The sequence below is a fragment of the Chlorocebus sabaeus genome, chromosome 19 (genome assembly GCF_047675955.1).
Source record: "Chlorocebus sabaeus isolate Y175 chromosome 19, mChlSab1.0.hap1, whole genome shotgun sequence".
Lineage (NCBI taxonomy): Eukaryota > Metazoa > Chordata > Mammalia > Primates > Cercopithecidae > Chlorocebus > Chlorocebus sabaeus.
The window spans coordinates 14056597-14126490 of record NC_132922.1 but is presented as its reverse complement, the minus strand read 5'-3'; the positions used below and the strand labels follow the sequence as shown (position 1 = coordinate 14126490).

General features: G+C 51.1%; 2 protein-coding genes across 7 annotated transcripts; both read right to left on the bottom strand.

Moving 5' to 3' along the window:
• Nucleotides 1–6194: 6194 nt before the first annotated feature.
• IFT27 (intraflagellar transport 27) lies at nt 6195–24345 on the bottom strand. 6 transcript variants are annotated; one of them, XR_012089464.1, is made up of 9 exons: nt 23899–24153; nt 22744–22860; nt 15939–16018; nt 15464–15523; nt 14295–14354; nt 12048–12165; nt 11034–11143; nt 8846–8921; nt 6195–6396 (listed from the first exon to the last, which is right to left on the bottom strand). XR_012089464.1 is itself a non-coding variant. In XM_073006739.1 (8 exons), exons 1-8 carry the CDS (start codon nt 23930–23932, stop codon nt 6298–6300), a joined length of 678 nt encoding a protein of 225 aa, XP_072862840.1. In that variant the 5' UTR covers nt 23933–24153; the 3' UTR covers nt 6195–6297. The 6 variants fall into 6 exon arrangements, 5 of the variants coding, with proteins under 5 accessions (XP_072862840.1, XP_007973849.1, XP_072862842.1 ...); XM_073006739.1 differs by lacking the exon at nt 8846–8921; XM_073006740.1 differs by lacking the exons at nt 6195–6396; nt 8846–8921 and adding an exon at nt 8928–9761.
• Nucleotides 24346–45409: 21064 nt separating this feature from the next.
• On the bottom strand, nt 45410–62196 carry PVALB (parvalbumin). The gene is made up of 4 exons (XM_007975662.3): nt 61594–62196; nt 59645–59777; nt 58181–58290; nt 45410–45628 (listed from the first exon to the last, which is right to left on the bottom strand). Exons 1-4 carry the CDS (start codon nt 61652–61654, stop codon nt 45600–45602), a joined length of 333 nt encoding a protein of 110 aa, XP_007973853.3. The 5' UTR covers nt 61655–62196; the 3' UTR covers nt 45410–45599.
• Nucleotides 62197–69894: the final 7698 nt, after the last annotated feature.

Genomic DNA, 69894 nt, shown 5'->3' with positions numbered 1-69894 from the left:
CTGCACCTGGCCTAAAATCATATTTTCTGACCTGAAATAATATCCTCCAGATATTATTAAATGAAAAGAGATAAGTTCCAAATAGTATATATGGCATTATGACATTTTGTTTTTGGTTTCAAAATATGTACATATTTTTACATGCAGAGGAGAAACGGAGGAGGTGCACACGCTTGGATGTGACGGATGGCTATCTCTGAATGGTAGGATTTGAATATTTTCTACTTTCTTCTTTATGCTTTTTAGTAATAGTTTCTTCTTCTTTTTTTTTTTTTGCAATAAGCACACACTATTTTTATGCTCATAAAAAAGCCGTAGTTACTACAGATGATTTGGAAATCACCTATGAGGCACTGAACGTGTACTATATATCATACCTTCTAAAAGGAGGTTTTATATATTTCCGTCCACCCACAAAAACTGGTGAGGTTAGTGGTATTATTCCAATTTCATAAATAAGAAAATTGAGGATCACAGAGGGTCAGTGCTTTGTCGAAGGACACACCGCTGCAATCCTAATTCTACTCTTCTGGTATGAGCCAGTGCTCTAAACCTTGTCTGCGTCCAGAGGGTCTACAGGGGTATCAGATGTAGTCCCTGCCCTCTAGATGGTGACCCTGTCTTTGCTCTCCTGGTCTCTTGCCCCCATTCTCTTCTCTGGTCACTCCTCTCTGCCCCCCGGAACCAGTTACACAATGGCTTTGGTGAAAATGCGCTTTCCCTCTCAGATCACAGGTGAAACTCGAAAGCTGCCCGTTCAATATTTTCTCCTAATGAGCCTTCCTAGCCTTCTTGCCTTTTTAGAATGGAAACAAGTTCTTAGCTACTGTGCTCCTCATATTCATCAGCTCTGTTTGCTGGCAGGGCAGAAGAATGAACGGGCATCATATACCTAAACATCATATGATCTACAGAGGTTTGGCCAGTCCGAGTTCTTAATCCTGGCTCCATCGCTGACAATTTGCAACCCGGAGAAGTCACTCTCTCTGTGTTTTTCTCTGTCTCTAAAGTAAATAAAGGATAACACACTTTAAAAATCAATTGGTGTTCTGAACAAAAAGGATGGGTGTGTGAAATGAGGACAACTCTAAGGGGCTGAAAATACATTTCCCCAATTTTTGCAAATGCTGGAGATGGTGCGAGCCTTGTCTTCCTTACCCCTTGTCCCCATCAGCTCTCGGTTTCCTTACCTCCAGGCACCTTCTCTCCCACTCTACCCTCCAATTCCTCCAGGCTGATCTTTCCAAAGCAAAAATCCAGGTGAGCCACTTCTAATAATGGCTCTCCACTCCCTTCTGGAAAAAGTCCAACTCCTCTGCTCTGGGTACAAAGAGCTCCGTGTTCTTGCTTCATCCTTGTCTCTGACCTCACCTGCTGGGCACCCCTCTCTCCCCAAACCCTACAATGCACACAGTTCCCCAAGAAGGCCTCCAGTTTCATGCGTCGGGGACTTTGCATATGCTTCCCTTTGTCTGGAATTCTCTTCCCTGGCTAACATCAGGTATTTCCCTGCAAGGTCCCTGGAAACCCTTCCTAGGCAGCAGACCTGGAGCTCCTCCAGGCCACTTCCTCAGTCCTCTCTGATCTCCAATGCAGGGCAGGACCCTGGACAGAGACAAATGCTGGAATAGGAAGCACAGGTGCAAAACCAAAGGTTTCCCTCCGCATCTCCAGGATGGGCACCAATCGTCCAGTAGATGTGGCGTAGTGTAAATTTCAGTTCCCATCCTGGGATCAATTGAATCTGTGCTTCTTGCCACTCCAGTTTGGGCCAGGAAGCTTTTAGTATTCCATTTTTAAAAACACAACATTTCAGCACCAAAATGAATGCATTTTATTTATAGACACTGAAGCAGGTTGCCTCCTGCCCCCAACTCTCCTTCCAGAAGACAGTCTATCCCATGCATGTTTCCCAGATATGGAAAGCTACAGGGCTCCTTTCACAGCAGAAATAGTGTCCAGGGAAACCCCCCTGGCGGGTTGCTCCTACCCCATCCACATCTGAATGGACGCGGCAGGGAAGGGCCTGGGTGTCACGGAGGCAGTGCTTTGGAACTGAGCAACTGTCTCTGAACACCCATCCCACATGCGACTGGCCCCACAGTGTGTCCACCCTCCCAGTCACCTGGGTTTCCCCGCCCTCTGTGGCTGAATCAGGTGATGTCAAGAGGCAGCTAAAAAGTTGCTGTGGAATGGCCAGCCCAGAGCCATGAAAGGAGACAAGAGGCCGGATCCTGGGCCAAACCGCTCTTACAGAAAGCAAGAATTGTAGAGGACAACGAACAGAACCTTCTTCTGAGATCCTAAAGGAGACTGAGGAGGTGGTTCCTCTAACCTCCCTCAGGATTTGAAAGATCCACTTTTTGGGTTCCACTGGAGTTTAGAAATCCAGAGTCGGCTCCTCTTTCTTCTCCATGGACTGCAGGTGACTCTAGGGGCAGGTCTGCATCTCTGGTGTCCCTCCACACCTCCCACGCTCATTGGACTTTACTGAGGTTCAGTGCTGGGCACCAGGAAAAGAAAGTGCTCCACCTCTGAGGGGGCACTGGTGAGCCAACCATGCCTAGAGGGTGCCAGGTGCTCTGACCCTCAAATCCTGCTTAAATGTCACCTTCCAAGTAAGGTCTTCCCGACTTCCCCATTTTAATATTGCAGCCCCCATCCTGGCATGTCCTCTGCACCACTCTGCTCTATTGCCACCTAATAGACTGCAAATTTTACCCGTTCAATTGAACACCTCTCTCACCCCCCTAGAACGTAAGCACCCTGAGGGGAGGCATTTTTGTATTACTCACTGACAAATCCCCAGGATCTAGAACAGGGATTGGCACATAGTAGGTGCTCAGCAAATGCCTGATCCAAGCATTCATTCAGCAAATGCCTTCATTCAGGAATAAAATCTGCAAATGCAGCATGCATTTTGTCAATGTTTGCTATTGAAAGTGGGGTCTTTAGGCAAGTGAAGTAATTAATAGCCACTTGTTAGGTTCCCAAATAGTGCTGGGCGCTGTGAGGATATAAAAGCTCTGATGTCCAGCCAGGCACGGTGGCTCATGCCTGTAATCCCAGCACTTTGGGAGGCGGAGGCGGGTGGATCACCTGAGGTCAGTTGTTCGAGACCAGCCTGGCCAACATGGCGAAACTCCATTCCTACTAAAAAATACAAAAACTAGCCAGGCGCGGTGGTGCGTGTCTGTAATCCCAGCTACTCGGGAGGCTGAGGCCGGAGAATCGCTTGAACCTGGGAGGCTGAGGTTGTGGTGAGCCAAGATCGCACCATTGCATTCCAGCCTGGGCGACAGAACGAGACTCTCAAAAAAAAAAACTCTGATGTCCATCCACCACTGGCTTCCTGTTGCCTTTGGAATAAAATAGAAATTCCTCCCACTGTGGCCCCTGCCTACCTCACCTCCCTCTGCTTCTCCAGCACACACCAGGATATATCTTCACCGGCCTTAAGCTCCTCTATGTTCCAAGCTTGTTCGTGCCTCAGTGCCTTTGCACTTGCTGACCTTGTTGCTGGATCTCAGTGAGAATGTCTCTTCTTCTCATAGTCCTCCCTGTCCCCCCCAAACCAGTTACCCCGCAAATCAATACCCACCTCAGCTCCGTTTTGTCATCTGCACTGCCTGAAATGATCTTGATCATTTATTTACTCGTAGAACCAGTTTCTTGGAGAATCTCAAATCCATGGGCTCTGAAACAAAACCATTTTACTTTTTCCTGATTACTTTTTTCCATCAAGCTCTGCAGAGGTCCCCTTCCCGCTGGGTCTTCCTAGCAGACTGATCCTGACACGTTTCAGACCATCCTAGTCACTGAAAGGCAGGCCAGGTCAGCTCAAACCCCCGGAAGTGTTTGTTCAAATCTCTTTTCCAGAAGGGTGGGGAGGGGAGCAAGGTCTTTTCTTCCTCTGTTTGGAGTAACTTGGAACAGAGGGGCCAGGAAGGAGCTGCGCGTCTTCTGCACAGGCCTCCTCTGGGTCCAGTTCCATCTGTTGTTATCTCCGTGGTGGTGGGGGGCGGGGGAAGTGCCTGGTCGTTTTGGGGCCGAGCCTCCTCTGTTGCTGCGGTCTCCTCAGGAAGGGGCAACCATATTCCCCTCCAGCCCTGCCAGTGAAGAGGCCCCCTACCCTTTTCCAGGTGGGAAACAGCTTCCTTTGTCAGTACCTGTCTGGCCGGCCACACGACTCCACTCCACGTGGGTCCTTCTAGAAGCCCTCCGTGGAACACCTGTGCCGCCCTTCCAGATGTGGTCCTTGCTTTTCCTGCTCCTGGTGCAGGCTTCTCCCCAAGCCTCTCCCCCACGGAACGCCTCCGAGAGGGGACCAAACAGCTCTGGGGATGTGTGCTGAGCTTCCCAAGGGCGCCCTTGCCACCCTGTGCTGCAGCTGGCACCAGGTTCCTGCAGCTCAGAGAGCATCCGACTGGGGTGCCGTCCCAGCCTCCTCTTCCTGGCAGCATCCTGTCTCAGGAGGATCCTCTTGGGCCTCCTTCCCTTGGCGGGGCAAGGGGGTGACGGGGGGGCACCCACTCACCAACACAGTGGTCACCCTCACTCCCGTCTCTCTTGACCATTCGAATCTTATACAGACAGGGAGGAGCGGGGAGCAGGGGGAGGAGGAGCTCACAGCAGCAAGACTAATTCTTCCGTCTTTACTAGGGCCATGGGGAAGGGGGCTGGCCCTAAGCTTCCGTATCTCTTTAGGAGGTGGTTTACTTAGCATCTTTGTTCACAGCTGTGGTCCTGGTAACCAATTCTGGAGCAACTGAAAATGAGCCCGCTGCATCCCTTTGGTTATGGTGAGCCTTCCCTTTCAGGAGATGTGGCACAAAACGAGCAGCCTGGCTGCTAGTGCCTAGGAAAATACCCAGCAAATGGTAGGCCCTTGGTAACGACTTGCTGAAGGCGTGACACGGCCGCTACAGTGGCTTCATGTTGAGTAACAGGAAGAGAAGGGGGATGCGAGAGCCTGACCTTGGCTGACACCGTGTGCCCAGATGCCCTGCACACCCGTTACTTCACTTCTCACAGTGACCTTGAGAGGCAGCCTAACCCCCACCTGCTCCCAGCCAAGCTCGGAAGGAGGCAGAAGAGGATGGCGGCTGGGAGCCGGGCTCTGGCGTCCATGATCCTGGCTCGGCCACCCCTTGGCTAAAGTGTCTTAGTTCTCTGACTCCAGCTCCTCATTTGTAAAAGGGGGATGGTGAGACTCTGCCCTGTAAGGACTAAATTAGCGAATATATGACATGTGCTTAGCTCGTGTAGAGACATGGCAGGTCGTAAACAGGAACCAGGGCAATTTCCATCATTATCATTGGGACAGGCCCAGGTCGGTCCACCCCAATGCCGGCACTCTCTGCATGACGCCCCTCGCTCCTCTGGAGGGAGAGTGATGAAGTCCTCTGGGGCATGGGGGCTGAAAGAAGCCGAGACCCCTGGGGGAAGGTGACAGTCAGGGAGGCCTTGGATGCCAGACCTTGGCCGGCAGCCTGATGTAAAAGGCGATGAGGCACCTCTGTGGGTCTTTAATCAGGGCAGTGAGATGATGAAAGTGGTGTTTTAGAAGATTAATCTGGCAGCAGAGACAGGATGGAGAACAGTCAAGCTCAGTGGAAACGATGATGCCGGTTGCCCAGCTTCCAGAGGAAGGCGGGAGCCCTGGCCTTCCTGCACTCGGCCTTCCTGCACTCAGCCTTCCCTACAGCCGTAGAGGCCGGGCCCTCCACCAAGAGACAGGCACCAAGGGAGGCCGGCAGAGGGCACTGTTCTGCCGGTGACGGAGCCACCTCCAGGGAGGTCTGGCATCTGGCTGCCAGGAGCAGGCAGCAGAATGGACTCTGTCAGCATAAGGAGGGGGCCATCAGCCCCGTCTCAGCCTCAGGACAGGTTCTGAGCTGGGCATTTCAGCTGTGGGAAACTGTAAGCAAACGCTGGGCCAGGCCCTTTCAAAACCCACCGTGGGCTTCACTTTTGCCGTGGGAGGCCCTTTAGGGAGCTGGTGCGCCCTGCCGCGCAGAGTGGGCAGGTCCACCCCCTCAAGCAAGGAGACGTCCCGAAGCACCAGCCTCACAGAAGGGAGGGCCAGGGTTCCAAGTGGGGCTCCCGGCTGCCCTGGAACCGGCAGTGACGCAGTGGCCAAAGTGTACAGTGGAACTAGGGCCACCCAGGCCAAGAGTGAAAGGAGCTGCTGCTTCGACATTTTCTCCTCATTTTATTTAAAGCCGTCATTATACATTAAAAGTGCAAAGGTAATTCTGTCTTCTCCAGTTGTGCAGCACGATCTGCTCCAGCTGTTCACGCCAGCGCCTGGAAAACCTCCACCTTCTCCCGGTAGAGCTGGTGGAACTGCTTAGCCAGGCAGTGGAAAGGGGCTTCGAAGTTTTCCATCTCCTTCTGGAAAGACAGTTTAAAGAGTTGGCTGTGTTACTTTTAGAAGGGTCAGAGGCCCAGCACTCACTCCATGCTTCCCTCATTCAGGGGCTACCTACTTTCCACCTCATTTCATCCTCATACCCTTTGGGGTAGCCACTTTGATGGATGCCAATTTTACAAAAAGGAAACTCAGATGGATTCAGGAAACTCAGAGATGAAGGTACCTTGCAGGAAGCCACACACCTTGTGAATGGTGGAGCTGGGGCCTGAACCCACGTCTGTTTCTACAAAGCCTGTGCTTTTAGTTGTAGTCACTGTATGTGTGATGAGATGTGAAAATGAGACCCTTCCTGTCTTAGTTTTGACTGAGGCTCCAAACGCCAAAGCAAAATACCAGGCAACCAGGAGCCCCCCATCCCGAAGAAGAGCCAGACAGCACGGGGCACCCTCTTCCTAGGCTGGTGCTGGACCCAGGCCTGGGAGGAATCGAGGTGAGGTGGCAGCTGGGCAAGCCAGGAGAGGGCTGCCAACGAGACGGCCTCACTGCCTCCTTTGTCAAACTAAACGGCTGCAGTGGCACTTCCCTGGACCAGCGGGGGCCAAGTGGCGCCAGCCTGGTGCTGTCTTAAGGGGCCTCGGCTGGAACCGCCTCAGGGAGGGTGATGGATCCCAATAAGAATGAACAGCCAGGAACCGGGGCTGCAGGACGGGTGAGGGGGCGCCTGTGAGAAGCAGCCTGCAGGTGAGACAGCGCCACTGATGGGGTGGGGAGGGGCATCTCAGAGGCGTCCACGGGGCACCAGCCGGATCCACCCAGCAGGTATGGAGCGGGCCATGACAGACCCCAACAAACACGCTGCACTACTGGCTCCGGTCTCTCCCTCCCGAAGACTGTGAGAGGAGGTGCGACTTCAAATGAAGTTCAGAATTTTGACAATCACCCAGGGCTGGGCACTTTATACCTGAAATCATGACTATTTTTGTGACTAAAGGGGCCGAAAAGAATTTTTGTTACCTGAGAGAGAAAAGAGAAGTTAAGGAACTTGCCCTAGATTTTATCTAAGGGGTGGAAAAAATGGGCCCCTCCAGGTGCGCAGGGACAGGCTGGAGGCGAACGGAAACGGCAACCTCTCACTTCACAGCCACTCTCGCTCTGTGGGGACACGTGTGCATTCAAAAACTTTTTCAGAAACAAGCTGGCAGAAAAAGGAATGTACTACTTTCAAGACAGTAGCTCAAGCTATGAATGCACTAAGGACCTGTTTTGAGACGATCCCTGGCAGCTGGCAAAAGTGCAACCTTGAGAAGAGGCCGTGAAATATCCCCAGCGAAACAGAAGGATTTCCAAACTGAAGAACGCTGCACAGAAGGCATCAAGCGCGGTGCTTTCGCTGCACAGGTGAGTCGTCTGGGGCCCAGCAGGTGAAGTGGCCCAGCTGGCTGGTTCGGAGCCCAGCCCAGCATCCAGATTCTCTGATTTGGGAAGAGCTGCGTTTCCTCGAGGCCAGCTGGGATGAGAGAAATGTGCGAAGGAAACCAGGTCCCTTGGAGAAAGTTACCTGGACTTTCTAGCCAGGGAAAGCCTAAGCAAATAAAACAGTTGGCCAAGAGGAAAGACAGCGGTGGCAATGCTGAGAGAGTGTAGAGGAAAGAGTGGAGCGTTTGTAGCCCGGACGAACATTTACAGTAAGCGCCCAACAGCCAAAGACTTGAAGGCCATCAACCTCCAGCTGGACATGAGAGCAAGAATTCAGTACATCCTGCCGGGCGCTGCTGTTTGTGCAGAGCACAAGGTCCCAGGCAATGCCAGTGTCGGGGTAAAACACTGCTTCCGTCAAAAGCAGAGTTAAGAGTGGAATGGAAAAAGACTGAGGCCTGCATAGCGCACGCACAGGGATTTCTAAATGGATTCGAAAACACTCAAAAACGCAATCTTGGGAGATCTCAACATAAAAAGGAAGGAATTCAATGCAGGTGAGCCTCAATAGACACCACGGTGTGCTTCTGAAATAGATGGAAATTGAACTATTTTCCAAATACGTGAAGAGGGTTGCCAATGACAGGAATCCTTTTGTCTGATCACTAATCATCATCTCGCTTACCCAGGCAGGACAGCTGTGGAGTACGTCTGTTTAGAGTGAGGGATTCTCAGGGCAGGTTCAGGCTAGTGTTCAGTCTGGCCTAGAATTGTGTTCTGCAGAGTCCCAAAGCAGGCTCTGCGGGAGGCCAGGGTACCCCTTCTAGAAAACCCAAGTTTTCCAGCTGGACAGGCCTGACCCCTAGTCCTGTTTCTAGCCCTTGTTTAACCGTGCGACCAGGGCAAGCTACACAACTTTTCTGAGTCTGTCATCTGTACAACACAGGAGTGTTACGTTGTAGGGCTGTTATGAAGCCTAAACAAATAATGTGTGCAAAACACCTAGCACACAGTAGGCCCTCAATGAACATTACTTCCCCACTCCTCGCTTGCCTGGGAGGGCAGTGATCACCGTGGACTGTTCTTCCACTTGTCTGTAGGGACCTTCTTTGGGTCAGCAGGATGGTCACTGCGGCATTTAGGCAGAGGAGAGAAGGAGATGGGCTTGGCATCAGGCCTTGGCTGCGTCTCAAGCTGCGTTTGGTTATATTTCCTTTTTAATTACAGCTTTCTTAACTGAGCTGCCAGTGGTGCTTCTGTGAGCCTCAACTCAGGGGGGACTAGTTAACTTGCACAGATAATAGCAGTGCTTACTGCAGCCTCTTCAAGCATAGTTTATACCCACCCACTTCAACACCTGAATAGAGTTTAACCGGTAGCCCACTGGCCTTTGGTGACTCATGTTTTGGAGGTTGGGGTGGGTTTTAATTTCCGAGTTCTATCAAGTGTTCCAGGGAATATGGAATATTGGGGTGCGGGGACAATTTCACAAATGAATGGAGGAAGGGGGAATACTGAAATCCTGTTTGCTAGGGCACTACTGCCTACTGCTTTGCACAAAGGTGTGCTGCAGAAAAGATGAGGAACCTACTGTACAGGAAAAGCTGATTTGGACTTCATTAATTTAGCATTTGTGATAACTGGACCAGGGGCAAGGGTGATATTTACCTCTGCACAAGCCATGAATACAAGGATTTAGTAAGTAATAACAGTATAAACAAGATTCCAGGGGCAACATTTATACTTTAAGAAAGCTAACATCTACTGAGTGTTTACCAGGCGCCAGACTTTGTGATCCGTGTTTTATATGCACCATATTACTTGATTCTCATATTTATTACTCAATGGGGATGTATTTTATTATCCTCATTTTACAGGCCTGAGGCACCAACAGTTGAAATAACATGTCCAGGTTCCCACGGCGAGTTCTCCTGCTCTCCATGGGAGGTCAGAGTGCCTGCCTTTACCACTGAAAGGAAGCATGCTGCTTTGAGGGGATTTTATAAGCTTGGACAGCAGCACTGGTCAAGGTTCCTAGATGCAACAGCGGAAGTGCCTAGAGCCAAAGTCAAGCTGGGGCAGCAGATGACCTCTAGAACATTAACCAGCCCATGCGAAGACGATCTCCAGAACATTAACCAGCCCATGTGAAGACAATCTCCAGAACATTAACCAGCCCATGCGAAGACGATCTCCAGAACATTAACCAGCCCATGCGAAGACGATCTCCAGCACATTAACCAGCCCATGACTCTTTTGAGGGCCACAGAATCAGGTCTAAAGGCCACAAGATGAGGTCCAAGTTATGACCATGACTGTGCCAGGCCTGGTGGTCTCCCCAGCTAGCAACCCTGGCAAGGGGCAGGGCAACCAACACCCCGACCCCTGCTGGTTCTGAGATGGATGTCTGGGGCCACTCCTGCTCCTAGAGGGCAGGTCATCACTTCATGCCCTTCCTAGTGGAGTCTCACGTGAGGGATCTGATTAGTGCAGCTTGGGTCACATGCCTGCATCTTGGCCTCAGGGAGGAAGGGACTTTAAAACTCCCAAACACAGGAAGCGGGTTCCTCAGTGCTGGACAGCTAAAATCATGATACATGAGGTTGGTGCAAAAGTAATTGCAGCTTTTGCCATGAAAAGTGTTCTGAAGATGCTGATAACAAATCACTTGCTTTTTCTACTTAATGAGGTCTTTTGATCTTTTAACTGGCAGGAACTTTGTGGCCTGGAGTCACCCTGGGGCTGCAGCAAGGTGAGGATGGGCGGCACTGATGGGAATTAGAGGCCACAAGTCCTAGTCCTGGCTCCACCCTTTACTAATCATGGGACTTTGGACAAGTCACTTCAGCAGCTCAACACTGGAATGGGAACTGTGAGGCCAACTTCTGGTTCACAGGCCTGATTGTGAGGGCCACAGGAAACAATGTTCTAGCAACATCTGAACCCAGAATACTGCATGCAAACGTCAAGGGTCATGATCACCGCACACCATGCACTTCTGTTTCTTACTAGTTGAGATATACCTTTTCCCGGGGTTGGCTGGCTAATCTGCCTTCCTGTTATGTCTAAGCGGCTACTGCTGTACTGAGAAGAGATCTTGGGCTAAGAATGTAAACATCAGTTCCAAATGAGACTCTGCATATGGTGGAATAACAGCTCCCTGCACGTGAGGTCATGTGCAAGACCGCTGCCAGCAGAGGCCCACTCCAGACTTGGCGACGAGGCAAGCGGAGATACTCACCACGGATGTTTCAAAACATTCCAGGCCTTGGCCCAGCGCCCATGCCCGGGCCTCAGCTGAGTCCACTGCTCGCCTGCCGACCAGGTCTGTCTTGTTCCCAACTAAAACACCTACTCAGAAGAAACAACCAAAATATGACACTTCACTGTCACAGTCTGGAAGGACAGCGGGCGAGATGAGAGCACTATTTTTGAGGGGTGTAAAGCATCCTCTAAGAGCTGCCCGACTCAAGGTGGTGAGACCCCACAGGGAAAGCTGGGGGTCTCTCGTGCTGGCCCCGACGGCCACAGAGAGACAGGTGGGCTTTGCTTTTCATGCACAGCTTCTGCTAGATCTTTTTTCTAGACCTCATGTATATCTGTTTCCCTTGCCTCCTTCAAGGGCTGCAAACGCGTGAAGGCGAGGGCCAAATTTATGTGAGCCTTTTAATAATTCCTAGCGCATGGAGCAAACTGTAAACTGGTCATTAATACTAATCTAAGGACTCGGCTCGGAGTCAGGGATTCAGAGGTAATTTAGTTCAGCTCCCAGCTGCATCAGCTGCAGCTAATTTTTGAGCCTGTCTCTGGAGATCACTTTCCCCGGTCTATAATGAGGAGAATTTGTTGATCTCACATAGGGACGAAAAATAAACTGATTTAAAGCATTCAGAAGTGACAACAGGACTTGAATGTTTACTTGTACCCCATAGACAAGAGAAAATTAGGAACTCTTCCCTGGGGTTAGCTTTCTGGAATTAACAACTGATATGACAGCACCCTCCCCTTATTGAGTCGCCCCACAGCTCTGCCAGGTGTGTGTCCTCATTCCCATTTTCTAGACTGGGAGAGGTGTGTGTGGGGACTCACCGAGGCTGGCATGGCTGCTAAGTGGCAGGGCCAGTGTATGCCTCAGGCCATCAAAGTCAAAGCCCGGGGCCCCTTCTCCACCCACAGCTGCCTCTGCAATGCCCTTGTGCTCTTGAACCGAAGGACAGCGATGCCTCTGGGAAACATGGGTGTTTGCGGCTCGTACCTGGGAGAGAGGTGCCTGGAGCCTGGGCCCGAGCCTTCTCCAGCCACTTGCTGCAGTTGTTGAAGGACTGTTCACTGGTCACATCATAGACGAGACATAAGACATTGGGACTCTCCCACTGTGCAAGAGGGACAGGACGAGCATGGGTCAGTAACAGGAAAAGTGACTTCAAGGCTGGGAGACAATTTGGCCTTCCAAGGGAAAGGCTATGGGGAGCAGAGGGAAACAGAAAACTATAAAGGGGATGGGAGTCAGAAAACAGCCACACCCACAGAAGTCAAACAATTTCCCCAAAGGAATGAACGGAGGGCCCCGTTGAGTGGCAGGAGGCAGGGCTGGGGCGGTGCCGCCAAGGACGAGAGCTCATGTCTGGGCCAGGCTCTGCTGGGCACTTCTGCGCCTCACTGTGAAGCCTCCCAACGCGGTGGAGTGTCTGAATATTTCCACTTTGTAGCTGAAGAAACCGAATTCAGGGAGGCTAAGTGACTTGTCCAGGCCTGACAGGCTTTAAAAACAATGACAACGATGACAGAGATGGGGGACGACTGAGGTCTTCTCTACCCAGAAATCTGCTTTCACCTGTGGCTGGCCTCGTTCAGTCATTCTCCACTCATTCTCATCGAGAGCCCACCACCATGCAAGTTATGTTTCTGTGCTTTCCAGCCCTGAAAGAAGATTCTTTCTTCATTAGCCAGCCCTGGGAGCTTATTTGCTTGTATCTTCTTAATAAGGGCTGGCTTTTTAAAATGCAGAGGACACTTTCTGCTTCTCTTGCCATCCCTGCATCAGCCTAATCCAAACCACACCGACAACTGGACAGGGCTCCATGACCCAATTAAGAGCCAAGGCTACACTCTTGGGGGCTGTTGCCTTCAGGGGCTGCTCAGAGTCCTGCGATGTCCTGCTGCCTACCCCGATGTCGGATGGCCCTGTACAGGCTGTGGGTACGCACCCTGGTGCCTGTGACTCTTGGTCATGCCCTGGTTTCTGGATCCCCCAACCTTGCACAATTAGGACCTGGTTTATTTCTGGGGTGTCAGTAACCTTCCAGGATACAGAGGAGAATTCTTTTCCCTCCAGATTGGATTCCCTTTTGGATCCTTGGAAGGCCAGCCCAGAGTCCATTCTAGAGGGCTCCTCCTCACCCTATAAGGCTGTGCTGGCTCCTGGCAGTGTCCGGGATGGGAGGACCGTGAACTAAACTGATGAACCCTTCACTCCACAGATTAACTCTTGAACTCTTGCTAGAACACACTGAACTCTGTTACATGCATGCAGGAGATATCTCAGCATGGTTTTAACTCAAGAAACCCTCCTTCTTCCAGGCTTCAGTGAGGGGATCCTGAAGAGGCCAGGCATCAAGTTAAAGCCAGAGCGGGTGAACCGGGAGTCAGGGCCGGCTGGAGGGAAGGGTGTGAGCTGACGGCTGGCACATGGCCTGGATTTGCCCAAATACATCTTCCCTTCTGCTGGGCATGGCAGCCCCAGTGCCAGGCCATGCACACAGTAGGCAATTGGGGTGAACATCGTGAACCGATGCGTGAAGCCAACCCTGTATGAAATCACTATCATTAGATATACTTCTCTTAGGCGACAAAAAAAAAAGGGGCAGAAAACAGTTTCCATTAAAATGTGGCTGTTCTTGGAAAGGCAGGGGAGGGCTCTGGAGAACTCAAACCTTCTAATTAGCTCACTGGCCCAGATTAGTGAGACTGTTACCATGGAAGGTACAGCAAGCGGATCCTGCGAGGCTGGTGGGACGGGGGTGGATGGGGCGTGGTGAGCCCTGGGCAGCAGCAGGGGCATTTCCCGGAGAAAACCCCAGTGGAACAGCAGAAAGTGAGCCCCATTATAGGCTGAGGCCTCTATAGCACTTCCCAGAGGGGAGGAGGCAGTCTGTACTGTCCTGGGAGGTAGGGGACACCATCTGAAAGGACACCATCAGGAGGGTGTTGCTCTAAAGGAGGGAGGCCTCACAGGGGAGGGCTGCAAGGACTGAGCCGCAAGGCTCTTGGCCCATTGGATCCTGGGCACCCCGAAGCTGGGGCCCGGGCAGGCACGCGCGTCAGCCGCTCCTTCTTGCCAAGTAGCCACGAGTCCTGGGCTGGGAGGAACGCCCCTTAAAGAGGAATGCCATGGGAGCTTCCCAACAGCACAGTGCAGGGAAACTGCTGTGTGAGCACTGTCAGGGACCAGCGTTTCGGCAGGAGGTGGTGATGGTCAGGAAGAAGACCACGTGCTACTTGCCAATTTATCCAGCATTTCCGAAAACAGCTCCTTGCCAGCAGAGTCGAAAATGAAGAGTTCCTACAATCAGAAAAGCAAGAAAGTCTCCACATGGAAAAACCACAAGCTACGAGTCATTGGTATCACTCTCAGCTCACACTAGACTTGTCTTAGGGGTGAAATACAGGCACCCACATCTTCACACATGCTCTGTTCTTTCTCCCAGGCACGAGAGAAGATGACGGGGAAAGGAGCGAACTCCAGAGTCTTAGAGAGGCGGTACGACGGGTTCTCGCACCGACCAGCACTTTCTGTGTGGAATCTCACCTCTTGTAACCCTGAGTGCAAAAATACCAGGAACAAGCTGACTTCCCACCTGGCAGAACAGAATGTTAAACAGGCCGGCGAGCGCTCTGGTTTCCAAAAGGTCATTCTGCACTTTGTTAACCAAATTGATTTTCAGATCTTAGAACAATTCTTTCTAAAGGAGGTCACCGAGTAGGCCTGGGGAAGGTGTTTAAAGTAGGACATTCTGTCACCCTTCTGGGATGGCTAAGGAGTGATGCAGACAGAGGGTGCGGGATGACCCTTCCTGCCCTGTCCAAACCTTCCCCAGCTCACGTGAGAGCCCCCAGGGCTGCTCCCCTAGGAAATCACCCCTCGGCTCCCCGCCAAGCTCCCTCCTGGCACTGGGTATTTCCTGGCTGGCCTCTGATCCCCAGCATATGCCGTCTGAACATCAGTGCCACGGTCTGTTTTGCATATTGGTTACCTGGGCACTCACCTTTCTCTTCATCAGAAGTACTTATACTTTTATACTTTTTTTTTTTTTCTCAGACCTCTTTAGGAATCTGGTGAAAGCTACAAACCCTCTCTCTAGAAAAGTACACACAAACATAAAACCTTGCAATCCACTTTCAAGAGCCCCAGGTTCCCATACAGAGACTCAAGAACCTTGATAGTAGAGAACAAGTTCTTTGAGGGCCAGGCCCATATCCTAGTCCTCCTTCCTGCCTCCTCCACCTCCTCAGTCCCTCCCCTGAATGCTTCCTGATTCTATTCCGAAATGCTCAGACAAGTCCAGGCCACAGCCTTGCCCTACATCTCTCCTAGGGAGGGTGGTGTGACCACAGAGACCCTGGGCCCAGCTGGGGGAGCCCTGAGTTCCCTTGGGTAAAGGCATCACTCACCACACTGTCTCCCGTGTCAGGAACTGGCACTGTCTTCACCACCAAATCCATTCCTGTTGTCTACCGAGGAACACCAAGAATGTTAGCATTGAGGGCCCCCAAAGCGGGAGCCTGTTACAGGAGGACACACAAGCACCCCGATCCCAGGGGGGCTATCTCCAGTGGAAGGGTTTGTTCTGGACTCATTCTGGTGAGAAGCAGCTCAGTGTGCCGAAGTCAGAGAGGACCCACTAGTCCTCTCCACCTCCCTGCCCCGACATGAGCTGCTACACATGGTGGCCAAGTTGCTTGTGGCCAGTCTGCTCTGTAGCCGACCTCTCACCCTGGGCTAGTGGAAAAAATGATCTCTACGTGGCCCTCCGAGCAGCTTCTCATCAGCTGTCTTAAGGCTTCTTCAAGGAACCGCAGTCACTCACTCACGGTGACTGAGCACTTCTCTTTAAGCCATGGCCAGGTCTCGACCCCCCCAGCTCACCAGGGTGTAGCTCTTCTGGAAATGGGCCCCGTCACTGCGGAAGATCTGCGCCAGGGCGGTCTTGCCCACTGCTGGGTCTCCTGTGAGGTCAGAAAAGAAGAAAAAGAACGCCTCCGTTCTCATCCGACTTGAGAATCTCTCACTGCAGAACATTAGTCTAGAAACCAAAAACTTCAGTGAGTTTTGAGAGATGTACTTGCCTCTCACAGGAACTTGTTCGGAGGCCGTGGGCAGGGCACAGGTCTGTGAGACTGATCTGCAAACCTCACAGCAGCCAGAGCACATTCCTGCATGGCTAAGCCTTTTATCCACGGGAACTGACCCAGAAGGTAACAGAGCTTACGGAGGGCTCTGGGGCCCTGGAAATGGAACTGACGCTCTCCCACTGAAACACGCCCTATGGGGAAAAGCTGTCACTTCCAAACTGGAATTTACTTTCAAGTCTTGAAGGTAAAGAAGTGTGACTGGCACTGACAGGCAGACTCACCTGTCAACTGACCCAATCTGGGTTGACAGCTTCCACCTGAATACTATTTTGGGTGGGGGGTCAGGGATGGAAGGGTCTCTGCGTTTGTGGGAAGCAAGAAGTATGAGGCTATGTTCATCATCCTGAAATCTCTTTCTAAATGCTATGCTCCGTCTCCATCGCGGAGTGCCCGTCTGTGACCCGAGGATTCATCTTCCCAGAGGCCTCTCCACCAATTCTATTTGCAATAGCAGTCACCTCCTCCAAGCTCGTCTCTCACCTACTGGCTTTATCTCCCTCTCCTCTGCTGCTCAACAGCCCCAGAAACTGGTCCCTCAGAACTAAAGGTTTATGTCGCAGTTTTCGGTCTCAGACCTGAGCCTTTCACAAGATGGCTGGGCGCCATTTAATCGAGCGCTTCTCCTGTGCCCGTCACAGGTGCTGGAAGCTCTCCCTGCCCGTCTTTAATTTCCCTTTGCCCTCCCCATTTTCCGTCTCATGACTCTGCTGAGCCTCCTTTGATGCCGATTCTTTCCATGTTCTACCTCTTTTTCTCCTGAGTCTTACATGAGCCTCCTTTGATGCTGATTCTTTCCATGTTTTACCTCTTTTCCTCCTGAGTCTTACATGGACTTGCACTCCACCGTCCAGGCCCTGGCAGAACACGTGCTTTCGGCTTCTCATCCTCTGGATGCTTAGCAAAATCAGCACCGCACTCCGCGGCTTCCAACTCGTATCACTTGGTACTGTCTCTTCACCTTTGCTTCCCACTTTACAGTCGGCTTCAACACTTCTTTCCTCAACTTCTCGACAGTCTGCCACTGTTCGCTTTTCAGTTTTGACTTTTCCCACCTATAATTTTCTCTTGTAAGACAATTATTTCAATGCTTGTGTCATTTCATTTTATGTGAACTCCTCCAGGTTTGAGTGAGCTATTCAGGTCCTGCTTTTCTATTTGTCATCACTCCTTAGAAGGGAACCAACAAGTGCTGAGCCCCCCTCATGGACCTGTTCACACAATCCCATTCATTCCTTCTCCACCAAGGTATCATTAACCTCACCTGACAGATGAAGAGACTGAGGCTCAGAGAGGCTGGGTAACTTGCCCGGGATTCCAACCTCATGCTCTTCCCAGACCTTGCCCCTCTCCTAGAGCTCAGGGACCACTTCTGATCCTTTTCTTGTTTTGAGACGGAGTCTCTGTCACACAGGCTGGGGTGCAGTGGCGTGATCTTGGCTCGCTGCAACCTCCGCCTCCCGGGTTCAAGTGATTGTCCTGTCTCAGCCTCCTGAGTAGCTGGGACTACAGGTGCGCACCACCACGCCCAGCTAATTTTTGTATTTTTAGTATAGATGGGGTTTCACCACGTTGGCCGGCCTGGTCGTGAATTCTTGACCTCGGGTGATCTGCCTGCCTCTGCTCCCAAAGTGCTGGGATTACAGGCATGAGTTCTGACCCATTTTTAATGCTGCCCCTCCAGGCCCTCCTCACCGCAGCCTTCCATGACATCTGGGGCAACCACAGCCTAGACCGTCACGGGGTACCCGTCCATCTCGGAAGCAAACAGAGCGCGTCGCTTTCCTTCCTTGGGCCCTGACTGCGCCCGCCCTGCCGACTCCAGTTCTGCTCCTGAATCCAGCTGGAAATCGGCTCCTTCTGCTTATGAGATTCCTCACAGATTTGTTCTGGTTAATTTCATAAATCTTTCCTCTGACTGTCAGTCACAGTCACCAACACTTACAGGAAACCGCCTGTGTTGGCTATGAGGGCTCAGAAGCACAGGGAGGTGAAATAACTGATAAACACATTTGCAGAGCAACAGGATGACAAGTGCAAATTCAAATAGCACAAACTGAGAAGCAAGGCGTCTGGGGAGCATCGAGGAAAGAAACGAATGAGAGGGTTCACTGGGGAAGGAGGCTTCCCTAGGGGCAAGGGCTGGGCCTGGGGGTGACAGCAGGCAGGGCTCTGCAAGACCGAGAGGATGACGTCTGCAAGGGCACGATGTGAGGTCACCTGTGACCTCACAGTTGCCAAGGCCGATGGCCTTTTCTTGGTTCTCATCCTCCTTGACGTCTCTGAAGGATGTGAGTCAGCCTGAAGCGACCCCTTCCTTCCCGAGTCCGGTCCCCATGGCCTCAGTGACCCTGCCCTGGCCTGGTTCTCCTGCCATCTGCCTGCCCCATGCTCCCCGAGTGTAGGCATTCCCACAGGCCTGTCCTCGGTGGCGCTCTGCTCCCAGTCCACTCCATCCCACTGACTCTTGTCACCTTGACAGAGGGCAGGCTCTCCCTCCCAAGCTTTGTCTATATATCCAAAAACCCGTGTGCATTGCCAGTTGCCATTAGAATGAAGGATCTTCCTCCAACCTCAGTCTGTCTACGGCCAAGCTCTGTCATGCCCTGGTCTTGAGTGGGTCATCCCCCTCGCCCATGCTTTCTGTTCGTGATGCCACCATGTATTTTCATCGTCCCCAGATTCAACAGGTCACCTCTGACTGCTCCTCCTCCTTCCTCCTGTCTCCAGGCAGCCTCCCTTGCATTCCTCACATCCTTGGCTGAGTCTCAGCCCATCTCTGCTCGGCCCTCCCTGCTGACCCCGCCGCCCCAGTTAGCTCAGACCTCACGGCTGGGTTTCTGTCTCAGCCTCAAGTCCTTCCGTGGTGTGCTGGAGAGGGGGCCTCTGCACACGTTTCTCCCCTGCTAGGAGCTTCCTATTAGGTGTTGCCAATGGGAGTTCTGGAAGAAGAGGGGAAGGCCGGCGTCAGGGGAGAGGACGTTGCTCTTCCCGCCTGCTTCTCCTTTTTCTTAGCACTACCCTAGCAATGGCCTGCACCCCAGCAGCACTAACTGCTTCCGGTCTTGGTTTTTTTTGTGTGTGTGTGTTTCCCTACTCCTAGACCAGCCTTATTGTTGCCCCCAGAGGAACCAGCACCAGTGGGCAGTGCCCTCTTCTCAGAGATCCACACCTCGGCTCCCAGGGCCCCTCCTCCCTGCTTCTGGGCTGAGAGCCCCACATGCTTCCCTCTGCTTCCCCAGCCCGAGAGGCGGTGCTCCTTCCTGCAGTTACTACCCGTGCTGCCTCAGTCTCCCCCTTCCAGTCCTCCAGCACCTCTGTCATTAACATCCTACTGAAATCCTCACCATTGAAATGCTGAGTAGAGTTGCTGGTTTTTGCCTGGCCCCTGACTTATGTAGTCCTTGGTACCGGGAGTGGTCTTAAAACATAGACCCTCCAGGATGATTTGGAACTGGTTTGGCGTGTCTTGCCCTGAACACAGGGCTGGGCTCCTCCCAGTGGGAAATGGGTCCTGGTGCTCTGTGGCATGTGCTGGAGTCCTGCGGGGGGTGACTGAACTCCTGAGGTGCTGGCACCCGCCGGGCAGGGCCCCTTCTTCAGGGGTCCGGATCCCAGCTCCCTGGGGCTCTTCCAGCTTCTGACACCCCCGACCTCTGCCCGCCACTCTGCGTCATCTCAGTGCTGCCTTCTTGCTTCCTCAGTTCTCCACCGCCTGATGAACCGATTCCATATAATACAATGTCTCTGCTGAAATGGCGACTGCGTTTTCTGTCTTCCTGACTGTGCCTTCACTGAAAACACTTCTCTCCTCTTCTTTCTCTCTCCCGGCTCTAATCCGCCCAGAGCGTGGCATCCACAGATGGACCCTCATAACACAGTGCCTCCATCTTGGCAAACCTTCACACAAACCCCACTGAGGATTCCTTCATGGCCTACCCATCTCCACGGTCAGCCCTAACCCACCTTCCCACTCTTTCCCCAACAATCCCTTACCCCAAATCTGGGCTCTGCATTCCTGTTCTCCCAGTCCCTGAAAATTCCTCAAGGCCACCTCCTTCCAGGTACCCCTAGACCAAATTCAAATCCCGTCCATTCGCTGCAAGGAAATCTCAAATAATACCCTTCCTGCACAGCCTCTGAAGGCCATCTCTCCCTCCTTCGTCTTTATCTGTGTGGCTAATGTGGATCATTGCTCAGCAGCAGTGCAAGATGTGATGTCAGAGCAGCCCTCCCAGGAGACTCTATTACCATCTCCATGTATATCAAGAGGCAGAATATCACGGTATTTAAGGGCACAGACTGTGAAGCCAGATTCCAGCTCCATCACTTTCTAGCTGTGTGACTTTAAATCAGTGAGTTAACCTCTCTGTGCCTCAGTTGCAACATGTATAACACAGGATAATCATAGCACCTAACTTGCAGAATTGTTATGAGGATTTAATGAGTTAGTATGTACAGTGCCTGGCATAGATAAGTACTATTTAAGTGTTTTTTTAAAAAGTAAATAAAATATAGATCAATGTCAAATGTTGTTTTCTCTCTTCTCCAGAACCAGAACAAGCAGCAGCTGTGCCTGGAGGTATTTCCCTGCATCTGGCACACAAAGGGCATTTGCTTTGTGTTCGCTGTGTTAGAACTTATCACGTGCATCTTAATTCTTCCTTGAATGCAACCGCTTCATGCTTGCATGCCCACTGCACCTTGCACGGTGACTTAGACACAGCAGGTGCCCAGTGAGTATCTGTTCAACGCATTAACACTTGAACTGAACATCAGGTCCTTCAATGACTAGTTATGTGACAGAAAAAACAGAATAACACAGTTTCAGCAGTAGGGCTGTGGGTCATGGATGGAAAAACAAAACCAATGGCGTGTGTGTGGCAGGGGTGGGTGGGGGGGTGTCAAAGGGGGTTGATTTCTGGGCTGAGGTCTTTTGGCCCCTGGGAACTTTCAAGAGGAAATGCTGTGGAAGCCTTGAAGAGGCTGCAGATTTAGGCGCAGGCTGGAGTTCAGGAGCCATTAACTAGGCAGTGGCTGCATTCAGGTGAAAGAACTGCCCGAGGGAGTTGGGGTAAAGAAGGGCACAAAGAGGCCAGGCACGGTGGGTGGCTCACGCCTGTAATCCCAGCATTCTGGGAGGCTGAGGCGGGCGGTTCACTTGAGGTCTGGAGTTCGAGACCAGCCTGACCAACATGGCGAAACCTCATCTCTACTAAAAATACAAAAATTAACTGGGCATGGTGATGTGTGCCTGTAACCCCAGCTGCGTGGGAGGCTGAGTTGGGAGGCGGAAGTTGCGGTGAGCTAAGATTGTGCACCACTGCACTCCAGCCTGGGAGACAGAGTGAAATTACGCCAAAAGAAAAAAAAAAAAAAAAGGGCTGGGCGCAGTGGCTCACGCCTGTAATCCCAGCACTTTGGGAGGCTGAGGCGGGCGGATCACCTGAGGTCAGGAGTTCAAGACCAGCCTGGCTAACATGGTGAAACCCTGTCTCCACTAAAAAATACAAAAAATTAGCTGGGCATGGTGGTGGGTGCCTGTAATCCCAGCTACTCGGGAAGCTGAGGCAGGAGAATCGCTTGAACCCGGGAGGCGGAGGTTGCAGTGAGCTGAGATTGTGCCACTGCACTCCAGCCTGGGCTACGAGAGTGAAATTCCATCTTAAAAAAAAAAAAAAAAAGACAGAAAAAGGCCCAGAGGAGCACAGCTTGAGGACAGTGTAGCTTCGGCTAAAGCCCTGGAAATCAGACTAGGATCCAGGGTCTGGATCATATAGCTCTGCCGCTTCCAGCTCTGTGACCCAAGGCAAACGTTCTCATTTTTCTGGGCCTCAGTTGCCGCATCTGTAGATGAAGATGGCAATAAGACCAATCCCCCAGGGTTGCTATGAGGATTCAGTGAGACCACCTGTACCGAGGGTCTAGCACCGAGCTGATGCACCCAAAGTGCTCATTAAGTTAGCTCCATGATGAAAACCGAATTTAAAAAGAACACAGAGAGAAGCCCATTTAAAAAAAAAAAAAGTAACTTCAGAAAATAATATTCCCACCTTATCCATAAGGAAATTAAAGCTCAAAAAAGTGCTTTGTCCAAGATGACACAGCCAATAAGAGGAACAGGCAAAATTACTTTTGTTACACAACACTGCCTCCTCTGGTGTTCTGGAAACTGGAGACTCTCCTGAGAACCATTAATTTCTTTTGCTCCAGTATGATTCCGTTACTACTGTCAGTCATCTTTCTGTGTGACCCTTTTATTTTCAAATTATAAAAGCCATTAAAAATATCATAATTTATTCTCAGTCTGGAAGAGGGCAATTTTTTAAAAAAGAAATCTTTTTCTCTATATAATGTCTCACCACTTCTTTCCTGAGCTGGCCAGGGAAGCCTGGAAAGGTCACAGGTTTGAACAGAAACACGAGTTAAGAGTTCTGGAGTTGGGCAGATCGAGGGGCTGAAATCCTGCCTAGGAGCTTCACTAGGGGTTGACCTTGGCTGACATCTCTCAGTGCTTCAGTAAGATCACAACAATCCAGTACCTGGCCGGGTGCGGTGACACATGCCTGCGATCCCAACACTTTGCGAGGCCGAGACGGGCGGATCGCCTGAGTTCAGGAGTTCGAGACCAGTCTGGCCAACATGGTGAAACCCCGTCTCTATTAAAAATACAAAAAAAAAAAAAAAAAAAAAATTAGCCGGGCATGGTGGTGCGTGCCTGTAATCCCAGCTACTCGGGAGGCTGAGGCAGGGGAATTGCTTGAACCAGGGAGGTGGAGGTTGCAGTGAGTCGAGATCGCGCCACTGCCCTCCAACCTGGGTGACAGCGTGAGACTCTGTCTCAAAAAAAAAAAAAAAAAAAAAAAAATCCAGTACCTAGCCCAGTGTGCTATGGTGAGATGATTACATGAAATATGTGTGCCTCACATGCAGTAAGGACTTAGTAGCATGCATATGTGTTTCGTAGTCTATAATCCAAGCTATTGTTTTTCTAAATGTGCAGAGTGACACAAGGGGCACACTACAAATGTGCATGCCGTATATTCATCCATTCTGAAAGTATTTATTGAGTACCCACTATGTTCCAGGCATTGTTCTGGATGCTTGGGATGTATCAGTCAACAAAACAAAGATTCCTGCCTTTAGGAGTCTCAACATTTATGCCCTTCTTGGAGAGGGGCAGCACAGTAACTTTGGGTCTTAAAGACAACACACAAGTGCCTTTTGCAAACTCTGGTCACTACGCTCAGGTCACCGTTATCAGAGGGGGTGAGGTCAGGGAAAAAAAAATTCCCATAGTAAAGACTACCAAAGTCACTGATGCCTAACTTTGGGGTACAGTAAATGTTTAGCTAAAGCACTCAAGGTTTGCTTAAGTTTTGTTTGTTTTGTTTTAACAAGTCTGCTCCTCCAGAGTTTTAACTAGTGATTTTTTAACGAGTCGGCTCAACAGGTAAAGGTGGTCTCAGAGTATGTGACAGGGAGCAGGGGAAAATCCACTGGAGGAGCGAAGTACTCTGGAAGATCATTCTTCCGCGCCTAATGTAACTTCCTGTATCAGTAATTGCAGTAACTCGCCTTCGGCAGAGAGAAAGGAAAAGAAGGTAGGCAATTTAGGTGAACAAAAGCTTTGGATGAATTATGAAGGCTCTGGACTCCAGAGACCACCGTATTCAAGCGCAAATTTTCAGACTCACCTGCCAGGATGCATTTGGCTGCCAGCTTCACCATGGTAACCAACACTCCCGCGAGCCGTACCCAGAGCACAAGAGCGGCTGCTAGAGGCGCGGGTGGGTGCGCTTCGGGCCCTGGGCTGGCCTGGGACGGGAAGGTGGGGAGGGCTGATCTCAAGGGCCAGTGGCCGCGACGGGACTGGGGATGACCAAACCCGGCCCTTCTGGGCTGAGAGCGAAAATCGGGCGCTGGGGGCGAGTGGGCAGGGGAGGGCTCCCGGTGGGCCCGGCTCGAGGCCCGACACGGCAGTCTGAAAAGGTGCAAGAGAGCGGACACGGTCTGTGCTCCCCGCCCAGCCCCTCAGCACAGCCCTACCCAGCGGGATCAGGGTAAGACGACCCGGCTCTCCTCCGGCCACAAGTACAGCGCCTAACGCACTCACTAGGTAACCATAGCCCACCTGCCCCGCCTCCTCCTCCTCGCTGACCCTCGATTGGCTGCCGCCAAAAGCTCTCACCCTCGAGGGCTCGCAAAAATCCAATGGGAGTAAGGAGTTGGGATAACAGCCTTTTCTTGAGATGCAACTCGTAGGATTATCTGTTCTTCAAGTTCATTCTGCTTGACGAGTGGTTGCTATTGACGTCAGTCAACTGCATATCCCGCCCCCACTGCGCCCCACAGTCCCGAGATAAAGAAGCCTCCACGTCAAGCAGCTAGAAGCGGTGATAAAAGAAGCTTTCTGATTGGTCAGAGCCTGGCTTGGCCCGTCTTCGGGTTGAATGGGGATTCGCCACTCCCGCTGTCCTTCTAGAAGTGGGTTCGCCTACAGTGGGGCAGGTTGGGCGCTAGACTGTCTGGAGTGGCGCCTGCGCAGTGGGCCAGGCCGCGGCAGTAGAGGCCGTTCTGACTTCGTTTGACTTCGCAGCGGTTCTGGCGGCTTCCCCGGTTCCCGGGTTCTGCACAACGCGGCTATGACAGTGCATCGAGAAGTTCAGTCCTTGCCCCGCATCCCGCAGGGAAATGTAATTTTAAAAGCCCAAAAATGTTATGAGCGTTAAAATCTAAAATATGAAGGTGCTTAAATTGATGTTTGTGAACAAAGGGAGAACAAGTACACTTTGATGGGGCTGAGCGGTGAGACACGGAAACTTGAGTTCGTGTTTTCCTCTTAGTCCGTTTACTCTCTGCAAAAGGAGAATGCATCACTCACCTCGTTGCCCGTCACCCAGGGAGGCTCTCGGTACGCGTTTACCGGGTTGGGGGTGCCTCTTCCACGTGGTTGGGGGTCAGAGACCTAAATCACTGCCATCTCCCTGACCTGGGCAAGTCATCTCATCCCTCAGCCTCTCAGGATGGGCCTAGGAGAACCCGCCTCGTGGGGTGGTTGTGGGGATGGAAGGAGAGAAACCTGTAAGTGCCTGGACATAGTAGGTGCATACATGATTGTGGGGTGGATGGGAGAGCGGAAGCTTATCTGGACAGATTTGGTTTATCATCACTGTCATTGGTTGGCCGAATGTACCCCCTGTTGTCACTCCTTTGGGGCCCCTGGGATCTCTGAAGGCTGATGCTGAAGGGAAGAGCAGCCTCTCAGCAAAGGTGCCTGCGTGAAAGTTCCCCATTCCCTCCAGACGCCTAGAACATTCCACCTCTCTGCCACTCTCCATCTCAGGGTGGCCGCCAGCCTTGTGTTGGGGAATAAACACACACTCTATGAATGACTGATGGTTTCAGCCGCAAATCCGGAGTAAATGCAAGTTGTCTAAAATGTTCTTTCCTTGGAATTCATTCCTGGTGTTACAGTAAAGGTCTGTTTCTCCTTCATTCTCCGTAACTGCTTTTCTTCTTTGGTGACATCACGTGAGTCGTCTCAGACACCCCAGGTCCGGTGAGCAAAAAATCTCTTTCTGGTCTTCTGCCTCCCTTTTGCCAGCTCCCCTCCAGGTCAACCTGTTCACCGTGAGTGACCCTGTTAATCCCGTAAGGGGTCCCATTCAGTGCGTCACTCTCCTGAGGCAGCTCCACTTAGCTAAGACACAGACACACATCAGGGCAACCTCTGAAGCCTCGGTTCCTTCATTTTGCAAGGTGGGTAATGACAGAGCAGAGACATCGCCAACTTGGAGAAGCGCCGCCATTTTAAAGTTCCCCTTGATCAAAAACTGCCTAAATCCAACCCAAAGGGCATCAACCTAAGGGCTAATGTCAAAATGACCATAAACCACAAATGACATCTCCAACCAGAAACGTTCCAACTCTAGGATAAACCGCTCCCCCGTCCTCCACCAGAAACATGCAAACCTGTAAACCCTCTTGGTGACTCCAACAGATGCTCCTGTTGAAAACTGCTTTTCTTAGCTAATGCCAGAACCCACCTTTATCTACTCTGTTGGGCCATTTTACTGTTTCTCAAGCTCTTCGGGAACGTTCCCACCTCAGGGTCTTTGTACGCACTGTTCCCAATGAAGCTGTATGATTTTCCTTCATGATCTTCGGATCTCAGCTCAAATGTCATGCCTTCGGGGAGCCCTCCCAAACACACAATTTAAGCATCGCCCCCAATCTGTCAGTCTCAATCTCCTTGACTTACTTTACTTTCTTTGTAGCGTTCACTACTGCCAGAGATTACACAGTCTGTCCCTCTGTATCCGCGGGGGATTGGTAACCACAGATATCAAAATCCGGGGCTACTCAAGTTCCCTATATAAAATGGTGTAATATTTGCACAAAACCTACACACATCCTCCTGTATACTTTAAGTCACCTCTAGATTACTTCCAGTAACTAATAAAATGGAAATACTGTGGAAATATTGGTATACTGTATTTTATTTGTATTATTTTTTATTGTTGCTTTTTAAAAAATTTTTCTTTTCCCCAGATGTTTGCAATGTGCAGTTGGTTGAGTCCAGAGATGTGGAACCCGTGGATGCAGAGGGCCACCTATATTCCATATTTATTAGTTTATTTGTATGGTATCTGTCGCCCTCCACCAGAAGGCAATCTTCATGAGAACTGACACTTGGTCTTTTTTGTTCACCCAGTATCTAGGACAGTCCCCAGCATGGTGAGGCACCCAGTAAATACTTTTGAATGAATGAATGACTCTCATAGACTTTACCCTTCTGGTTGTGTATTCATTCATTCAATAAGCACCAACTCTTGAATACCAATTTTTGGGCAGGCAATGGGCTTACTGCTGGGAGGTGTGCAATGACCATTCATATGGGGTGACCTGATCCTGGGTCCTCTCCCACCCCCAGCCTGCACCCCTAGTTACACCCATATGTTCTATGGAAGAGGAAGGGTTAACAGTCCTGCTTCCCAAAGCCAGGGACTGGACTGTTGGGGTTGATTACTGGGGCTTTGGGTAAGAGGGGAGTGGAGGGGCAGCTGCTGACAAGTTGTTCCCAGGAATTGTTCAATCATCCTAGGGCTGAACACGTCCAGACATCCCTGAAGAGCAGCATGCGGATGAGCTGCGGCTCCCTGCCGGGGACAGCAGCAACCTTCCACGCACAGCGCCAGGGCTGATCATCCCCACTGCAGGGCCCAAGCCCCTTCGCCACTGTGCTGTGACAGCCAGGGGGTTCTCCTGCTGCCTGGGCCCCGTCACAGCCCTATCATTCACAGGGTGTAGTAGCAGAATTGTTGGATGCAATCCAACAGTTGGGTAAATAGGAGGTTTTAGGGGAAATTAAATAATTGAGAGTTATTCTGCATGAATTCTCAAGAAGAATACCTTTCACACATTAAAGCAGATTTGCTCAAATGCCCTCATGTCAGAGGCAATGCCAAAAAGAGAGTGCTAGTAGATTCGTAGAAATTTTATGTATTTAGATCAGGGTTTCCCTACCTCGGCACTACTGATACTTAGGGGTGAAGTGTTCTTAGTTATGGGGGCTGTCCTGAGCAATATAGATGTTTGACAGCATCACTGTCCTCTGCCCACTAGATGCCAGAGCAAACTCCCTTGCTGAGACCACCAAAATTGTCCCTGGACATTGCCAAATGACAATCTTCCAGGGATGAGAAGCACTGATTTAGATGTATGAACCCACTGAATAAAGGATATTGACTTTGCACTTGAAATCTGCAAGACCATGGGACTCGGGCTTCCTGGGCTTGAATCCTTGTCTTGCCACCTCTCCTCTGTGTCTCAGTCTCCTCCCATCTGCTCCGGTAGGCTCTTTGAGGCTTAGAAGAGTCACCACATGCAAGGGGTCCCCAGTACGCCTGACACATGGTGAGACTCAGGGAGCACCGGTTCTGATGAACAGCCACTGCGGTGGCCATGAGTCCCTGGAGGGGGATTTATAATGCGGTGGTGCAGTTCTGTTTTACAATTTCCTGTAATGCACTGTCGCATCTGGTGCACTGCCTTCTCTTGGTAATGACCTTTGCTGTTCTTTTTTCCACTGTTCACGTGGGCCTGGTTGTTTATGTCTCCGCTGATGCAGTGCTTGGCGGTGGCCATCTCAATAAAGGGCAGAGGAAATGGGACTGACTCACCTTCTGTGCGCCCGGAATGCAAAGTGGAGGCCTGAGCTGTGGCCTCGGCGGGGCACGGAGGCCGCGATGTCCTGATTGTGTCAGCAGGGGGCAGCAGCAGCCGGGAAAATACCTGCAGCAGGAGGGCGGGAGGGCTGCAGCCTTTTGATTTACTTTGCTGCCGCCTTTATTTAAAGTTGAGGAAATCATCCCTCCAGAGCCACCCGGAGGCCCCCTTTCACAGCCCGAGACATCCCATCTGCAGAAGCCAAGAGCTGCTTTTCCAAAACGTGCCACGTTAGTGCATCTCTGTCCATTTGCTCGCCAACTGAGAATGAGAGGCTGAGACATCCCTTGGGCGCCTCCCTTTGAGGCACGATGCTTTGATTTACATCCCAGAGCCTAGAGCTCCTGAGCCCCGCTGGAGGGTTCTTCTCGCACCTGCCGCCGTCCCTCGCTGCCCACTTTCCACACCCCACGCATAAAGCCTGTGTGGTTATGTTCAAGGAGGGCCAAGGAATTCCGGGTGCCTCAGGCTGGAGCTATGTCAAATTCTGCTAGAGACAAAGTTTCGTGGGTCCCTGACTCTCTACCCTTTTATTCCCTTCCCCAGTCCCCACTCCATATAACACCCTGTAGCAGCACGACAGCTTTTCTCAGCTCAAACATCATTTGCCCTCCACATCCTGCACACTCTGGATACCAGTGGCAGTCACCACCACTTGTCGTTACTGGCGGGGCACACTATGCAGGCTCTAGAGCCAGCCAGACCCCTGGGGTTCAAATCCCAGCTCCACGGCTTCCTTGTTGTGTAACCTTGGGCAGCTGACTACACTTCTCTGTCCCTGTTTCCTCCCACGTGGAATGGGAGCATGAATAGATCCCTAGTCCTGGGGTTCTGCAGTGGGGATTAAATGACTGGCCAGAGCAAGCCTCTTCTACCTACTGGTGCAAATCTTTGAGGAAGGACCATGTTTCCTTGACAGCCGTCATATCCCGCTGCCTGGTTGATAGTAGGAATTCTGTAAATATGAGTCAGAAAGACTGCACTTTACTGTGGGTCTCTGTAGGAATCATTATCTTAACCCACTGATTCTCAAACTGAGCCGCTCGTGATACTAGTTAATAACATGCTAATAACAGCCAGGCCGGGTGCGGTGGCTCATGCCTATAATCCTAGCACTTGACGTGGGTGGATCACCTGAGGTCAGGAGTTCGAGACCAGCCTGACCAATATAGTGAAACCCCGTCTCTGCTAAAAATACAAAAATGTGCCGGGTGTGGTGGCGTGCGCCTGTAGGCCCAGCTACTTAGGAGGCTGAGGCAGGAGAATCGCTTGAACCTAGAAGGTGGAGGTTGCAGTGAGCTGAGATTGCACCACTGCACTCCTGCCTGGGTGACAAGTGAGACTGTCTCAAAAAAAAAAAAAAAAAAAATCACTCATGGCTGGGTGGTCAAGTCCAATTCTGGGCTTTAGGACAGGGGACATTTTGCACTTACTACGTGGCAGGCCTGGAATAAGCACTTAAGCCTCATGGTAATTGCATGAAGTGGGGACTATTATTATGCCCATTCTACAGATGAGGAAACTGAGGCACAGGGAAGTTTAGCAATATACTAGCCATAAACCCACCTTCTTAGCCACTGGCTGCACTATCTCTGATGGAACATATCTGCAGAGGTGGCACAGCCTCTGCTTCCTCCTGCCATTCCTTTGCCTTGCTTGGAGATCCCTCTTCTCCTGCTTCTCTTCCTGCTCCTCCCCGCTCCACTGGGCTTTCTCCCATACCTTGGAGGCTTCTTTGCTCCCCGCTCCTGAAGCGGCTCCCCTAGGGCTCTTCCTGACCCTCCCTTCCCTCCAGGGGCTTCCTGGTAAGCACTTTCTCTGTGACTTGACAGACAGCAGGCCACTTGATATGGCTGGGCTTGGGACAATAATACCTGTAACCTCCCTCTTCTTTAAAGAGTTACCACAAAGGTCAAAACTGACACCATGTAATGCCTAAGACATGCTTTGCAAATTGTTAAATGCTGGACAAAGGTAACAGCTGTCACGGCTACCGTGATCAGTTCCGTTCAGAGGTTGGTTCCTTCATCGTCTCCTCCAAATATTTTTGGCACAAGTTGTCAGCACCCAAATGTGGCATCTGGGAGCTGGAATTCAGCAGCCTTCTAACAGGTTGTGAAAATATCCATTAGATGTTCAGGCTACAAAGCTCGGGGGTGGGGGGGGCTTTCTCCAATGGAACTGCAGGGGAAACACAGGGTGGCCGAGAGAAGAGCGTTATCCGACTGGGCCAGTGGGGCAGGACTCCAGGCTGCCTCCTGAGCCTCTTGGAGCTGTAAGCAGGCGTGATTGTTTTGGCAGGAGGCATCCCACTGTCAAAGAGGAAGCTGATGAGACGCAAAGCAACCCAGACCCTTTCAACTTCTTCCACCTGAGGGTGGTGTGCTCAGTGGTACGAGCACCCAGTAGTGGGACAGGAGGGCAGACATTTAAGTCAACAGATCTGAGTTAGAAGTCTAAGCAAAAAACATGTCTGTGGCCCACTCTCAGTATCCCCATCTCGCTTGCTGGGAAAGATTTTGAACAGCCTACCAGTTTAATCATCGTTGGGGAAAACACAGTTTTGGGATATGCCGAGCTGGAGAGTGAGTCCTGAATTGTATAAAATACTCCCCGACTGCTGGACTTCACCTGGTCTGGTAACTCTTACCTGGGCTCCATCCATTTTCCAGAGGAGGAAACTGAGGCTCAGCTAAATGCACCAAATGACACGTGGACATGACATAGCTAATAAGAAGGACTGAGACGAGAACTGAAATCTTCTCTCTCCAAACCTGACCCCCTTGGCTTACTGGCTGGGTGACCTCGGGAGAGCTCGTGAACTTCTCTGAGCTTCTGTTTCCTTATCTGTGAAGTGGGGCTGATGTTAAGACCTACCCCTGAGAGCTGTGAGGGTTCAATGGGATTCTACACGGACACCACTTGGCCCAGCCGAAGAGTAAACACTGGGTAATGCTCCCCGTTATTACTACTTTAGGGCATACAGTTGTTACATAAATAGAGGAGTGGATGAATAAATAAAAACACTCTTATCTCTACCAGGGACTGGAAGCTTTCTTTGTAAGAAGCCCGTGAAGTGTAGGCAATTTCCTTTTGATGACAATAAAATGCCCACTGAAGCAGTTTATGGTGGCAGAAGAATTGGGCCTCTCTTCCTCTGTGATTTACATTCTTGAAGATCTTTCCAAATGCAGAGAAAGGGCTGGCCCCAGATCATCCGAGATGGTCTCTCTGGTGATGCTGACAAGGTGACGTTTTGGATGATTATGCAAGAAACCTTCCAAGAACTGACCCTCTGCTCCAGCAAAAAGCTTTGAATTTTGCAAAACTGTCGGAGCATAGCAATTTCTCATCTGGCGCTGGTTCACCCGGTGAGCTTTGCAGGCATCCCAGAATTGTCTCTGAAACACTCTGCCCAGCCCATTGCCCTCTGCTCACTCCTCGAGAATTAACAGATGTGAACGCTAGAGGAGAGGGTGACAAGTGGCCCAAGACCTGGAGAAGCCGGGGTGGTAAGAGCGGAGCACAGGCTTCTTGCTGGAGCGAATCCAAGGGGGCCCCGCCGGCTCCCTGGTGAATACAGGGAGCATCAGAGCACGCTCTGTTTCCACAGCACGATGTTCAAGGGCCTGGTCCCCTGCCACATTCACTCCAGGCTGCGGAGAGCTGGCTGCTTTCTAGTTTGTGTCCCTGAATACTGCACGTGCATCGGGACTGTGGTGCAAATAACCCCACAGGATAGACCAGTTTAGCTAGGGCTCTGGGATTACATAAACCACATATAATCCCCAACTCCAACACTGCCTTGGTGGGGCTTCCCCAGTAGCCAACCCACAGCAAGGTCTAGAGTACAAGTGGTTTCTTGTAAAGTGACTCCCAAAGCACCTCCAGGGGAGTGGACAAGTGAGAGAGGGAGAAGGAAGAAGGCGGAAGGGGGAACGAATGAACCCACCGCCACCACCTGTGGTCTACAGAGGGTCAGGCCTGCCCGGGCTCGGGAGACTGCCTGGAGCTGACGTCAGATCATCCTGGTAGAGGGGAGGAAGCTGGTGTGTTCTGATCCAGCTCACTGTTCTGTGCTGGTCGAGGGCTGCGTGGGGCACTGCTCTCGGGCACTTCTGCCTTGGCCTGTGCAGGGGCTGAGTGGGCTCCCACAGCCCTTGGACAAGAGGCTTAGGTCTTCAGGGCGAGGGGGATGGGGGTGCAGGCCCCCCAGTATCTGGGATACGAGATCCATCACCCAGGCTTGGATGGAAAGTATACTCAACGGAGGAAGTGCTCAAGGCATGAGGTGATTACTATTACAGTCTGCTACTCATGTGTCTGGAAGGGCCTCTTGGTGCTGACTAAAATAACACAGAGTAGCAGCAACAAAAGGGAGACAGTGGGGAACAGAGAACAGCCCTGTGAGGGAGGTGTGATTATGACCTGTAAGAGTTAAAGAAAGAGGAAAGAAACATGAAAAGTGGCTCAACAGTTAAATGCAAGTTTATTTTGGAGGATGAACCTTAGAGGGGCTTCTGGCTGATTTTGGTCAGGAGCACTCTCTCTTACACAGACTAAGAGTATTTAAGAGTAATAAGGGTTTAAGAGCAAGAGCATTGTGGAACTTTCCAGAGAGATAGTAAACACTTATATGGTGAATTCTGTCCCCCTTCACCTCATGGACCCAAGGGCCTTCTATACATTTCTGTGACTGAAAGTCAGTTGAATGACTGAGAGTCACTAGGTTTAAGGTGGTCAGAGAATTTTGGAGCCATGGGGGCTTCTGAGCAATTTGAGTTCTCCCATCTCTGAACACCTCTGATAGCCACAGCTGGCCTATGTTGAGCACAGACTCGATGCTGACCTTTCTTTCTCTCTCTCTTTTCTTTTCTGTTTTTCTTTTTCTTTTTTCTTTCTTTTTTTTTTTTTTTTTTTAAGACAGAGTTTCACTCTTATTGCCCAGGCTGGAGTGCAATGGCGTGATCTCGGCTCACTGCAACCTCTGCCTCCTGGGTTCAAGTGATTTTCCTGTCTCAGCTTCCACCACCACACCCAGCTAGTTTTTGTATTTTTAGTAGAGATGGGGTTTCACCATGTTGGACAGGCTGGTCTCGAACTCCTGACCTCAGGAGATCTGCCTGCCTCAGCCTCCCAAAGTGCTGGGATTACAGGCATGAGCCACTGCACCCAGTTGGCCCTTTTCTTGCTTAACGTGAGAACGATCTGTCTTTCAAATACCCAACTTAGATGCCACGTCTTCTATGGTACCTTTTAATTTTTTGTTTTTTTTAGAGACACGGGATCTCCCGATGTTGCCCAGGCTGGACTCAAACTCGTGGGCTCATGCGATCCTCCCACCCCTGCCTCTGGAGGAGCTGGTTCTAAGGTGGATGCCAACGTACCCTGTATGGCACCTTTTTCTGCCTGTATTGGTTCCTCAGGGCTGTTGTAACAAGTTACTATAAACTAGGTGACTTAAAAGGACAGAGATTTATTCTTCCATGTTTCTGGAGGCCAGCAGTCTGAGATCCAGGCATCTGCAGGCCCCCTGTGAAGGTTCTGGGCACACTCTCTCCTTGCCTCTTCCGGCTGCTGGTCTCTGGCTGTGGCAGCATCGCCCCAGCCTCTGCCTCCACCTCTGCCTTCACTGAGTTTTCTTCTCCGGGCCTCTGCCTGTCTTCTCATTTTCTGTCTTTTTTAAGGACACCTGTCATTGGATTTAGGGCCCACCCTAATCCAGGATCTCATCTCATGATCCTTACCTTAATTACATCTGCAAAGACCCTTATTCCGAATAAGGGCACAATCCGAGGCTCCAGAGGACCTATCTTTTGGGGAGTGCTATTCAACCCACTACACTACGTGTTGTAAATTTTCTTTGATTTCTACAGCATTGGTTAGAATTAAGTCTGTTTCGGGTACAAACAGGGGCTTGTTTTCCTCCTGTCACAGGCACTCTTTTTCATTGTTGTTGGTTTTTTTTTTGTTTTTTGAGACGGAGTCTCGCTCTGTCGCCGGGGCTGCGGTGCAGTGGCGCGATCTCGGCTCACTGCAACCTCCGCCTCCTGGGTTCAAGTGATTCTCCTGCCTCAGCCTCCTGAGTAGCTGGGATTACAGGTGTGCACCATCACACCTGGCTGATTTTTGTATTTTTAGTAGAGATGGGTTTCACCATGTTGGCCAGGCCGGTCTCGAACTCCTGGGCTCAAGTGATCTGCCCACCTCGGCTTCCCAAAGTGCTGGCATTATGGGCACGAGCCGCCCTTAGGCTGGCAGTTTGCAGGCCAGTGGGAGGGCTTTAAGGAGCCATCAGGGACCCAGGCTTCTCCTGGACTTCTAATGCCACCGTCATCAGCTACAATTTTAGTTTCTGTGGTTGTAAGAAGGCAGCTCCCTCTCTGGGCACCAAGGCTGCATCCTAGACATGGCAAAGGAGGAAGGCCAAGGCCAGAGGCTAAGAGGTTCTGCTTCTCCAGAAGCTTCCATGCAAACCCCACCCAGGGTTGTCTGTGGACACCCATAGACCAAAACCGTGTCCTCTGATCAGGGGAATATTTTCTACAGGGCATATTGCTGCCCTGCCTCTAAATGGGTTTCTGATGGAAAGAAAGAGGTGAGAAGGCAACAGTGATGGTCACTGGGTAATCATATATAATGTCACCTATAAAAAACTAAACTCCACAGCATATGCATGTCCCCAGGTCACTACAGAAGAGCCTCAGTATTTTAAAGGACACGCGATAGTATGTTTGTGGATGCCCATCATGTTTCTCAACCTCTGCCCTTCCTGCGTTGCCGCAGTCAGTCGCCTGTCTGCACACTGCTGCCTGACCCTGAGGGAGGCTGGGGTCTGGTGTGGGCACTAAGGTATGCCCAGAGGAGCGGCATCAGGAGCAGCAGCTGGCGGTGATACCACCACTAGGAGACACCATCAGAGCCAGGAGGTGGCAGGCACACTGCAGGGACAGACGCCCAGGCAGAGCAGCCCACAGGAGGGATGTGAACTGCAAACTCATCTCCTCTGAATCCGGTGACATCAGCCTATCAGAGCCTTAACTCCGCTGGCATTCTGAACCCTGGGTCCGGTCAGGAAGCAGAAAATAAAAACGGCCTGGAAACTTCTCTGCCTCTTTAGGAAGTGGCACATTCTTTGGATCCATCCGTGTGACACCTGTGCTCAGTAGATTATCTGGTGAATGATTGATTCAACAAGGTAACAAGGAGCCAGCAGGAGGCTAAATGGGTTTTTAATGACCTGTAAATCATCATCTCAGATCACGGCGTCTCTGAGTTGGGAGGAACGTGTTGTCTAGGGGACATGTTGTCTCATCTCCGTTTGCATGCCTCTCATGTCGGGATGCTCACTGCCTTGCCGGTCTTATTGCTCTGCAACTCTGAGGGTAGACAGGGCTTCCTCAGGTTTAGTCAAGAGCCATTGCCTTCTCAATCTCGCTAGATGGTCCTGATTTTGTGCCCACAGAATCACACAAAATAAACCCAGTTATTCTTCAGACTCCACTCCCTGCCCTTAATTATAGAAAGGCATATTTTTCTCCATATGTAGGTGCTTTGTGTTCCGTTTTGCTTTGTTTTCTGTGTTTATTTACTCAACAAAGCTGTATTAAGCACCTCGTTTGTGCCAGGGACTGCATGAGTGCTGGGGTTACAATGGTGAAGGATTCCAGCTCGCAGGAAACCTAAGAATCAAACGGGGAAGATGGGTGAGGACGATGATGGTTGCGGTGAAATTCACATGACACGCAATTAACCATTTTAAAGTGTACGAGTCAGTGGCATTCAGCGTGTTCACAATCTTGTGTTACCACCAACTCTGGCTTCAAAACTTGTCACCACCCCAGAATGCACCCATTAAATAATCACTCCCCATTCTCTGCTTCCCGATCTCCTGGAAACCACTAATGTGTCTTCTCTCTCTACGGACTAACCTATTCTGGATATTTCAAATATTTATTTATTTACTTATTTTATTTTATTTTTTTTTTGAAGACAAAGTCTCGCTCTGTCGCCAGGCTGGAGTGCAATGGCACGATCTCGGCTCACTGCAACCTCCACCTCCTGGGTTCAAGCGATTCTCCTGCCTCAACCTCCCTAGTAGCTGGGACTACAGGCATGAGCCACCACGCCCAGCTAATTTTTGTATTTTTAGGAGAGATGGGTTTCATCATGTTGGCCAGGCTGGTCTCGAACTCCTGACCTCAAGTGATCCGCCCGCCTCGGACTCCCAAAGTGCTGGGATTACAGGTGTGAGCCACTGTGCTCAGCCCTGGATATTTCATATAAAAGGAATCTTCTATCATGTCATCTTTTGTGACTGACTTCTTTCACGTAGCATAATGTTTTCAAGGTTTACCCAAGTTGTAGCATGTATCAATACTTTATTCTTTTTTATGGTTAAAAATATTCCATTGTATGGCATGTCACATTTTGATTATCCATTTATCCATTGATGGATGTGTGGGTTGCTTTCACCTTTGGCTATTATGAATAATTGTTGCTATAAATATTTGTATACAAGCCCAGGCCCGTCGTAATCCCAGTGCTTTGGGAACCCAAGGCTGGTGGATCACCTGAAGTCAGGATTTCAAGACCAGACAGGCTAACACGGTGAAACCCCGTCTCTACTAAAAATACAAAAATCAGCTGGGCGTGGTGGTGTATGCCTGTAATCCCAGCTACTCGGGAGGCTGAGGCAGGAGAATCGCTTGAACCCGGGAGGCAGAGGTTGCAGTGAGCCGAGATCGCACCACTGCACTCCAGCATGGGTGACAGAGCAAGACTCTGTCTCAAAAAAACAAAAACAAACCAAAAATACTTGTATCTAAGTTTCTGTGTGGATGTTTTTTCATTTCTCTTGGATATGCACATAGGAATGGAATTTCTGGAACATAGAGAAACCCATGTCCTAGAAACTTGTGTCCTTTTTTTTTTTTTTTTTTTTTTTTTTGAGACAGAGTCTCGCTCTGTTGCCCAGACTGGAGTGTGGTGGTGCGATCTCAGCTCACTGCAACCTCCACCTCCCGGGTTCAAGTGATTCTCCTGCCTCAGTCTCCTGAGAAGCTGGGACTAAAGGTGTGTGCCACCACACCTGGCTAATTTTTTGTATTTTTGGTAGAGACGGGGTTTCACCGTGTTAGCCAGGATGCTCTCTATCTCCTGACGTGATCCGCCCGCCTTGGCCTCCCAAAGTGCTGAGATTACAGGTGTGAGCCACTGCACCTGGCATTTTAACATTTTAAGAAATGGCCAAACTGTTTTTCACAGTGACTGCACCACTTTATGCTGTCACCAGCAATATATGAGGGTACCAATTTCTCAGCATCCTTGCCAACACTTCTTATTTTCATGTTTTTGGATGATAGCCATCCTGGTGAGTGTACAGGCACCTCATTGTGATTTTGCTGTGCATCTCCTTAATTGCAAATGGTGCTGAGCGTCTTCTCACATGCCTGGTGGCCATTTGTATATCATGTTTGGAGAGATGTCTCTTCAAGTCCTTTGCCCACTTTTTAATTGGGTTGCATGATGGTTAGTTTCATGTGTCAATTTGACTGGGCCACAGGGTGCCCAGATGTTTGATGAAACATTCTCTTGGGTGATTCTGTGAGGGTGTTTGGGGGTGGGTTCATATTTAAATTAACTGAATAAAGTGATTGCCTTCCTTAATGTGGGTGAGACTCATCCAGTTAGTTTAAGGCCTGAATGGAACAAAAAGGCTGACCCTCCTCCAAGGAAAAGAAAATTTCTTTCACTGCCTTCAGCCTGGGACATTGGCTTTTTTCCTGCCTGTGGACTCAGAAGCTACACCATCAGCTCTCCCAGGTCTCCAGCTTGCCGATTCATCCTGCAGATGCTGGATCTTGTTCATCTCCCTAATTGTGTAAGCCAGTTCCTTACAGTACATTTTTTAAAAAAGTAGATGGAGTTTTGCTCTTGTTGCCCAGGCTGGAATGCAATGGTATGGTCTCGGCTCACTGCAAGCTCTGCCTCACGGGTTTAAGTGATTCTCCTGCCTCAGCCTCCCGAGTAGCTGGGATTACAGGCCTGTGCCACCACACACAGCTAATTTTGTATTTTTGGTAGAGACAGGGTTTCTCCATGTTGGTCAGGCTGGTCTCAAACTCCCAACCTCAGGTGATCCACTCGCCTCAGCCTCCCAAAGAGCGAGGATTATAGGCGTGAGTCACCGCGCCTGGCCACAAATCTTTTTATGCACTACATACATGTGTGTCTACACACATACGCACACATACATATACAAGTGGAGAACTCTCAGATCTGAAAATCCGAAATCTGAAATGCTCTAAAATCAGAAACTTTTTGAGAGTCATTGTAATGCTCATTGGAGCAGTTTGAATTTTGAATTTTTGGATTTGGAGTGCTCAGTCAGTAAGTATAATGCAAATACTTCACAACCCAAAACAATCCAAAATATTTCTGCTCCCAAGCATTTTGGATAAGGGATACCCAACCTGTGCACCTGCGTGCGCACACACACACACACAGCCTATTCTGCTTCTCTGGAAGACTCTAATATAGGTTGTTTATCTTTTGGTTATTGAGGTGCAGGCGTTCTTTATGTATTCGGGATACTAAATCCTTACCAGATGTAGGATTCACAACTATTTTGGTCCCTTTGAGAAGACAAATACTTAGAGAGGCAATGAATATGAAGTGGAGTTGGGGGGCAGAAAGCACAGGGCAGGAGTCCCTCAGGACAGATGCTCCTGAGAGCAGGCTTAGCTGGCTGATGTATCGTGGAGCCCATTGCACCTGGCACTGAGTAGGTTCTCAATAAAGAGTTGTCAGTAAAAATGAGCAAGTAGACTTGGATGTTGGGTGGGAATAAACAAGGCTTCCCGGAGGGAGCCTCATTGAAGCTGAAGCCTGAGTCTGGTGTAGCAATGAGCCAGGCAGGGGAGGAACAGTGATGTGGCCGAAGGAATAGCTTATGTGAGGGCCCAGAGGAGAGGGAGGACATGGCAGTTTTGAGGAATGACACATTTTATGTAGTTGAAGCAGAGGATGCAGGGAATGAATGTAGGGTTGCAGGGCTAAGTGGAGGAGGTGAGAGAGAAGAACGCAGGAGAGTAGCGAGAAAAGGGGAAACGTGAAGTTGGAAGGGGTCAGACATGAAGGGTTTTGTGGGCTGTGAAGGAGTTTGGGGCTCTCTGAGAAAGAGGGAGGAAGAACAAAGCCATGAATGAGTCATGACTCAGGAATGAGTCGCAGCCATAAGAAGGCCCAGTGCTCTCAGGCCCCTGGGAGGATGCAGGGGAAGCTGACTCCTCCAGGCTCCTTGCACTTCAAATTCTGGCTCTGTCCCCCATCAGGCAAAAAGTGGGGTCAAACAAATGGATTCAGGAGTCTCAGCAAAGCTACTTAAGCTGCATTTCGTCATCTGTATGACAGGGGCTGTGAGGAGCCTGTGGGTTCCAGTGACGAACTAAAGGATCGTGTCCTAAGTCCCTGAATTTGACCCTCACCAGATCCCAAATAAAGGACACAGAAAGGACCCATTCCTGCGAATGACTTCTCTGAGGAGGTATAGGGAGAGGGGAAACTGAGGGAGGGCAAGGCAACTGAGAATGGAAATTGAGGGGGGGCCTTTTGTGGCACAGTTTGGGGTCCAGGCGGGCTGCCCAGGCCTTCCTCCTCCGGCGGCACCGAGGCAGGAGGATAAGAAGGGAGCCAAGAATACCAGGCCTTTGTCCCATTTGCTGAACCGCCTCTTGTAAACAGTCTTCTGGGTCTAAATAAACCAACATCAGATTCACCCAATTTGAATCTTCCTAGACTAACGTGTCTGAGTGGCCGCAGATGCCTTGGGGACGGGGAATCTTTATTGGGAAGGCAGAGAGAGAAAGAGGCTGAATGCTTTGAGAAGTGATTGCTTCGATGAGGTCATCCTTTAAAGTGTTTAGCTGTGTCGGGCACAAGTAGGCACTCAGAAATTATTTGTCAAGTCAGTGAATACATGTTTACAATTTTCACTTTTATTGGCTGTGTGGTTTGGGCAAGTTGCCTAACCTCTCTGAACCTTCCTGTATAAAACAGACAGACATCTCTTCCTTGGATGGCTACAGTGTGGATTAAGACACGGTGCCTTAGTCCATTTGGACTGCTCTAACAAATACCTTAGACTGGGTGATTTGTAAACAACAGAAATTTATTGCTCACAGTTCTGGAGGCTGGGAAGTCCAAGATCAGGGTGCTGGAAGCCTCGGTGCCTGGTGAGGGCTCCTGCTTCACAGATGGCTCCCTGTTGCTGTAGCCTCACATGGTGAAAGGGCAAAGGGCTAGGAGCCTCCCTCAGGGCTCCTGTATGAGGACACTCATCCCATCCATGAGGGTTCCACTCCTATGACCCATCACCTCCCAAAGGCCCCATCTTCTAATACCATCGCCTTGAGAGTTGGGTTTTGACTATAAATTTCGGAGGGACACAAACCTTCAGACCATAGCAGATGGTATATGCAAAGTGTCCAGCAAGAAGGAGGAAGACGCAGATTTGGAATCCAGCTCTGTCCAGCCCCAGAGCTACAGTCCAGCACAGTAATATTATCCAGGGTCATGGTTGATAGCAGAGGGCAGCTCAATCCCGACTTCCCACCCATCCTTTCTCTCCGTGGAGTCTTTGTTCTGATGCTCCTGGCTCTTCCTTCTCCCCTGAGTCCCCTGTCTCCTAGCTCTGGGATCAGGGCTAGGAGATCCAGGGATCCAGTGATCATTCATCACTCCATGAAGCTGGGCCCTCCCAGCTCTTACTAAAACCACTCAGAGACAGATTGATTTGGGGCCCTTCCTCCGGCCTGAGCTTTCTCCTTCCTGCTCCCAGCCTCTCCGACAAAAAGGCATAGAGATAAGCAGCGAGCCTCCTCTGACCATGACAATGAAGAGAAGGAGCTGCATTCAACAGATGAGAAAACCCAGAGGCTGCTGGTGGTGCAGGTGTCAGGGTGGGGGTAACTGGAGACTGAGGAACTGGAGCCCAGTGATACCGGGCCACAGAGGGGTATGCTGGGCAGGGAAGGCTTCCTGTCATGCCTGCATTCCTTACTGAGTTAGCAGGTCCCTATGGATGGCACCATGGCAGGGGTGGCACAGCAGGGGCCAGGGGCCAAGCCCCGTTCTGCTCAGCACTGCTGTATGGCCTTGAGTGAGTCACAAGCCACACTGGGCCTTTATGACCACATCTGCATCAGGGTGGGTGAAGCCTAGCATCCTTTTGATGCCAGGTTCTGGGGTTTAGCAGGACCCCTGCAGATGTGCCCTGCTCTCAGGCATCGCGTGGTCTTTGGGAGAGGTGGACGGGAATCAGATTGTCACATATTGCTTTTTTTTTTCATTTCACTTGCAGGAGTTGTGCAGGGGCTCTAACCTCAGCTGGGGGTGATGCTCCAGAGTAGATTCCTGAGGATGAAGAGGATTGAGCCAGGGAAAGGGGGATTGGGGAGGACAGGGAGGCAGAATGGGCCAGGCTGAGGGAGAAGGGCTGGGATGGAGGCTGGGTCATGCCCACAGGCAGGAACTCTGTGTTTGGCTCCGGGATTTGAGTCTATAGATTGGGCAGTCGCTGGAAAGATTTAAGCAGAACAATGTGATTTGATCTATGTTTTGGAAAGAGCCCTTGGGCTCTGGGTGGAGAGGGGAGAGGGAAGGGGAGAGCAGGCCAGGAGACAGGCTGGGGACCACTGCAGTGGTTCATGGACACGAGGGCGGTCCCACCAGTGTCTCCCAGAGACGGGGAGAAGCCAGCGCCCTCGACACAGTGAAGGTTGCAGTGTAGAAAGAAGCCAAACCCGTGTTACAGACACTGACTGGATATTAGTCGCGTTTGAACAGATGCCCGTGTCTGAACTGGAGACTCTTTACAAATGGGAGACCCAGGCTGCCAGGGTCCTCTACGTCGGGCCCAATCTCACCCGTGATGGGGCCCAGATTCAGGTGGTGGCCAAGGGCAAGAGAAATGGCTGGGTGGAGCACGACGTGGGAGTCAGGAGGAAGAGGGCTTGGCGAATGACTGCTGGGGTCAGCAAGGCTGTCCCTTGTCATTTCACCTCCCCCGCCACACTCCTGTGCTCCCCTCCCATCCCCGCTCCACAAGATGCCCAGTGCTGTCACCCTGCGCTGTGCACAGTGGTATGTTGAGTCATTAAGCCCTGCATTTAATTCCAGCTCAGCCTCTTGCCGGCTGTGTGTCCCCAGAGAGCCCTAGCTTTCTTGCCTGTAAAGGGGGTAATGGTAGTGCTTATTGCCGAGGCTTGTTGAAAGGAGGAAATGAGATGTTGTGGTTTGGTAAATAGAACCCTCCCACCCCCAAGGTGGCCGCCATTACTGCTGCCTCTGTTATCCTGCAGCAATAGCACAGGGGCCCTGAGCCTTTGCAGGGAAGCCATTTCCTCCTTGACCTTCCCAGGCCCCAGGCAGAGTCTTTTCAAAACAGGGTCCTGGAGCCAATGCCCTGCGTCCCCCAAGAGGTCAAAGGGCCATGCTCTCCGATACGTGGCTGCCGCGCCATTTGCTGCCCTGAGTCTGAATTGCATGGTGTGGGCTGCCATGCAGGTGCAGAACAAGAGGCACTGAGGCCACTCCAGGCCGGCGGGCAGCTGCCACTGTCGTCCTGACCTGCCTGTCCTCTCACAGGGCTCTGACCTGGTTTCTGGGTGAAATGCTCCGGCTCCCCAGCCCCCGCCCCTCCGCCTGCATTCCACACAGACCCAGCAATGGGGTGGGCCCTCTTCCTCTTCCCCAACCCCACCTCGGTGTCCAGAGTTGGGCCCTCTGAGACCCCACATGGAGACCCAAGTCTGCATTGGTCCTGACTGTTGTCACAAGCATGTGTGTGTACCAGTGCCCTCATGACTGCCCACATGCACGTGCACATTCCCACTCCCACGCCCATTCCCACGTTCTCCACCTCTGGCTCACATGCCACCTTTATGCAGGCCCTGGCACCTGGCTGAGCCCCTGGCAGGGCAGCCCTTTGGGGTTTGCTGCTGTGTTGACCCAGTTCCCAGTGTTGGCCTTGAGTCCCCTCCCAGGCCTAGGACTGCTTGCTCTGAGCCTGGCTACCACCCTGGATGGGGCCTGCCCATCCCTGCCCCTCAGCCTGGGTCCTGATGGGTTGTCTGCCCTGGGCTGGGCCCTCAGGGAGAGGCTTCCTGACAGCCCTGCCTAAGGGCAACACCTCAGAGAGCAGGGGAGGTGCAGGGCATGGGGTCAGGTGAGAGAGAGACTACCACTCCAATGCCCCGTCCCCACCCAGGGAAATCTAAAATAACTTCCCCAAGGCTGTCTTGGGGAACAGCAGAAGTCATTCTGTAGGCCATGTTCACCCCCAGCATCTGTCCCCACTTTTCATTTCCTCAGGGGTGCCCCTCTCCCACCCTCAGGCCACGAGCCTTGTGTGTGACTGACTCCACCTGTCTCCAATCAGGATCCCTCCTCCCGGCCTCTGTGTCTGACTCAGGAAGGGATACAGGCTCTGGAGGTGATGCTGGGGTTGGGGTCCTTGATCCTCCCCATGGTTGCCGTGTGACTTTTAAATTCTACGTGCCTTAGTTTCCTCATCTATACAAGGGATGTAATAATAGCACACATTTCATGGGGCTGTTGTGCAGATGGAATCCTGTAAAGGACTCAGCACAGAGTAAGTGCTCAGTGAACGTTAGTTGCTAGTATTAATGGGACTAAATTTGGGGCCTTCTGATAGAGTGTTTGGGAACAAGAAATTCTTTTTTTTTGCTGGTAATGCTGAATGTTCACCTTGAGCTGCTGCAGGAATCTTGCCATCATGAAGGCAGAGCCCTCGTGATAACAAATTCAGCACAAAGGAAAGCAGTACTCAGAGAGAGGAAAAGAGGGACTTAGTCCTGATGATATCACTTGAATCCCTTGATCCAGCTGTTCCTGAAGACCTACCCCTAACTATTCAGGCACATAAGCCAATCTAGTCCTTTGTTTCCTTCCTTTTTAGCTTAAGTTACTTGAGTTGGGGTTCTGTGATTTGTAACAAAAAGTCTTAATGGTATCCATCCATCTATGTGTCTATCCATCCATCCACCCACTCATCCATTCATCCACCTGTCTGTCCATCCATCCATCCATCCATCCATCCATCCATCCCCCAACCCATCCACCCATTCATCCATCCATCCATCCATTCACCCACCCATCCACCCACCCATCCACCCATCCAGCCATCCACCCACCCATCCACCCATTCATCCATCCACCCATTCACCCACTCATCCATCCATTTACCCATCCGTCCACCCATCTACCCATCCATCCATCCATCTATCTATCTATCCATCCATCCATCCACCCACCCATTCATCCATCCATTCATCCATCCATCCATCCATCCATCCACCCATCCACCCATCCATCCACACACCCATCCACCCACCTATCCATCCATCCATCCATCCATCCATCCATCCATCCATCCATCCACCCACCCACCCACCCATCCACCCACCCATCCACCCATCCACCCATCCACGCACCCATCCACCCATTCATCCATCCACCCATTCACCCACCCATCCATCCATTTACCCATCTGCCCACCCATCTACCCATCCATCCATCCATCTATCCATCCATCCATCCATCCATCCATCCATCCATCCATCCATCCACCTACTCAACCATGGACCTGCATTCAAACCCCAATACTAACAAATCCTATCTTTGTGGGCTTAGACACATCACTTCCCCTCTCTGAGACTTAGTTTTTTAGAGAATGGGAGTTTCATCACCGACCTTATGGGGTGGTGTTAGGGAGTAAGTGGGTAACCTCTGTAGAGTGCCATGCTTAGTACCTAACGCAGAAAAGAGGCTGTTCCCTTCCATTCTCTCCTATCACATCTTTTCTAACTGTCGAAATCTGGCCCCCACCCCCTGCCCAGATGCATCTGGAAAGCCAATGCCTGACTAGGCCTGGGTCTTCCTCAGCAAGCAGAGTCTGACTGGTACAATCTTTATTGCTTCTCCAGCATTTTCCAGAAGAATGGTGTCATTAGAGGGCCACAGGGGATGGGGGGAGTAAAAAATAACATAAACAAACTGAACAGAAACGCAGGAGGGTGGCAAGAGGGGCTGAGATTGAGTGTTCAGGGCAGAGAGGTGGAAGACCTGGGACAGTCAGTGCTTCTTAGCTTTCAGCCACCAGAGTGGAGAATTCTGCAGAAGAAAATGACAAAGGAAAGTGAGTCACAGGCTGGAATGCAAGAGAGACTGTCCACACCTGACTGCAGGGCCCTGGGTGGTGCTTTCTCTGAGTTCTTGCTTCTGCTGTAGGAGCCCCAGAGTGTGAGTGTGAAAATGAATGAATGAATAAATGAATGAGTGGGCAGATGAGTGAAGTGAGGTGGAACATGATGGGTCTACCATATCTTTTACTTCACCATGTCATGCCACATGCAAAATCAATAATAATAACTACAATAATAACAATAGCATTAATAATAATAGTTTTCTGAATGCTTATCATATGCCAGGCACTATTCGAAACACTTTATATGCAATATCTCATTTGACTCTGACAATAATCCTATCTGGTGCATTTTGTCATTGTTCCTGTTCTACAGATGAAGAAACTGAGGCTCAGGGTCCAGTAATATTTCTGGACGTCTCTGTTGTTTTTCTCCCCAGCAGATGACAGAGGACAAGGAGTTTGCTGCCACGTGCCACTACATGTCTCTGAGATGCCATGTCGCAGCCTGGTGGAGAGTGTGGGGTCTCAGGCAAGTTCCCATCACCCTAGAAAATGCAGTGTTGTCTTGGCTGGGCACAGTGGCTCATACCTGTAATCCCAGCACTTTGAGAGGCTGAGGCAGGTGAATCACTTGAGGTCAGGAGTTTGAGACCAGCCTGGCCAACATGGTAAAACCCTGTATCTACTAAAAATGCAAAAATTAGCTGGGCGTGGTGGTGGGTGCCTGTAATCCCAGCTACTCCAAAGGCTGAGGCAGGAGAATTGCTTGAACCCAGAAGGCAGAGGTTGCAGTGAGCTGAGATTGTGCCACTACACTTCACCCTGGGCAACAGAATGAGACTCTGTCTCAAAACAAAACAACAACAAAAAAAGAAAAAAAGAAAGAAAGAAAAAATAAAATGCAGTGTTGTGATGTGGGGAGAGCACAGGCTGGGGACTGAAAGTTAGGGCTTCCAGGCCTAGTCTGGCCGTATTTGCTGGAAAATGTATCTCTCTGGGTTTTGGTTTCCTCATCTGTCAGTGGAGTGAAGAGAGGGGCCAGTAATAATTCCTTGGAAAAGACAAATAAAAAACTGGTTGTGAAATGGCTTCAAAAAGGCCACAAAAAGTATCTGGGACTCATTTGAGGTGAGCTGCGTCCTCCCTGGACTTTGTATGGAATACAAATGTAAAACCCCACCTATGCAGTTTCTTAGTTTTCATCATTGTACTGTGGTTATGTAAAATATTAACATCGGGGGAGCTGGGTGAAGGGTGTACAGCACTCTCTGTACTATCATTGCAATTCTTCTGTATACCTACAATTATTTCAAAATTAAAAAAGTGAAAAAACACACACACAAAAAACCAAACCAACACATGCTGTATTGTAGAAATAACCTGGCACTGGGCTGGGCACGGTGGCTCACCCCTGTAATCCCAACACTTTGGGAGGCCGAGGCAGGTGGATCACGAGGTCAAGAGATTGAGACCATCCTGGCCAACATGGTGAAACCCCGTCTCTACTAAAAATACAAAAATTAGCTGGACGTGGTGGTGCGTGCCTGTAGTCCCAGCTACTTGGGAGGCTGAGGCAGGGGAATCGCTTGAACCCAGGAGGTGGAGGTTGCAGTGAGCCGAGATTGCGCCACTGCCCTCCAACCTGGTGACAGAGCGAGACTCTGTCTCAATAAATAAATAAATAAATAAATAAATAAATAAATAAATAAATAACCTGGCACTGCCCCTGGCCAGATGAAGGGACACATAACATACCTGGGTGCCTCACTTTTCTGAGGTTTGACTTAGGAAATAGACACCATGCTCTCCTGTCCCTAGGGTGTCCTAGGATAGGAAAGGTGGGTGACCTGGATATGGGGGATGCAGGGCGGGACCGAGAGTGAGGGTCCACCAGCTGGTCTTGAAACCCCCAGGCTCTCTGGCCGAGTGGTAACAGCAGTGCCAAGGATGGAGTATCAAATAAATATAAAAACAACAAACACTTGTACAGAGTCCCTCTCACAGGGCAGGTGTGAAAGTACTTGCTTTCTCAGCCAGGAGTCTGTGATCTTCCAGGACCTCGGTGGGGAAGGTGGTTATTTTGAGATGTCTTTTATTAGTAGTACTTTCATTAATTACAGCCAGTAACTAACATTTATTGAATGCCAATGTGGGAAGCATTTTGCATATATGATCTCATTGAATCCTCATGACTACTCCATGAGAGACACACCTTTGCCTGTATTTGACAGATGGGGAAACAAACTGAGGCTCGAAAGTTAAGCAGCTTGACCATGGTCACACAGCAGACATGATCCAAGCTAGAAATGCTTTTAGGCTTCCTTCTTCATTCCAGTAGTTTCCGACCTACTTTGACCTAGGTATAAAGTGACACATGTCCCAGCTCAAATATCACCACCCCGTCTCATTAGTCCCTTTTTATTTACTTCATAGTCCTTGGCACTCTCTGAAATGATCTTATATATGCACTTATTTTTGCCGGTCTCCCCCTACGAGAATACAAACTCTGGAGGGCAGGGGAGCCTCTCTCTCGTTCACTGCTCTCCTGGCAGCCACAGGGTTCCTGGCACACAGTAGGTGCTCGTAAATAAGTGCTGGGTGGATGGATGGAGGGATGGATGGAAAGATGGAGGGAGGGATAGAGGGAGGGATGGATGGAGGAGTAGATAGATGGAGAGATGGATGGATGGATGGATGGATGAGGAGCTGGTGGATGGATGGAGGGAGGGAGAGAAGGATGAATGGATGGATGCATAGATGGAGGATGGATGGATGAGATGGCTCATGAGTCCTTCTTAAGGTTCAACAAGCTCTGACTTACTTCATATAATTCACACGACAGTCTGGGAGGATTCTAATTTTATAGATGGGGAAATGGAGGCTGGGAAGGTGAGGTGTCAGGGTCATGTGGAAAACAAGAGCCAGAGCCAGGACTTGGCCTCCGGCCTCAGGAACCCCCTACACGAATGTGGAGAGGCTACTTCTGAGAGGGCTAGCGTCCCGGCTCGGGCAGAAGCATGAGCCCTCTCCAACTTAAACCTGTCATTTCATCCAGCACTGGCATTCCCTGTTTGGGGACACTGAGTTTCTCTGTCCTGGGATAAAGGATGCATGAGCCTGTCTGCCATCGCCTGCTCGTGGAAAGACTGTCAAGAGGGGAAGCTGGTCCTCTCTGTGCTCCAGCCTGCACTGACCCCTTCATCCTCACTCTAGAAATTATGGGCTCTCAGGCTGTTCATCGGTAAAGAGTCCGTTGATAACCTTCACACTAGATGGGATTTGGTGCAGCTGGTGTGACGGGGGCCCAGGGACACCAATGAGGGACTCTCCAGTGATGGAAAGTCAGGCATTTTGGAGTCAGACTTTGGGAGGTCCTTTGGAGCTGTGGGGTTTTTGAAAGCCTCTTAAATCAGCCCCTCTGCCCACCTTGCAATGTATTCTGAAGCAGCCAGGACATCACAATAGCCACATGCGCTGGCCTTCAGCACAGAACACGGAATTCTAATTTTATCCCCTCAGAACCTTCAACAGGGGACTTTGTAGATAAATTGAGGGCAGGAGCCACCTCTTCCGTGCCTTTCATGTCTGCCTCAGGGCTGAGCTCTTAGGAGCCAGTCAGTTAACTAACAGGTGTCCTAGCCAAACCCTTCCTCTAAAATGCCCAGGTCTCACCTTAAAGCAAAACAAATAACTGGCTGGGTGTGTTGGCTCACGCCTGTAATCCCAACACTTTGGGAGGCCGAGATGGGTAGATCACAAAGTCAGGAGTTCGAGACCAGCCTGACCAACATGGTGAAACCCTGTCTCTACTAATAATACAAAAGTTAGCCAGGCACGGTGGTGCGCACCTGTAATCCCAGGCACTCAGGAGGCTGAGGCAGGAGAATGGCTTGAACCCCGGAGATGGAGATTGCAGTGAGCTGAGATCACACCACCGCACTCCAGCCTGGGTGACACAGTGAGACTCTGTCTCAAAAAATACCAAAAAGATCCCATAAACTCTAGGTCAGCTGAACTGGCAGTAGGTAGGATCCCAGGATGGCGAATGCAGCTTTGAACGATCGGGTTCTAGTCTTGGCTTTGCCATCTGCTGCTGTCCTTGGACAACACACCTCATCCTCCCTGGTCCTGGTTTTCTTATGAGTGAGTATCGGGTCTAGAAGACACCTTTCCGGCTGTCACATGGTGTTGGGAGCAAGCAAGCCGGGGGTAACATCCAGCTCCCATTTCTTGTTCCTGTGGCCTTCAACTAGATGCGTTGCCTCACCTGTCAAATGGAGCTCATGATAGTACCTACTTCCTTAAGTTGTTCAGAGGAGCCAGCACTAAAGCTCTTGGTCACAGGCCTGATGCACAGCAAGCTCTCGGTATCCGGTGATGTTGCAACCAAAGTGTTTCTATACCTCGAGCCACTTTGAAACCAAACCTATGAACGCCTGGCTACTGCCTGGCAGAAGCAGGAGGCTCTAAATGGTACTATAACTGGTAATTGTTAGCATCATTGTTGTTCATGTTGCCATTGTTTGTCTCCATGATCCCAGTATTTCCTGCCTCCATCCCGGCACCTACCTGCAACCGTCCAGCAACCCCGGACCTACGTCTGAATCTTGTTCCATCACTACCTGGCTAGGTGGCCGTCAGTCACTACTTTAGCTCTCTGAAGCTCAGTTTTCTCATTTGTAAAGTGGGTATAATAATGCCTGTTTAGATAGCTATTAGAAAGACCAGAATCGGTAATATGACTGGCACATAGTAACTTCTAAGTGTTAGTTCCACCTCCTGTGTGGATCTCCCCAGCACAACGGACACAGGTTGAAGCTTTGACATAACATTAACCACGAAAGTCCTGAAACTAAGCAGGATAAGGAAGATATAAACAGAGGGCACGGAAAACCTAACGAGCAACCAGCTGACCTGGTACAAGTTTCCAATCCATCTATCCCATCAGTGAGATGGATAGCATCCCACCTCCAGCACACCCATCCATGGCAACTTAGTTCCTGATCCTCAGTTTCCTCGTCTATCAAATGGGGATACTGGGACTATCTCCTTATAGGGTTATGGTAAGGGCTCCATGAGATAATGGAGAAGGAGTGCCCAGCACAGTGCCTGGCACACAGTGGGAATGCGACTAAATCAACTCTTAATGTTGACAGGTAGAAGAGACAGTCTTCCTTTGGAGGCATCCAGAATCATCATTCTCTTCTAAGATATGCAAGTGCAGCAGTACCTTTGCAGGCTAAAACCTCGCCCAACCCCCTCTGGGGCCAGCTCGCAGATGTCGTCATTGTCCAATCAGAAAGAGACGAAGGAGGTAGACGGTAGGGACGGGGGTGGGAGGGAGGCAGCAGAGGGAGGATCAGAGGACTGGAGGATTCTGTTCTTTTCTTTCCCTTAGGAAACTGAAATTAGCCTAATTAGGTCTGCCCTAGTCCAAGGCTGTGGGGATTGGACAAATTTAGAAGCTATTGACAGGTGAGACCGGCACACATGGATGGCCCAAAGCGAAACTGAGCTGGCCATTGAGTCAGCGGCTGGAGGGCTCTTTCCCTCCCTCTGTCGTGATGACCGTGATGACCGGGATGAAGGAGCCGGCCTCTTGGTTTATCACCTCGCCTCTAAATAGCTCCCAGGCTCGGTTTCTTATAAATTGGTATCTCAAACAGGGATCACCTTCCCATCCCGGAGAACTGGGAGGCAGAGTCACTCTGGGTCAAGCCAGACAGCCACAAGGAGGCCGCGTCAACAGTTCTGCGGCTCACTCTGTGCCAGGCACCGCGCGGTGTGTTATTCCACTTCATCCTCGTCAGCTCTCTTATCGTCATTTTATTTACAGAGAAACTGAGGCTGAGTGTCACTCAGCTAGAAAGATTCCAACAGGCGTGGCCGGGGCCAGGGTGCGTCTCTTCCTCAAAGGTTGGAGTTAAATGGCCCCGCGTTCTAACTCAAGCTGCAACCCCCAGAGGCAGAAGCAGAGGGAGGCATGGAGGGGAATGTCTTTTTCCACCAAGCAGCTGCTCCCTTTCACAGAAGGCCAGTTATGTAAGGAGGACTGCTTCCTCTCCCCTTGCTAAATCTTTTCTAGTGCAGCATAAGGCCAGAGCTAGGGAAAGTCCACACGGGAATAAAAGGAGCAGCTTGCTAAGCACAGAAGCCATTTATAACTAAAACGTCTCAGCTCAGCTTAGGGGAGGGAGTGGTGGAGTCAGGAGACCCGGGTCCCGTTGGGCCAAGGACTTGCTATGTGACTTTGGCACTTACTATCTACGGGGCCTTGGTTTTCACGTCTCTCAGTGGGGATCACAGTGTCCCCTAGACCTCACTGAGCCGCTACCAGGGTGCAATGAGATGGGACAAAGCATAGTGCACCTTAGGGCTCTGCCCTCAAAACCCTGGGCTGGCCTTGATATGAGCATCTTATCCTACTTAGAAATCAAATCCCCATAGAGGCTGGAGGGCTAGAATTACAGGGAGACCGGCAAATTCTCCTTCTATCCCTCTCTCACTTTTCTCCTGCTTTAGACTCCATTTCATTTCTGTTGAGGATTGAGATTCCACCACTTTCAAAAGGTTTTACGTGGGTTACAAGCAAAGCATTCCCATAAAATAAGAGGAAAGGAATCATTTCCAGAACATTCCCTTCATTTGAGCAACAACCCTGTAGGGTGAGTATTTTTCTCCCCACTTTCCAGGTGTGGGAATGGATGTCCTGAAAGAGGAAAAGATACAGCCATTCCCACGGCTGACCCCCAACATTTGGCTTTCTAATTTCTGCCTGACTCAGGGGCTCCACCACAGCCCAAGGCCTTACGCTATCGCTCCGCCTCTCACAGTAAATAGGCTACTTAAAGATAAAAGAGAACAGATTTTGCCAGAGGGAAGCAGAAAAGGTAAATTCCTTCAGGCACGGGAGTGAGTGGGGGGTGGGGCGCTGCAAGGTTAGACAATAATGATGACTACGTTTCAGCAACAGAAGCAAAATGCAAACCCCAGACTCTTGCGTCTAGACACGCTTAAAGCAGAGGGCAGTGGATCCATCACCGGGAATGGGTTTCGGGAAGAATGTAACTAGGGCTGCGTGCAGGCACGTGTGCGCGTGGGGCCTGCGGATCTTCTCTGCAGCAAGATATGAGGAGTCAAGGTTTGAAGAGGGCCCCGAGGCTTCACAGCAAGTTGCTCTGCTTCCCTGGGCCTCAGTTTCCTTGACTGTATCAGTAATAAAGATATCTTGTAGAGCTGTTGGGAGGTTTGAATGAGTTAAAAGAGGTAAGGCCTGTGGGCAGCACTTGGCACACAGGAAGTGGGAACGGATGCTAACCTCGATTCCTGTTGGTCGGCACATGCTGCGGGGGCAGGCATTGAATTTGGAAGGCCCAGGCTGGGGACACATGCCCATGTGAGGCAGGATGGCAGAGGGTCCTGGCTGGACCACTGTGCCTCAGTCCTAGCTGTGCTACAGAGAGACCCTGGGCATGTCACTTCTCGCGATGCCTCAGCTTCTTCACTTGCAAAATGGGGATAGTGATGGCATCTACTTTCTAGGATTATTGTAAGGCAGTGGTCCTCTAAGTGTGGTTCGCCAGATCATTAGCACCATCTGCTAACTTGTTAGAAATGCAAAAGTGTGGGCTCCACCTAAGCAATCAGAAACTCCTGGGTCTGGCACAGCCATCTGTGTTGCCAAAGGCCCTCCAGGTGATGCTGACACCGACTCCCAGCTGGAGACCCGTTGTGAAGGTGAAGTATTTGAAAAGGCACCTGCCACATAGTCAGCTTTGTCTGCTTTTTATGCCTGGGCTTTGCAACTGCAGGTGCTTTAACAAAGATTTTTTTTTTGGCACCCTTCACCTCTTTTTCTAGCTTCTCTTTCCTTTTCAGCCTTCAGCCCCTCCCCATATCAGCTCTGCGCCAGCCTTTTAGGGTAGCCTTTGAGAATCAATCAACCACATCTATAAAAGCCTTTGAGTTTCCTGGAAGTAGTTGCCCCAGAGACAGGAATGCAAAGGGTTATTATTAGAACTTTGTCTTCCTACCCCCTCCCTTCAATACAGGATCTTCAAGAACCTGGTAAATATCACTCACCTTTAGAAGGACAAACAGAGCAGGGAAGAGAGGCAGTCCCTGGTTTGGGGCTCTCCCAGCACCTGCGACAGACAAGTCCCCACAGATCCCCAACCTCAGCTTGCAGATCATCTCCCCCTACATACAGCAGTTGTGCGTCCTCATCACTGCACAGTGCTGCCCAGAGCTGAGCACTTGTTCATTTCATTCATTCATTCATTCATTCATTCATTCAACCAATACACTTTTCTTGTTCTCTCACTATGGGCCAGGCCCTATGCTAGGTGCTGGGATTAGAACTGAACAAAACAAAGTTCCTGTTCAGCGGACCTGACATCCTAGTGGAGGAGAAAGAAATAGGCAATAAGTCAATCAATAAAATCATCTTATCATAAACTAAACTATGAATGAATGAATGAATGAAGCAGGCAGCACAGGTCATGTGCTTTGGAGCTCAACAGACCTGACTTCAGACCTTGATCTTTTCTCTTCCTAGCCTAAAGGGTTTATGCAAGCCCTAAGTCTCTCTGAGCCTCAGTGTGCTCATCTATAAAATGGGAATCATAGTAGTATACATTTCAGAGATAGCTAGGAAGATTAAATGAGGGAAATGCTAAGCACAGCGCCTGGCATGTATTGAGTGCTCTATGAAGTTAGATGCTATTGCCATCGTCATTCAAGGTCACGCAGTTGAGCCAAAATACTGAAGTGGTCCTCTGTGTAGACGTTTATCCACTGGGACATCTGTGAAATCCCAGGGCTGGAATGTACCCCAGTAACTGGCTAGTTATCTACCCCATGGTGTTTTTTGTTTTTGTTTTTTTGTTTTTTGTTTTTGTTTTTGTTTTTTTTACAGAGTCTTGCTCTGTTGCCCAGGCTGGAGTGCAATGGTGTGACCTCGGCTCACGGCAACCTCCACCTCCCAGGTTCAAGTGATTCTGCTGCCTCAGCCTCCTGAGTAGCTGGGATTACAGGCATGTGCCACCACACCCGGCTAATTTTTTTATTTTAGTAGAGACAGGGTTTTGCCATGTTGGTCAGGCTGGTCTCGAACTCCTGACCTTGTGATCCACCTGCCTTGGCCTCCCAAAGTGCTGGGATTACAGGTGTGAGCCACCACGCCCGGCTTGCCTCATGGTTTTAAAGATGAGGCACTTTATGGTCAGAAGGGTTCTCTGGGACATGCCCCAGATCCTACCAGGAGCTGAAGGCATCTTCCAGCTATAGGTGGGGCTTGGACCCTCTGGCCTTAAGAGAGAGTGACAGCAAAGCAGAGTATCTGAAACAGAATGTCCTGGGTCCCAAAAGGCTCTGCTTCCCATCTCACCACCTACTGGGCATCATGGCACCCACCCTTCCTGCGTTAGGGGGTTGGGAGTGAGGAAGGGGGCATCTGCATCTTCCCACCTCAAAAGCATGAGGTGTGGGGCCCCAGTGCCTCAGGGTGGTCTGTGCTCATTGCCTATTTTATGTCTTGCCTATGAGCTCAATGGAGGCTGCCTAGGTGGGCCTGGACCACGCTTTTGGGTTTGAATCCTGGCCCTGGCACTTGCTGGCAGTGTGACCTTGCACTCACTCCCTGGGCTGCCCTTTCTACATCTGCACTTATGTCTTCTGTCATCCCAAGGTCAAATGAGGTAACCAAACCCAGCACTGGGCTGGACACACATGACATGCCCAGCTAATAAATCTTTCCTCCCATTCTTGGCAAAACAATCTTCTTGCCCCTTTCTGAACATACCCTACAGTTTCCAGCTGATGCCAGTGCCTTGCCTGGACCCCACTCCCTCTGTCCCCTACAGCCTACGGCATAGCCTCCGAGTCTGCACAAAATGCCTGATGCCTGCACCTCTGCCTCTGGCTGGCACTATCACTTGTTTATGTATGTGTGTAGAGCTGTAAGCAATGTGCAGACAATAAAAATGACATTGTATGGCCAGGTGGGTGGCTTATGCTTATAACCCCAGCACTTTGGGAGGCTGAGGTGGGCAGATGACTTGAGGCCAGGAGTTCAAGACCAGCCTGGCCAACATGGTGAAACCCCATCTCCACTAAAGATACACAAATTAGCTGGGCATGGTGGTGCGTGTCTACAATCCCAGCTACTCGGGAGGCTGAGGCAGGAGAATTGCTTAAACCCAGGAGGCGGAGGTTGCAGGGAGCTGAGATTATACCACTGCACTCCAGCCTGGGCAACAGAGAAAGACTGTCTCTAAATAAATAAATAAATAAATAAATAAATAAGGCATTGGAGTTGCCGTTTATTGAGCATTTGCTATGTGCTGGGCACTACAGGCCACATTCTCACGTTATAATGCCTAGTTTACAGATGAGGAAGCTGGGGCTCAGGGCTAAGGAGCAGGTGCTCAGGGGCACCCAGTCAGGAAATGGGCCTGAATTATTTTTACCTCTTCCATTGCCAGGCACAGAGTTGCTACTCAGTCAACATCTGCTGAATCTGTTAGAAGAGTTTAGTTGATGCTTTAAGATCTGAGTGTGGCAAGGAGGGAGGGAGGGAGGCAGGGAACTGGGCCAGTCTGGCTTGGTTTTTCTTCATCATGTAGGTTGTCTGTGAGCAGTCAGCCATGAAGACCTGGCCCAGGGCTTCTGAGCTATGGCATATTGGCTGCAAATAAAAATGGAAGGCAGGTCTGGAGGCCTGGGTCAGGGTTGAGGTGGGAGCCAAGCCTTGGGGTGGAGCTGTCGGATAAGCAGACTGGTGGGGATGGGGGTGTGAGGGAGGATCTGCCAAGCACCAGAAGTCCGAGGAGCAGCCAAGCCAATGATACCTTTCCAATACCCTCTACTCCACTCCTTTAAAACCACCTCCCTCCCTCCCAGCCACAAGAAGGGCAGCTGGCGTCAGACAGCCAGGGGACCCCCTGCATTTGACCTTGATAGGGATTCTCCATTCTCGTTACTGGCAGGAAACAAACAAACAAAAAAGAAATAAACAACAACAACAAAAACCCCTCTAGCTCATAAGCATACACCTACTTTCATATTCCTTGTACCTTTCCCAAAGCAATTTTGTATTCACAGAAACTTAATTTTCACAACGAGTCCAAACAGGTCTTAGGAGAAGCTCCTGCACCCCATTTGCCAGGCAAGGGAACGTAGGTGTGCAGAGGTGATGTGTTCAAGGTCACAGCTGGCAAGGGGCAGAGAGGGAGCATAGAGCATGGGAGTCTGGGTTTTCTACTCAGGCAGCGGATGTTTATGAAGAACCTGCTTTGTGTGGGGTATCGGCTAGATACTGGGGCTAGAAGGATGAATGCAACACAGTCCCTAGTTTTAAATAAATCAGCCAATCAATGCGTGTATAGCATTTACTCTCGGCACTTTACATATTAACACATGTAACCCTTGTAATCACCCTATAAGAATTATTATTATGTTCAGTTCAGAGATGAGAAAACAGAGGCCCAGAGTAGTTATCTAATTGTGCACAGTCACACAGCTCGAAAGCAGTAGGGCTGGGATTTGAACCGAGATAGCCTGGGGCCCAGAGGCCAAGCACCTACACACAGTTTTCTCTGAGATCCGCAGAAAAGCCCATAGCAGCTTAGCATGCTGCAAACACTCATTCAGGCCTGGTTCTAAATCCCTGCCCCACCACGGTGTCCTAGCTCTTCGAACTAGGCTAAGCACCTTCAACGTCCATTTGCCCACCTGCAAACTGGAGATAATTCCTGAGGAAATCATGATGCTAAGAGAGATGGCAATGTGGGTGTGCTGTATGAATGCCACATGGAGTCAAATGGAGAAAGGAGTGGACGGTGGGCCACTGGTCTCTCATCTGTGCTACCATCGAAGCTTGCAAAGCAAGGCAGGACCAGGTATTCCCCGTCCGAATTCCCTGCTGATTTCTGGCTTACTGTTTTTCCTGGCTCTGCTACAAGGCTAGAATAGTACATTTGAGTAAAACCCAAATAGGTTTTGAGACTTGGGGTTACAGGACACCAGGACAAGATGCTGAGGAGGAGAGGAGATAGGAATTTCCATCCCTGGAATCTGAGAATGTGAGAGGCAGAGGATCCTTGGGGATGAGTCGGCCTCATTTCCTTGGATTACCGATGGGAGACGGAGGCCCAGTGATTGAGAGACACTGCCCAAGGTCACATAGCCAGTTTGGGCAGAGCTCGGATCAGTATTCATGCAAAAGTGCAGGCTAAGTTCAGGAAAAAAAAATCCCAAATCTTCCTGGATCCCCTACCCAGCAGGAAAAACAGAATCTACTCCTTTTAGGTTTTCAAATTAGGAAAATACACCAGTTTTCCTTTGTCTGGAGTATGTGGCAGAGCTCTCAGACCTAATGGACTGATTTTTATCTTCTAATCTGGGGGAGTGAGGGGCCCCATATCATCCCTTCCTTGTGACAGACATAACTTCAAACTTTTTGCATCCAACACCCCAAGATCCACAATATGCCCAGACCCCAGGTCACCGCTACCCACCGTCAACCCCAATTTTGCCGTCCCCATCTTTGTCTCCAGCAGCCATCAGCGTCTTGGTTTCTTTAGCAGACAGGTCTCTGGCGTCTGGGGAGAAGCCTTTTAGGATGAATCTGAAGGAGAAAAGGGAGAAAGCCGGTGAGGGAGTCAGGCCGAGGTCTCCTTGCAGGACGCTGGACGGAGGGCGGTCTGGTGTCTGCGTGGGGAAAGGGGTGGCTGGGACAGGCAGCGAGCAGCAGTCACGCACACAGGTGCTCTGTGCCAGGTAGCCTGCTCGGTGGCTGTGCTTTCATGGATGAGTATTCAGGAAAGGACAGGCTGTCCTCAGCGACGGGCTGATCCCACTTCAGGGAGGGCACCTATAGTGGTTAATTTATCCAACAAGTATCCACTAAGTGTCATTTCTGTGTCAGGCATATGCTGGAAAGTGGGGTCACAGTGGTGATCTTCGGAAGGCACTGAAAAAAATAAGGAGGTCATAGGCTCCAAGAGAGACCACACGGTGTGATGGGCACAATGAGGGCGGAAGTGGAGGAGGGCGCTCAGAAGCTGTATCCACCCGCCTGGGGTGAGGGGAGGAGCGGGGAGGCTTCCCAGTGAAGGTGATGCCTGGAGGACGGGGGGAAGTCAGCCTCTGTGAATGTGTGTGTGTGTGTGTGTGTGTGTGTGCAGAAGTGTGCATGCATGTTGGATGTAAGTGGGTAGAATATGAAGGTTCCAGACAGAAGGTACCCTTGTGAGATGGTTTAGTGGGGAGACAGGATGGTTGGGGAAGTCCCTACTTGAAAGACCTCTCCCTGCACCGCCCCCTCCCCCGCTTCTCTTTGTGACAAAACTCAAGGCTTTCTTGGCCAGAAGGTGACATAAGGCAACCTGAGTCAGTAGACATGGCCGGGTGGCCGAGGGGATTATGGTAGGAGATGGTTTTGCAGATGGAGGCATACATTTTCCTAGCCACAGCCTTCTCCTTCTCTGCTTTTCTCCAAGGATCCCTGGACCCCCAGAGCTGGTTCTGCATCCCTGGCTTGCCCAGAAAATGCACCAGCCACACTAGTACCAGAGGGCTGGGGGCTGCAGGAAGGTGGAAATTGTCAGACAAATGAAAATCAATGAAATACTCAAGTGAATGCTTTCTGCCCTGCCTATGGTGCTAGGCAGCAACAAAAACTGCCTCTTCATTTGTATTAAATTATTAAGTAGCATCATTCCATTAGCAATATTAAGTGGCTATCACTTAACCTAGTTAGTTGCACTTTCAGCTGAGGGTTTTACTCTTCCGAAGCAATAGTGCCGGGAAGCCTTCTCCCCTGGTGCCCTGGGTCCGAGCACTGCCTTCACACACAGTTACTTTCTGTGAAGCAGGCAGAGTGAAAGGCAGGTCTGATGGACACTTGGAAGCTAGAGTTCCAGCCCCCACTCCCTCTCGCACAGCCGTGAGCTGGGCAGCCCCTGCAAACTTCCGCTTACCCCAGCTCATCCTCCTCGATGAAGCCACTTTTGTCCTTGTCCAGGATATGAAACACCTTCTTCACATCGTCCGCACTCTTTTTCTTCAGGCCGACCATTTGGAAGAACTTTTTGTGGTCGAAGGAGTCAACAGCTGTAGGGGGAAGAGCAGGGTCAAATAAGGACCAGAAAGGCTGGTAGGGAAGTGTGGGAGAATGGAGGACGTCAAAGCATTTGTTGATAGATTCCCGCATGCCAGTTGTGGGGAATGAGAGGTACCCACCTCCATCGGAGGACTGAGGGAGTCCGGGCAAGGGAGGATGCCCTGTCCAAGGTCACAAAGCTGGGAGTGGAAGAGGTGTGCTCACACCCTGACCACCCCGGCTCTCAAGCCTGCCCCCACACCCCGCCTCCACTGCACCCATTCCTGATGATGGGAGCAGCACCTAAGAACCAAAGGTTTTTGTTCTTCTGAGAACCTTCTGTCCAGGAAGCCTTTTGGGTGTCAGCTGGTTGGGAGTGGGCTGGGGAATTGAAGGGGGCATGAACATGGTCCTGGGAGCAGGGGGAGGAGGGTTGACCTTCTTTCTTGGCCACAGACTGTGTGGCCAGAAAATTGACACAGAAAGGTCAGGTTTCCCTCAAGGTCACCCAGAGGGAGGAGGAGGGGCAGACCCGGAAGTTCTGACTCTGCGTAGAAATCCATTTAGGAGGCAGTGGGAAGGGGGTGTTGGGAGGCTCCCGAGAAATACCCAGTTAAGTTTCTTCCCAGATGGGCTTGAGGTGAAGGGAGAGGGTTATCCCAGGACCCTGGGAGGGTGGCTTCCCAGAGAGGTTCTTGTGCCCAGGGGAGGGGGTGCAAAGCAGAAAGGAAATGGGGGTCCTTTTCTACCTGCAATTTTCTGTATCTTGGGGTCCTCTTTTAGAACACCTGGGGAAGGGTACAATGTTAGATCCTGTATCGTGTGTGTGTATATGTGTGTGTGTGTGTGTGTGTGTATGTGTGTGTATGTGTGTGTGTATGTGTGTGTGTATGTGTATGTGTATGTATGTGTGTGTGTGTATGTGTAGGGGTGTGTGTGTGTGTATGTGTGTGTGTCTGTGTGCAGGAGGTGGCTGTGAAAGTCATGTTCTCTTCCCCTCAGCACACGGCTAGAGGCAAGGAAAGTTGCCCACCTCCGACACTAGGCTGGGCAACCCAGGTCTAATACCCTTTCTGCCCAGCTCGGTGACCTTGGGCAACTGTGTTGTCCTCTCCAAGACAGTTCCCTGGTTTCCCCATCTGTACGACAGGGGAGGAGGAAAGTGGGCAGCTAAGCGCTGAAGTCCCGGGCAGCTGGGAGAGGTGAGACTGCCAGTTCCCCTCCCCGGCCCGCCTAAGGAGGCCCGAGGTTGGAGGCACTGAAGGTGCCCCGTGCAGGCTTGGGCAGAGCTGTGCGCCGGCTCCAGAAGGTCACCTCGCCCGCAGGTCCGCTGCTGAATCTCAGTAAAGGAACTAGGGCAGTCAGGGGGCCAACAGCGGCTACCGCCTGGCGGGAAAAGTCCTATCCAGAATGAGGGTCCAGGAAAGGGGTCGCTTGGAGAGGGGGATGCGCCCTGCAGTCCTCTCCACGTGCCTTAAAGAGGACGTCCAGAGAGCTCGTACAAGGACCCTGGCGATCCCTCCTCCGACCCTGGTCTTCGCCCTTGGTTCCGGACCCTGAGTCCTCCCAGCCACCGGGCCTTCAGCACCCTCAAGTTTCTGTAACTTGGGCAGGGCGCCCGCTTCCCCGCCCGCTCCCTGCGCCACGTCTCGCCCGGACAGAGTTTGGGAACTGCCAAGGACGCCCCCGCCCCGACCTTGCCGGCGCCCAGTGGGAAGTGTGAGCAGAAGCGCGCTGGGGAAGACCCTCAGGCTGCGGGACCCGCGGAGTGCAGGGGTGCGGGCGGTGGACAAGGGGAGAGGGATGGAGGGGGAGCGCGCTGCTCACCGCTAAAGGCTCCCACCGCCTTCTTGATGTCCTCAGCGTTGAGCAAGTCTGTCATCGACATCCTGCAACTGTTTGAGCGGGCAGAGCAAGTGCGAAAAGATTAAAAAGTGCTTTTCTCATCATTTCTGCTCATATGACCAGCGCTGCAGTGCTGCGCGCCGGGCGCACGCCCGCCGGGCCTGGCATGGCGCCAGGGGCCCGGACTCTGAGCGCAGCGGGAGCGGCTCAGTCCAGTCGCGCGGCTGAGCAGCGCCGGCCGCGGGCAAGAGGGCGCGCGGACCTGCTACCGCTCCTGCACCGCCAGGCCGGGGATCGGCGGGATCCCAGGGGCTGCGGCTAGGGCACGAGGGGAAGGGGACCACCTCTGGGATTTAGGGGGCACTGGAGTCACCAGCCAGGTCTGGAAAGTCCACGTGCTGTCAAGGACACGCAGGAGGTGCGGGGTCTCAGATCTGGGAACCTCCGAGGATGTCCTGTCGCGCGGGGGAAGATCCTGAACCCTCAGCGGCCAGCCTGCACCCCAGGATCCCCTAGGCCCTGCTCTCTTTCTCTCTCCACTCCTACTTCAGCCTCTGCTCTGGTCTTTCCTGGACGCAAATTTATGCTGCAAAATCTGAGCGCTGAGGTCGTGAAACCTGACCCACGGACGCAGGGAGGAGGTGGCAGGGACAGGGACAGGGACAAGCAGTAGCTGCTGGGGCCCACTTCGGGTGCCCCATCCCACATCTGGCCAGGGATGCACATTCTAAAACCTGATTTATTTCATTTTCATTTTTTTGTTGGCTTGATTTTTCAAAGAACACTTCTCAGATCTCTACTGACTACTCGCTTTCCTGGTCTCCTGGGTCCTGGCATCGTGGGACCAGACTCCCCCTGCCTCCATAAACCTTTTTGGGCAGAGTAGGGTGGGGGAGGCTGCTTGAAATTGCTAAGGTCCCTCCCAGAAAGCCCCGCATATGTTTGGAAGAAGGGTAGCACCTTCAGACCACACTTTGTAGACAATCTAAGCAGGCGTGGGGGCTCTGAACTTCACCTCTGGAAAAATGTCACAGTGTCTATCTTTATGCAGCCAGAGATCAGTTGTGTTCTTCCCCACGGTTCGCAAGGTTTCAAGCTGCAACCAGCTGCTTCTAGAGTGTGTGAGCACTGGACAGGGAGTCAGGAGGCCTGGGTTCTAGATCCTGGGCTGTGCTAAGTCCCTGTGTGACCTTGGGTTGTGACCTTCTCTGGGCTTCTGTCTCTCGGTGATGTGTTGATGTCAGTGGTCCCATGAAGTAGGACCTGGGGACTGCAACTTAAGGTATGGGCAGGTAGGCAGGGCCTGGGGCTGTGGTGGCCCTCGGTGGTGGGGCCCAGGGAGAGCAGCTGTCCAGCTGCCCAGTAGCTCAAGTTCCCTGACATCATTGTCAACACTGTCTCCTGCAGCTCAGCCGTGGATGGGTGCCCTTCTTGGAAACCTTAGGATACCGTTGCTGGCTCCAGCTGCCCCCTCCCTGTGAGTCAGCTCCTTCAGGCCACAGCCCGCCAGCTGGCTTCCAAGGCACCCAGACTGCGGCTCCTGACCTGATGCCTCTCCGATCCAGGACTTCCCAGGATCCCTCAGCTGCCCCGGCCCCTGCTGCTACTGATGTCACCTCTGCACCTTGTCCCCAGCTGGGCTGCTGACTCAGACATGCCAGGCTCCTACGCGATCATTTCAACTCCCAGGCTCAGCTCACTCCAGGGGTGAGCTCACTCCAGCTCACTCCTAGTTGGAGAATGAATTTCCCCAGCTCAAAGACCCTTCAGCTATACCCGTGGAGAAACGGAGGCGCAGAGAATCCGTGAGTGGTCTGAGGACACATGGCAAAGCAATAGCAGAGCAGAGCACACCCCTGGGCTCACTCATGTGGAGTTCAGTGACTCTCTGGGTGATCCTCCCTGGTGCCTGGGACCCAGCTCTATCAGGTGCCATACATCTCAGCTCCGCACTGGATCCTGGTGAGCCCCTAAGCAGTGACCTTGTGGCAAAGGCTAGAGCCTCAACAGAGGCCCACTCTTCTTCCATCTCCTTCCTCCCTCTCTCCTTGCCACTGAGTTCTCTCATCAACTTGAAACCCCCTTCGGGGCTGAGTCCTCCCAGCCAGAGCATCAATGTCATGAGGTCATCCCATCAGCCCTCGGTAGTCCTCCTCTGCCCTCTGGGTCCCCTCTGACGGCATCACCAGAGTCCACAGATGTCTGGCTCCACCCCTCTTGTTCTACGGCTGGGGAATCTGAGGCCCAGCCTCAGGGGCAGAGGGAGGGGAGAGTTTGCCGCAGGCCACACCAGGAGTCTGGGTGGAGAAGCAGGAATGCATACTCTCAGTCCTACATTCCACAGCTGCCCTGCCTCCAGCACCCCCACCACACCCCCCTCCCCGCCCCCAGGTCACTAGGGACAGGGGAGATGTAGCTGTCCCTTCCAGCTGGCTCATCCTGCTGCATCCCTCTATCCTCCAACCTCGGTCGCTGCCACTCACCTCAGGTGGGGGTGGAGGGCTGAAGCCTGCCCTGAAAGGCTGGGCTGGTGGGAGGTCCTGTCGGGAAGTGAGCCTGGCGGTGGGATGGCCACCTATATAGGCTTCTGCTCTGGCTATTTTGGGAGGTGGCACTCCCCGTAGCCCCCAGCCCCCTCCCCTTCCGGTGTCAGGTACTCCCCAACCATGGTGCTGGGTGTCTGTATCACATTCAGCCTCCCTGGGCCCATCAGGCCAAGCCTATTAATAACTCTTGGCCCCTGCTTCCCTCCAGCACCCAAAATTGAGGCCCAGGGACGGCTCACCTCTTCCATGAAGCCTTCCGTGACTACTGTAGATGGCAGCGATGTTTCCTTCTTCCATATCCTGCCAGGAAAGGAAGAGAAACAGCAAGGAAAAGAATGAAACTAGAATTGTTCTCTGTGCCTGGGGCTGGGTCCCGTTCCTAGGCTTATATGATCTCTCACTACAGCCTCGCCAGGTAGACATGGCTGTTCTTGCACAGATGAGGAAACAGCATGAAGATATTAGATGTTAAGTGACCTGCTGCTCAAAGCCACGGGCCTAGGGCTGGGAGCGGACTCAGCACTTTTGTGCGAGTATCTAGTGCCTGGTAGGAGGAGATGTTCTGCATAGTCTCAGACAAGTCCCTTCTTCTCTCTTTCTCAGTCTTTCCACCTGTAACATGAGCTCAATCGGAAGTAAACTGTGCTCTATCTAGGGCCGGGGAAAGATGGAGCCCCTGAAATTGTTTGCAAAATGTCACAAGGGTGTGACATTGAGTCACAAAGGCCCCAGCCCTTCATGATTTGCAAAGAGATCTCTGACGTTGTCTGTCTTGGATTGGAGATGACCATCCAAGGGATGTGTTTTGAGAAGCATGAATGACCAAATGAATTTAATTAATACACAGTGAATATCTAACCTGAGCACCATAAAATGTTCCTTTCCTCATCCCTAACCTGAAAAGAATCTCCAGGGCACTGAGATTGTCAATGGTGGGGTCTAGTTCTTGACAATGACATGAGGAATCCCAGGCTCCATGCAAAGGCTGTTTGGAAGCTCCATGGATAGAAAGGGTCGAGGGCAGGCTGCATGGGGGAAGCTGGGGCTGGGGCCTCCTTGAGGTGTGGTGCTGGGACCTGAGCGAGGTTGCTGGTGGTGGCAACAGGGAGGAGTGTGCAGATAGGGGAGTATCTCTTGGAGAGACTCTTCCACCCAATTGGGGCTGTGGCATGAACAAGAGGGACAAATCCAAGCTGACCCTAAATTTTCAAGCTGGGGCTTGCTGAAGAAGGAACGTGTTGATTTTGAAGGTGGGGAGTGTAGGGAGGAGGTAGAGCTCAGTCGGGGGGATGATACAGTGAGTGGTGTGGAATCCTAGGATGTTAGGGCTGGGACAGCCTCCTCGGTGATTGGCTATAACCTTCTACAAACGACATCGTGTTATAGATGAAGAAACCAAGGCCAGGATGACTTACCCAAATCCTCCAGAGGATAGTGGAGGAGACAAGAGCTGGTGCTGGGTTTAGGGGGCCTGAAGGATGCCCTAGTGGAGATGTGTCTGAACTCTGGAGTGAGGTCAGGGCTAGACCCATGGGGCTTTGGTGGTCATCAGAGAGGTCAAGGAGTTGACCTCGTCAGGTCGTGGGCATGGCTGAGCTCAGGCAGCCGGATGCAGGAGAACCTTGAGGATGAACCCTTGAGGAAGATCCCTGACTGGGGCCTGGGAAAATAATCACACTTGTTTGTTGAACAGTGTGCTGGGTTCTGTATGCACAGCATCACACTTTGAATCTTGTATCCCCTTAAGAGGTAGCCAAAACCTTCTCTTTTTCACTAATGATGGAAGAACAAGACTCAGAGAGGTTGGGCAACTTGCCTAAGATCACAGAATGGAGGTAGGATTTCAGCCCAGGTTCTCTAACTCGAAAGCACTTGCTCCTTTCTACCACACTATCCTGCTTCTAGAATAAGGCCAGAAGACCAGGGCAGCATCCACCATGGGTGAATTCTTGGGAGCCCAGATGGCCTTCCTCTTTGTCCCCATAGGTCTTCGTCATGTACCTCTAATTAGGCAAATCTAGATGGGCTGAACCATATCGCGTATGTGTATGTGTGTGTGGGGGGGTGCATTTATTGAGCACCTACTCTGTACCTAGTGCTTTACATACTCTATCTCAGATGTTCGAAGAAATAGAATCTCAGAGAGGTTTAGTGACTTACCTAAGGTCACACAGGTAGGAAGTAAGTGGATTTAAACTGAGCACTTTCTGATTCTGGAGCATCTTTCCCTCTATAATACTTAAAGTAGGGTAGAGATGTCCTAAAACCTGAGTCATGTATCTGGAAACATGATCTGGTTTTATTTTTTTTGCTCTGAATCTGTGCTAATTGAAGCAGCCTTCATTTTATTAATTTGGTTAATTATACAAGGGACTTGATGCTAGAAAATGGGTTTATCAGTCAGGTCTGTTTTTGCCTGTAAGTGATGAGAAAATCTGACCTGGGCTGGCTTAAGACAGTGCGGGGTTTGTTAACTCACGCAACTGAAAAGTCCACGAAGGTTCAAGCATGGTTGGATCCAGAACCCAAATGCTGTCAGGAAGACGCTGTTTCTCTTACTTCTCAGTAATACCTTGTGCCATTCTCTCAAACTGGTTGTCCCCTGAGGGTGTCAAGATGGCCGTCCCTGCAATGCTACAGACTTTCAGGTCCAAATCCTTTGGGGGAAAAGGAGTCTACTGCCTGAGAGCTTGCTCAAAAGTCCCAGAGCTATACAAAAATTAGCCGGGCGTGGTGGTGTGCGCCTGTAGTCCCAGCTACTCGGGAGGTTGAAGCAGGAGAATCGCTTGAACCTAGGAGGTGGAGGTTGCAGTGAGCCGAGATCGCGCCACTGCACTCCAGTCTGGTGACAGAGCGAGACTCCATCTCAAAATAAAATAAAATAAAATTAAAATAAAGTCCCAGAGCTGCATTCACCAGTCGTGATGAGTTCAGTTCGGCCCATATCATCCCTGAACCTGTCACTGTTGATTACGAAGGGAGCACAGGCCTGCAGCACGAGATACCCTTCAGGCTTGGAAGAGGCAGAACGTCGAATGGTCTGGAGAGGGAGATGTCCCTGGACAGAGAGGTGAGGGGCTTTGAGAAGTCAAAGCCCATGAAGTCATTGTTGAGGTGAGTCCCTGGGGGCTGCCTAAGTGTGCCAGGCACACGGGAGGTTCATGCCTTAAGTCCTTGGTGAGTGTAATGACAGTTTGCCTGCATCAAACTTCTAGAGCATGATTCACTCTGCACCCAAAGTTGCTTTCCTGGACTTAAGGCCCCCCTACCCAGGCCCATCCTGCTCTGCATGAGACCTTACGGACTCCCACCTGCCTAGGACTTCTGCTTAAAGGTAGCAGTGGCACCCAGTGGAATTTTCCTCTAGCTTCAGGCTTTCTTACTGTGAGCAGGGAGGAGGACCCTGAGTAGCCGGGCAGATGCCACAGTCTCACACTGACGCCCCCTTCTATCCCCTAAAACGAGGCGTGGTCTTTAGCCGAGCACATCCACATAGTTGCAGTAACATATATGTTACCAGAGTGGATCCCATTATCTTTTTTTTTTTTTTTTTTTTTACAGATGAAGTTTTTATGGATGAACCAAACTGAGGTTTAGAGAAGTCAATTTACTTGCCCAAAGTCACGCAGCTCACCAGGACCAGAGCCTGGTCTGTCTGCCTCCACTCACGTCCAGTGCTCTCCCCGAAGCCCGCTCTGGCCTCCCAGCTGGTGGAGGGGAGGAGACCAGTGTGTCTAGGACAGCAGTCCGTCAGCTGCCGCCTGCCAGGAGACAAGTATTCAGCTGTTAGCTTCACTGCCGCTATTTCATTAGTTCACACTATTTCCACCTGCTGTGGCTGGAAACAGGATACAGAGTTCCCCACGTCCAGGGCCCCGGCAGGCTGGGTGGACATTGCAGGATCTAATGATATCGATGAGATCAGCCCTGTGGGATGATGTGTGTTAACTCAAAGGAATCTCTGCATTCCTGAGAGCCAGATCTCGAGCCTGTGGCCTTGTTTCTCTTTCCTCCCCTTATCCACGCTTAAGCATGATTTCTCCCCGGAGAGAACGGCTATAGGGAAAACAGTTGTGAGGATGGCAAGGGCACACAGACAGATGGCCCTGGGTCCCTGCCTCAGCTCCATCCACTTGCCCACTGTGTGGTCCTGAGTCAGTTGGTTCATCTCTCTGGGTCTCCGTTTTTCCACCTGTAAAATGGAGCTAAAGAGGAAGCCGTGGTGAATACGAAATGAGATTGTGTCTGAGAAAGGCTATAAAATCCAACACAAATGATAATGGGGGTTGCCGTTGTGAGGAGCTGACCTTGATCCTGGCCTGCTCCTGAATGAGAGGACCTGGAATAGCTTTAGGCATAGAAACCTGGAGAGTCAGGGGTGGCACCTCTGAAAACCGCTGACTCTCCAGGAAGGTCTCCGAGACCAGGACCCAGTGTCCTTGCTGGGGAAATGAGAAGCCTCACGGAGGGGAAGAAGAGGACAATTGGAGAATGTGAACGCTGGAAGGGGCTGGGGTTAGGGGCTCAGACGCACTGTGGTCCGGAAGGGCCTGGGGCTCTGGATAGAGGGTGGGGTTAGGGCTCAAGGGGCTGGGGTGAACGGAGCTCTTGGCCACCTGGGTTTGTGTTATGCCCTGGAAGGCTCCACCCCATCCCAGTGGTGCCCAGAGGAACCCTGGGAAGGGGTTAGCGCCCCATGTGGGCTGGAGTGTGAAAAGGGAGCAGAACACCCTAAGATCATGGCTGAGGTCATGGGCTGAGGGCGCAAGAGGGAGGCGTGTACTCAGAAGGCAGGGGAGGATTGGAAAGAGGAGGTCTCTGGGTTCTCCCTTCTTGAGCGGGCCTGGAGGAGCCGAGGGAGGCTGGCCCACAGGAGGTGAGAACGCTTGGCCCCCAGGCATCTTTACCCCAGCTCCGACTGGATTACAAAGGCGATGTCCCCTCTCACTGTATCCTCTCTTCCTCAGTCCCCTCCCCCTCAGTCCCTCTTGCCCCCATCACTGGCACAGCCCACACCCTGCAACAGAGTAGAATGATCCTTGACGGAGGTGTGTCCGTGTGTGCATCTGTGTGGTGTGTCTGTGTGTGGCGTGTGTGGAGTGTGTGTTTGGTGTGTGGTGGTGTGTCTGTGTGTGGTGTGTCTGTTGTGGTGTGTCTGTGTGTGGTGTGTGTGGAGTGTGTGTGTGTGGCATGCCTGTGTGGTATGTCTGTGTGGTATGTCTGTGTGGTATGTCTGTGTGGTGTGTCTGTGTGGTGTGTGTGGTATGTGTATCTGTGTGTGGTGTGTGTGTGATGTGTCTGTGTGTGGTTATTTGTGTGTGGTGTGTGTGTGGTGTGTCTGTGTGTGGTGTGTCTGTGTGTGGTGTGTCTGTGTGTGGTGTGTGTGTGGTGTGTCTCTGTGTGGTATGTCGGTGTGTTGTGTGTGTGTGGTGTGTATGTGTGTGGTGTGTATGTGTGTGGTGTGTGTGTGATGTGTCTGTGTGTGGTTATTTGTGTGTGGTGTGTGTGTGGTATGTCTGTGTGTTGTGTGTGTGTGGTGTGTATGTGTGTGGTATGTCTGTGTGTGGTGTGTGTGTGGTGTGTCTCTGTGTGGTATGTCGGTGTGTTGTGTGTGTGTGGTGTGTATGTGTGTGGTGTGCATGTGTGGTGTGTCTGTGTGTGGTGTGTGTGTGCTGTGTCTGTGTGTGGTGTGTGTGTGGTGTGTCTGTGTGTGGTGTGTGTGTGGTGTGTCTCTGTG

What these genes read in the sequence shown, in the direction of transcription:
- IFT27 (XM_073006739.1), bottom strand. Translation starts at nt 23,932, where the DNA reads ATGGTGAAGCTGGCAGCCAAATGCATCCTGGCAG. An exon ending in AGCCAAATGCATCCTGGCAG is followed by an intron (nt 22,861 to 23,898) that starts GTGAGTCTGAAA and finishes TATTTTTAATAG; the next exon opens with AGACGGGGTTTCACCATGTT. An exon ending in AATGTTTTGAAACATCCGTG is followed by an intron (nt 6,397 to 11,033) that starts GTGAGTATCTCC and finishes CTGTCTTTCCAG; the next exon opens with AAGGAGATGGAAAACTTCGA.
- PVALB (XM_007975662.3), bottom strand. Translation starts at nt 61,654, where the DNA reads ATGTCGATGACAGACTTGCTCAACGCTGAGGACATCAAGAAGGCGGTG. An exon ending in ATCGAGGAGGATGAGCTGGG is followed by an intron (nt 58,291 to 59,644) that starts GTAAGCGGAAGT and finishes TTTCTCCTTCAG; the next exon opens with ATTCATCCTAAAAGGCTTCT. An exon ending in CGGCAAAATTGGGGTTGACG is followed by an intron (nt 45,629 to 58,180) that starts GTGGGTAGCGGT and finishes TTTCTTCTGCAG; the next exon opens with AATTCTCCACTCTGGTGGCT.